The 72,089-nt window shown below is 35.1% G+C and overlaps 2 protein-coding genes and 2 long non-coding RNA genes across 4 annotated transcripts; 3 read left to right on the forward strand and 1 right to left on the reverse strand.

Annotated features, from left to right (window-relative positions):
* Positions 1-7,151: 7,151 nt before the first annotated feature.
* Positions 7,152-41,063, forward strand: LOC145305229 (galactokinase-like). Its single transcript, XM_080146818.1, has 16 exons — positions 7,152-7,222; positions 7,669-7,739; positions 8,687-8,781; positions 9,840-9,946; positions 14,852-14,924; positions 16,350-16,384; positions 17,106-17,205; positions 17,881-17,971; positions 20,013-20,102; positions 32,297-32,380; positions 35,438-35,493; positions 37,040-37,077; positions 37,286-37,335; positions 37,987-38,044; positions 38,284-38,355; positions 39,528-41,063. Exons 1-16 carry the CDS (start codon positions 7,181-7,183, stop codon positions 39,627-39,629), a joined length of 1,164 nt encoding a protein of 387 aa, XP_080002944.1. The 5' UTR covers positions 7,152-7,180; the 3' UTR covers positions 39,630-41,063.
* Positions 41,064-43,344: 2,281 nt separating this feature from the next.
* On the forward strand, positions 43,345-44,725 carry LOC145306084 (uncharacterized). Its single transcript, XR_013874885.1, has 3 exons — positions 43,345-43,464; positions 43,982-44,082; positions 44,548-44,725. It is a non-coding gene; the product is annotated as an uncharacterized LOC145306084 (long non-coding RNA).
* A 1,149-nt stretch (positions 44,726-45,874) lies between these two features.
* Positions 45,875-46,607, reverse strand: LOC145305928 (uncharacterized). The gene is made up of 2 exons (XR_013874834.1): positions 46,345-46,607; positions 45,875-46,051 (listed from the first exon to the last, which is right to left on the reverse strand). It is a non-coding gene; the product is annotated as an uncharacterized LOC145305928 (long non-coding RNA).
* Positions 46,608-50,514: 3,907 nt separating this feature from the next.
* LOC145305919 (uncharacterized) lies at positions 50,515-54,944 on the forward strand. Its single transcript, XM_080147795.1, has 4 exons — positions 50,515-50,699; positions 51,532-51,841; positions 52,642-52,678; positions 54,696-54,944. The coding sequence occupies exons 1-4, from the start codon at positions 50,655-50,657 to the stop codon at positions 54,796-54,798; spliced, it is 495 nt and encodes a 164-aa protein (XP_080003921.1). The 5' UTR covers positions 50,515-50,654; the 3' UTR covers positions 54,799-54,944.
* The last annotated feature ends 17,145 nt before the right edge of the window (positions 54,945-72,089 follow it).

The raw sequence follows: 72,089 nt of genomic DNA on the forward strand, positions 1-72,089 counted from the left end.
GACTGATATAAAACAGGCTAAAGCTAGATCATTTCTAACAATCTATATTATTGTAAATCTAGTACCAAGAAAATAAGGAAAGCTTTCACACTCTTGGCTGTTTCCTTACGTGGAAATATTATAGTATAACAATATACTTTCAGCATAAAAGGCAAAATTTTTGTACTGATAAACAAACTATAGTCTATGTTTAGAACCGGCATTCTCTTGGAAATTTTTTCGTCTGCAGTTTCTTTAGATTTACGTATTTGTTTGTGTCCTTAAAAAGTGATTTCGAGTGATTTCTTGTGTTTTTAAAGTGTTTATTAAAAAGCAAATATTTCTACAATAAGGTTAAGTCCATACGTCTGTCGTTATAGGCCAGGTTTTATCATCTATTTAGGCATATTAGAATTTTGATCTTTAAATGAATCGTCTGTATCATCATTTAGAAAGCGTAGTAACTCAATAAATACATTTAGGTTCGGTCCATACTTACGTCTTTAACGATAATAATTTTAAGTATGTTAGAATCGTCATCTTGATTTCAAACTTTTTCCGAAGGATTCATGTGACAGTATATTTCTATTTAGAAACCTTATCTACTCGATGAAAGAACGTAAAGTCATTTTAAATGTTTAAATTTTAGGTATGAAGAAAAATAATTAAATTGTAAAGTTAGTAATCAAAATTTTAAATTGGGTTGAAGTTTAACTCGTCGCTTATTTGTCCTATCGTTGTATAAACTCAAAAATTGCATCAACAGAATTACTTTCTTAAACTGTTATAAAAGGAAGGAGTCTAGGAACGATTAATTGATTTACATCCCCATTCATAAAAAAAAAAAAAAAATTACCATTATTTTAGGCTAAAATTACCAATAAGTTTGAAAATTTGCACACTGTTAGTTTAAACTAAATTATTTAAAGAAATCAACTCCCATTTTTTGTACTTTTTTAAAACCTTAAATTGAAAATTGGTCGAGTCACCTTCCCCCTTCTCCTACCTGAAGTGCTAATTTAAGATCTCATGAATGGCTTTACAGATCGATCTTAATTTTTAGAATTGTCTATTGGTCTATGATTTTTAAAGCTTTTTAGTAGAGGAAAAGATGATACGTTAAAAATTTTAGGTTTAGTTCTTTCATAAAATTAACTTTTTTGAACGCACACCTGTAGTAGTGAGAGTAGAGTCGTGCCGGGTCGACCCGGCAGACAAGAACTTTCGCGGACTATCTGACGGACGGCCGGAAAATTCGCAGCCTCGCAAAATTTGCGGAAATCTCGCCGGTTGCAGGGAGTCATAGATTGGACAATTAAAAAAAGAATAACTATTCTCTATTTAAGCAATATTTAGGGTTTTGTATTAATGGGGGAAGGTCTATTTTTTTCCCATTGCACTATGCCTCCCTTTAGTTATTAATATTCTTCAGTAACATAACTAGAACAGTACTGTAGTAAAGTATCTATAGCTGTAATTCTGCTGTAATACTATCGTGATAAACAGCCACAGAAATGGCATTAAACCAACCGTAACTTGTTGTCAATTTTAATCAGATTTATAATAAGTTTGTTTTTCTTTTATTTTGCAGATTTTTTGGATTTTTAAACTAGTTGTTTGGAGTTTTTAAAAAAATCATATGTGTTCTCTATATAGGATATGTCTCTGTAATAAATTTAAAAAAAATAAATTGTGTTTGTTACTATTATGACTGTTCCCAAGAACCAAAACAGGTTTAATCCGTAGCTTAAGAACGTCTTGAGCTTAAACTGTCTAACAAAACTGGTTTCAATTTTAGAATTTTCTTTAAATTCGTGGATAAATTGTCTGAAATACGATGCTATACATGATTTTTTAGTATGGCTGAGAACCGGTTCTAGTTCAACGGATATTATTTGGATGCAAAGTTATACTAAAAATTTATACTGTTGTATAATTATTATCCTTGTTTGTGACGTCATAGATAAGACTTTCAGTAGACATGGCAAAATTTTAAAATCATATGTTTTTAAAAAGTAGTGGGTTAAAGATAGCAACATTTTGCAAATAATAATTTGTATTGTTAAACTTATTTCTCATTAAAATATGCAAAATGAAATGAATCAAAAACTATCCTATAATATAAAGTGGTAAGGTTATTTTGATGTCTGAAGCCGAATGGGTTGTACTTTTCAGTAAAGATTTGTAATGTATGTTGAGTTGTTTTAGTAATAGTTTTTAATAGTTTTATTTTGCTGGCTAGGTTTATAAAGATTTCCTTCATAATGCACCAATTTTTTTTTTAAATAAATAACTTTATGAATGAACATGAATAAATCATTTACTACTTTAATTCATACTAGCAGCTGCTGAACCCCTAGCATCTAGGGGCTCTATATTCGAAGGGACATGGAAGGGCAAAAAATAGACCTTTAAGAAGCTTCGCCTTAAAGGAGAACCATATCGGTTCAGCGATAGAGAGATTCTTTGCTACAAACAATAAAAAGCTTACTACTTTATATAATAGTGCCATGATATCTGCATCTTTGTTTTTTTGTTATTCCAATGAGCTTTAAAACGTTATAAAGAGCAGCTACATATTTGTTATCAACTCTTGTTTTTAAGTCAAAAATAAATTATGTATTGAGTTTTTTTTTTAATTAACACTTCTTGTATCTTATTATTAAATTTTTCAACCTCTATCTTGTTTCGTAGATTCTACAATATTATGAAAAAACAAGATTGACAACATTCATAAAAGCGAAGCTCTGAAACGGAAGGTCTAATGAACATAAACACTTGTATAGTATCAGAACTGAATAATCAGAATATAAATATAAAATATAATTATAAAAGTTAAACGAAACAAAATTGTAAGTAAATCTGTTTAAAAACAGTATATTGTTTACGGACATACTTACATTTGTAGGACTTGATTATAGAGTTGCTTCGTTTATAATAATGTACTTTGTTGTCCTAGGAATCAGTATACCAAGAATCAGAACAATCACATAATTTTATCACATTAAAATTTGATGTTAAAAAAGGTAAAAAGAAACATGTTTAAAATGAACAGACTGACTTTCTGCAGTTTCTGGTAACGGCTTCGCCTTCTAACCCGTACCTAACTCCTATAGTAATCATCATGCAAGGTTTGAAATCGATAGCACACTTCTAACAGGCCTAAATTAACGAAAAGAGCTATACTTTACGTACGAACCTACTCTAATTCTAGAAAAACTTCGCTTTTAAAAATTAATTTATATATTTTAGCTATTTAATACCATATCCATAACGTCTTATCAATGAAGTATTATATACCTAGCCCTTTACAGTCGGGCCCCTTGCCGCACCTTAATCGGTCGGGGGGGGGGGGGGGGGGGCGTTCAACGCCCCCCCTTATTATCTCAGTTCCTATTAGAGCTAGAGGGCTAAATTTTTTTGTGCAAGTCCCCTGTTTGATAATGAATTTCCGACCTTTTATAAGTCTAAGTCAATTTTCGCTTCCTTCACCCTTTTATTTAACAACCTTTGTTTTTAGGTCTTTTTTTAATTAAAAATTTCAAACGGCTGTAATTTTATTATTTTTGAAGCTAGAAGAAAAATTTTTTTCCAGAAAATGTTTATCTTTATGTAAATTTTACATTAGAAATATCAAAATATAAATTTCAGCGGCCGCAGCTGTACTTAGCAGCTGCCAGCCGCCGCAGTCGGCGGTCGGCGGGAAAATGGCGGCGGATCTTCATGAAATTTTAATATGTTATGTAGACATGTAAGAAAAGCTTAAGTTTAAAATTTGAAGTCTCTAAGTCAAAAATTGCGGCCACAGGAGCCTTTTAAAGATTTCTGGAGACCTGGAGGATCAGGACCTGCAGGATCATACCTGGAACCTGAAAGTGACATGAACACCTGTATTTCATATAAGGATGTACTACTAGAGGATTTCTTAGTATTTTGGTATGATAAAATGCTTTGTTTTAGTCAAAAAAATATTTTTCCTCTTTACCTGGATGACCCTGCCAGGTTTGCTGGCATCCTGTGCCCGCCAGGATGGAGATTTTCAAAAAATTCCAACTCTCAGTTATGTGTCATACCCATACTTAAAAAGTCAAGCAGTTTGGGCTCTTTATCTTTCACACACAGAAAATAAGATAGAAAAAACCGGATGGGGGGGCGTTCAACGCCCCCCCCCCCCCCGACCGTTAAGGGCTAGTACACATATTTGTAATATGTACAAAGCTACTGGAAAGCATTTTTCAATGTTCTTATATAAAAGTACTGAAAATAGCTTTTTTCCTGAGCTTGATCTTTAAATCATTTTAGTGGTAAGCCAGATCGGGGTGAGCTAGATCGGGGTGGCTCACCTCGATCTGGCTCACCACTAAATGATTTAAAGATCCAGCTCTGCTATTGGTTAGTTTAATTTGTACAAAATACAGAAGGTTCGTAATAATCAAATTCTAAGCCAACCAAAGCTTCCTCAGGGATCTAGATCTGCAGGATCATACCTGGAATCTTAAGATGACATACACAAACAATGTAGATGCATATTAAATCGTCCCGCTCTGGAAAAATTTTGTTAAAATTTTGACCCCTAGCCAAAATATGGTTGGTTTATGCAAAAAAACATTACCCATGCAAAAAAAATTTTTCTGTAATGCAAAAATTGCGACCACACAAGCACTAAAAAGTTTTTAAAATCTGCAGAAAGACCTGTTTTTAAAGCCTTTGTGTGATCTCTATTTACATTACAGAAAATATATTTTGCACGGGTCATTTTTTTTTGCATAAATCAACCATATTTTGGCTGGGGGCCAAAAATTTGACAAAATTTTTCCAGAGCGAGACGATTAAATGGGTATTGTAGTATTTTAGTATATTTTGTCTCTTTTTGGTGACCTTATATGTTTTGCTGTTGATCTGTGGACGCCAGACGAAAGTTGAGCAATCACAGGACAAATATAATCACTAAAAAAATTTTAATTTCAGTTGTTTTTAAGATCTTAATTGACATGCTTTTCTGACATCATGAATCTTCAGGGATAAGACAATGGGCGGTTAATTGGCATCTACAATGACGATAAACAAAATTATCAATGATAGTTTTAAGCTAACTAAGAAGATAAAGTAGTTATAAAACTTTGAGTACCAGTGTATGATATAGTATGTGGTATTATTGCGTGGTTGTAATAATCTGCAACTTTCTTACAATGTCCTTTGTCTTCAGACAGACTCGAGGACAACAGAAATTATTAGAAAGCAAAACAACCGTATTTTGTGCCTACTGTTTGTTTATGGTGTAGCTACTATATAAATGAGGTATGTTCGAAACAATAGTGTGCACATGGTTTAGTCATGGGGGAGGGGGCACTTGTGCAGTTCATCCAAAAATTTTAAAATCCCTCTGAAGTTAAATCAAGGGGGCGTAGGAGACCGGTCTTTGAAAGAGGTTTTATACAAAAAACAAATAGGGGGTATTTTTTTATTTTCAGGGAGGTAATATTTTTTCTTATCACATATTCCTTTTGTAATAATGCTTACTTGAACAAATTTACCAGAAAAATACTTTCATATAATGAGCATTATAGGAAAAAGTCATATACAATGATTGATTGACAAAACATGTTCATGATTCCTAAGTTATTTTTCTTTATTCTAACTGCAATTCCCTTTTCTTTATTTCAATTTTTCACTTCATAAAGAATGAATATTGCTAAGTTATTTTTGTATTTTGATAAGATGTTAGTTAGAGTTTTTACCAAATAAGGATTTTTAAAAATCAAGAAAATTAAACTAATTCTAAGATTGAGGAACTTACATTATACTTTCACTGGATTTAATTATTTTTAATTTTGTCGATTTCCCTGGGGAGGGTGGTGGTACTCTCCCCAAAATAGTTCTAAACCTTCCCGGGACCTATGATAACCTTCCCTGTTAAAAGGAACCCGATCAATTCAGTGGTTAGCAAGATCCTTTGGTAAAAACATCCTGTTACTTTATTATAAGGATTCATAATCTGTCATTATCACTGTATTTTAATATGTTGACTGAAATAAATATTATATGTTTATGTTGGACTGATATAAAACAGGCTAAAGCTAGATCATTTCTAACAATCTATATTATTGTAAATCTAGTACCAAGAAAATAAGGAAAGCTTTCACACTCTTGGCTGTTTCCTTACGTGGAAATATTATAGTATAACAATATACTTTCAGCATAAAAGGCAAAATTTTTGTACTGATAAACAAACTATAGTCTATGTTTAGAACCGGCATTCTCTTGGAAATTTTTTCGTCTGCAGTTTCTTTAGATTTACGTATTTGTTTGTGTCCTTAAAAAGTGATTTCGAGTGATTTCTTGTGTTTTTAAAGTGTTTATTAAAAAGCAAATATTTCTACAATAAGGTTAAGTCCATACGTCTGTCGTTATAGGCCAGGTTTTATCATCTATTTAGGCATATTAGAATTTTGATCTTTAAATGAATCGTCTGTATCATCATTTAGAAAGCGTAGTAACTCAATAAATACATTTAGGTTCGGTCCATACTTACGTCTTTAACGATAATAATTTTAAGTATGTTAGAATCGTCATCTTGATTTCAAACTTTTTCCGAAGGATTCATGTGACAGTATATTGTTATTTAGAAACCTTAACTACTCGATGAAAGAACGTAACGTCATTTTAAATGTTTTATTTTTAGGTGTAATGAAAAATATTTAAATTGTGAAGTTAGTATTCAAAATTTTAAATTGAGTTGAAGTTTAATTCGTCGCTTATTGTCCTATCGTTGTATAAACTCAAAAATTGCATCAACAGAATTACTTTCTTAAACTGTTATAAAAGGAAGGAGTCTAGGAACGGTTAATTGATATACATCCCCATTGATAAAAAACAAAATTACCATTATTTTAGGCCAAAATTACCAATAAGTTTGAAAATTTGCACACTGTTAGTTTGAACCAAATGATTTAAAAGTCAGGAAGGGGACATTTTACTGGTATCCAAAGTTTATTATTAGTCCATTGTCCTATCCCTTAAGATCCCTCAAATTTAGAAATTTAGGTACCCAAAGTTTTGAAGTCTACTAATGAGAGAAAGGTTGAATAAAACTTTGGGTTCAAGAACATTTGTAGTCAGATGTCCTCTCTCTCATTGCTACATGTAACTAAGCTAGTCACTGTTTTTTTTTCAGAAAGTACAAATTTTTTACTAGTACAAAATGACCGCTGAAAATATACCTTCAACAGACGCACTTCTGACTAAGGAAAATAAATATATTTAACGTTTTAATAATGCGAAGCTTTTCTTTCGTTACAGTCTGCCGTTCGTCAATAAAGGATTGCTTTAATAGCATATATGACAAGTTAAAATTGGTCTAACTGGTTAAAATTTTGTACAAAGATTCTAATTTAACTATAAGTCACAATCATAGAAGCATACTAACTTTTTTTCATTATTTTTTTTAATTTTTTTTAGATGTTGAATTTCAATTATAGAATTTTAACACAGTTACTGACGAACAAAAGAAACGAAGACCAAACTTCATTACACGTTTGATTCCTGTGACGTCATAAAATGAGGAAGATGAGAGGAGAAGTGGGAAAGAAAATCCCTAAAAAAGAGATGGACAATATGACGTCAAAAGTGGTGCAAAAGTAATGCAATTTGGTCTTCGTCACTAAAAAATTACATATATATTAATTCTAAAAGGCGAAAGAACTATACGCGGCCACATTCAATGGAGAACCCGTAACCCATGCTGCGATGGCGCCTGGCAGGTTTGAATAATTAATGAAAACCTGACCCAACCCAACCTATGAGTATGGCTTTAAGCCATACATAACAAATGTATTTTTCATTAGAGTTAATTCATTTCACAGTAACTTGCTGCCGCACCCCCATTCGATGGGGGAAGGAGCCTAAAACCACCTTAAGTTAGAAAACAATTTCCTAAAATCATCTGGAACCTATGTGAAGCTTTCCTACAATGGAGAACCTAATCGGTTAGTGGTTAGTAGGATCTTAACTGACAGATAAACACATTAATAATTAAATGCTACATATTTTAACTAAAGTTTAAGATAATAATAAAAGTGGTTGTAACGAATTTCATATCAACATCCTATTTTTTAAAAACTTGGCGTCGACTAAATTAAAAGCTATAATAGGCAGGGGGGCTGCTATTCTATTTGAAATCACCAAAAATTAAATGTTTAGTTGGAGTAAAAATTGAGTAAAACTGTTTTTTGTGTGTGTAACTGAAAGGGAAGTGAGTAAGAAAAGGAGAAAAGGGAATGGGGTTTAGGGGGAAATTTTCACTCATAATTGTTTTTCAGAATCACATTCCATTTTCTATCTAGTCTAATGACATTAAAACTGCAAACTTTTATTGACATAATTATTTTAAAGAATACATTCAATTTAATATGTGATTATTATGACAGAATCTCCTATTTAATATTGATTATTTATCGCATCGTATTATAGACATCTTTTAACGGATGTTATAAAGAAGAGTAAAAGATTAAAACCGGTTTTGTTAGCCCCGAGGAGTTAAAGGTTAGTTTAACGGAACTGGTAGGTATTAATTTTATTATTCTTACTTTAATATTCGTGAAAAATTGTCTGTAATACGATTCTATACATGATTTTTTCAGTATGGCTGAGAACAGGTTCTAATATCCATCGGTTTGGAAGCCGTACTTATTTTTTTTATTTCATTTAGAGTAAATCTTATTGGCGAGCATACGGACTATAACGCTGGTTTTGTGTTTCCTATGGCGTTGCCCCTAGCTACGGTTATTGTTGGCTCTAAAACAGGTATACATAGATAGATTGATAGATAGATAGTTTGATACATAAATAGGTAGATATAAATATAAACGAATAGATTGATAAATGACTAGATGAATGATGTATTATATTGGATAGATAGATTGATGGGTGAATAGATGTAAAGATATGTAGATAGATTAGACAGATATAGAGAAAGATAAATTGGAAGATTCGTATATGCATGTACTGAAAGATCATGATAGACAGAAAGACAGACATAAAGACAGACACGCATACAGAAAAACCGATACAGAACAGACAAACAGACAGACAAACAGACAAACAAACAGACAGACAAACAGACAGACAAACAGACAGACAAACAAACAGACAAACAGACGGACAAACAGACAGACAAACAGACAGACAAACAGACAGACAAACAGACAGACAAACATACAAACAGACAGACAAACAGACAGACAAACAGACAGACAAACAGACAGACAAACAGACAGACAAACAGACAGACAAACAGACAAACAGACAGACAAACAGACAAACAGACAGACAAACAGACAGACAAACAGACAGACAAACAGACAGACAGACAAACAGACAGACAAACAGGCAGACAGACAGACAAACAGACAGACAAACAGACAGACAAACAGACAGACAATAGACAGACAAATAGACAGACAAACAGATAGACAAACAGACAGACAAACAGACAGACAGACAAACAGACAGACAAACAGACAGACAAACAGGCAGACAAACAGACAGACAAACAGACAGACAAACAGACAGACAAACAGACAGACAAACAGACAAACAGACAGACAAACAGACAGACAAACAGACAGACAAGCAGACAAACAAACAGACAGACAAACAGACAGACAAACAGACAGACAAACAGATAGACAGACAGACAAAAAGACAGACAAACAGACAGACAGACAGACAAACAGACAGACAAACAGACAGACAAATAGACAGACAAATAGACAGACAAACAGATAGACAAACAGACAGACAAACAGACGGACAAACAGACAGAAAATAACATACAAATTGATTAATGTAGGTTTTTTTAGATGGAAATGTCAGCCGGGTAAAAAGCTTTTCTGAAGACGGAATTGTTGAATTTGACGTAAAGGCCATTCAGCCAGGACAGGAACCGTTCTGGGCTAATTATATCAAGGTATCTTTCTTTTGACCGACAAGATCAACAGACAAAGTAAATCACATATTAGAATCTTAATTTATAAAATAATCTTCGCAAAAAAATCTTCAGCAGTCTATCTAACGGACAGACAGACAGGACAGACGTACAGATATTTAAAATTATATATTAGCTTCTGAAGATGATTAAAGCCTTTTCCACAGATTATGACGTCATACGATAGAATTGCCAATGAGAGGCCAGCATAGATTTTACCATTGGTCAATTACAGTGTATGCTGGCCTCTCTTTGGCTATTTTATCATATGACGTCATAATCTGTTTAGGGGCTTTAATCATTTTCAGAAGCTAATATATAATTTTAAATATCTGTACGTCTGTCTGTCTGTCCGTTAGATAGGCTGCTGAAGATTTTTTTCGAAGATTCCCTTATAAATTAAGATTATAATATGTGATTTACTTTGTCTGTTGATCTTGTCGGTGAGGCTACTTATGATATAGAAAAGTTTTGTCATTTTTATTTTTTTGTGTTTTGACCAAGGCTACTGCTCTTTAACTAATTTTGTCAGATTGCCCATGCAATATGTTTTTTTTGCGAATTTTAACTTAGGGATGCAGTCCTTCTTTTTATAAATTAAATATCTATCTATCAATTTGATTATAATGCATTTTGTATCTAGCTGAATTAAATAAATCAGAATCATAGCTATGCTGGAAAGTTAATCATTGAATCGTATTATAGACAGCTTTTCGCGGATAGAAAATTTTAAAATTCAAAAGTGAAACCAGTTTTGTTAGCCCCGAATTTTTAATTCTGATGATTAATTCAATGATTTTTATTTTATTATTCGTTGAAAATTGTCTGTAATACCCTGCTATACATGATTTTTTAGTATAGCATAGAACCGGTATTAATCCAGTGGATATTAATCGGTTTTAAGCTTTAATGGAAAAACATTTCAAAGTATATTAGAGTTTATTTAAAAACCTTATTAAAATAATAATATTATATTTAGTTATTTGCAAAATTTCACCTAATTAACACGTAATTACAAACGGATTAAGATTCAAAGAAATTAACAATCTACGAGATTTATAATTCTAGTAGCGAAGCTATTGTGTAATTGACGGTGTCGACTGTTTGTCATTTGCATGTAATCATACTTCAAAAATTCAAATCAGTAAAAGAAGGATGTAAAAACCCTCCTCATCCCCCCTAGGTTTTTTTTGTGTATTTCATCAAATCCCCAGTGATGTCTTGTTTTATGTCTTTTGAAGCAGACAGATGGACAAAACAATGTATAGACAAGATGTGCAATTGTCATAGGAATCATCACTGAAAATTCTGGCAGCCGAGAACCTTTCCTTTTCCCCATAGCGTTACGGACTGACAGACAGACAAAGTGAATTATAGAGAGGCTTTGTTACTCCTAATCCCAAATTAAATACACTTACTTACAGCCGGGATTAAGATTTAAAGAAACAAATAATTTTAAAGTTACAAATATAAATTCTTTAAACCTGCTTAATATACAAGTTATTCTGCATTAATTAGCAGCGCAGCCACTATACAATTAGGTTTTTCTCTGGATATGAAACCACTGTCATTTCAGAAATTTATGTGCATTTTGTAATTTTAGTAACGGCATTAGCGTTATTGGTAAAGTATTGAGTTCGAGTTTAGACTAGGGTTGGGCCGGATACTTATTTGGCCGGATATCCGGCAAATAACAGGATATCCTGCCGGATAACCGGATATTGAAGAAGCAAAAAAAGTTTATTCATAAGAATCGGCTGCCGTTTAACTACTGATTGGCAGATGCGGCAGCTGGCAGCTGCCTAGAACAGCTGCCGCCGGCAAAAATCATATTTCGGGATTTCTATTATAAAATTTTCATTTAAATAAACATTTTGTAAAAAAGAAATTTTCATCTATCTTCAAAAAAAAGAAAATTACAGCCATTTAAAATATAATAAGTATAAATTTTTTAATTATAATATCAACGATTATTTTGCCGGATATCCGGCCGGATAGTTTCAAATTCCGGTATCCCGTCGGATATTTGAAATGGCCGAATATCCGGCCAAGCTCTAGTCTGAGAGCTAAAAATGGGAATTACTGCTACCCTATCAGGCACGTGACATCAACCGTAAGAAAAAGGGGGATTCCTTACTAGCTTATTGGCACACACGCAACTCATTACCATGCAGATTTAGGACTTCAACACAAAAGTCATGCCAACTAGTTTTGTCTCCTACTCTTTCTTAGTTTTGTGCTTCGCTTTTTATGAATGCTGTCACTCTAGTTTAAAAATTAATTATATACTGCTGTGTTGGCGAAATTTTAGAATCTAATTGAAATTCTAATGAGTAGGTAAATTTATAATTTATTATTTTATCATTCTATCTATCTTCATATCTATCTTTGTATATATTTTTCAATCCAACTATTTTGAAGGCTTCATGTTAACACCTTTTATTTGAAATTTTTTTCTGTTCTTTATAGCACCGTCATTTTTCAGCAATAATTTTGTGGCAACGCCTCCTTTTGATAGGTTATTTTAGGTTAAGTTAGGTGATTGCCGACCCCGCAAGGTTAGACAATTAGCCCCACAGGGGCTAGAAATAGGAGAAAAGCTACTGTTAAAATACGACGAAATGCCGCTTAAGAGTCACGAAAGGGACTATACCCTAAATATCTATTTAAACTGTAGGCATGCTTAAATTAACCCTAAAAAAATTTACTTTGTCTTTTTTTAATTGGAAAGTGGAGGTTCCAGTTTTCCGACCCTACTCCCTCAAGTGTCTTAAGAGTCTTCTAGGGACGCATTTGCTAGTACTTTGATATAGTAGCAGCCAGATAGATAGATAGTTTGCATAGTACTTGAAATAAATCAATTAAAATTAATGAATCTAAACTATTTAAAGTTTATTTTGATTCAGGGATTCATGTTGCACAGGGATAGGACAATTAAATGTATTTTAGCGAATAGGGAGGTGTATTTTAACCCTTACAGATCAGGGTTTTTTCAATCTCATTTTTTTTGTAGGTAAGATGAAGAGCTGTGACTTTATGACTTTTTAAGTTTAGTAATTATACGTCGGCAAGAGTTGATTTTATTAGGATATCTGGTCTGTGTCGGTTGTGAGGTCCGGTCAAAGTCGGTTGGGTAGCACCAAAATTGAAAAAAATTCTAATTAAATCTTAATTTCTATATTATAACTTTTGTGTATAATTTAGAAACCTAAAATTTTTTTTGGTGAATACTTAAATATCAATGACCTTCTGAGAAAAGTGGTGTTATGACCGTTTGACCGCTCCCTGGCCGACATTATGACCGGTTTTTTGTCCGGCTTTTACTATAGACATATATCATGAATATCGTGGCTTCTATTACAGCTAGAGACCTATAAATCCTTGAGCAACAATAAACAGATAAAAATATTGATTGGCGCCGCCAACCGCCGTTTTACCGCCGAAACCGCCGAAAATGGCGGTTTCCGTCATTTGTCGTTTTTCGGCGATGATAAGAAAAAGTATTTTTTTGTTATAACAATCTGTAACAGGAGCCGAGATAAAGAGCCCCCCCCCCCCCCCCGATCTTTTAAGGTGGGAATTGGGGCCCAATCTGTAAGGGTTAAGTATCCTCTCATCCACTGAAAAAAAAATAAAATGTTTCCGAATTGGCAAATTGATGGGCGATGCCAGCCTATACTAACAATGAATTAATTCAGAAAAAATCACGAAACTATCGTGTTTTTCAGCTGCCGTTGGGGAGAAACTCATAGTAAAATTGACGACCCCTCCATTTACCCCCCAATTATTATTTTAGATTTATTTCGCTTGTTGGTTTTACCTTTTTCCTGGCGCGAAGCGTGTACATTTTTCAAATCTCCCCTTTAAACTTAAGGGAGGTGTGACTTTTTGCCCTAACACCCCTCATGTCTGTATGAGGGGGTGTAGACCATTGTCAATAAGGCTAGGAGGGTATATTCACTCCCTTAATTTTGCGAGGATGTTAATTACACCCCCCTTTAACCCCCTTCTACGCACCTCTGAATTTAATGTTTTAATTTTTTTGTTATTTTTTCCCTATATCTTTATCCATGATTTTTATATATTAACAAGAATAACTTTACATGAGGGGAGGAACTTAATTATTTTTGGGGGAATAGATTTTCTCGTATTCATTCGAATCCGGTGGATAGGAACCGGTTCTCATGAATACGAAAAAACTATGTCTAGCATCGTATTATATCCAGTTTTCTACCAATATAGAAATGTACAATCATAAGATTAAAACCAGTTTTTTTAGCCGGTGCCTTCGGCACCACGGGGCTAAAAAAACTAGTTTTAATCTTATAATTGTACATTCTATATCCGCGGAAAGCCGTTTATAATACGATACGAGAAATAACTATTATAATCTTTAAGAAGTACCATGATGTCTGCCTGTCTGTCACTTAATATCCAAGTAATGGCCTGACCAAAAAAGAGATAACTTTTAAGGAAAGCTCCGTATTTTACTTGTCAGAATTTTAGCCATTTCTTATGCCTATATAAATTAAAATACTATATAAATCAATTTAACTACATAAAGATTTATCATTTATCTATTTTTGATACAAGACAAAAAACATCTTAATGCTTTATTTTTTAAAGTAGGGAGTAGAATTTGGTTTGTAAAATGCACTAGTACCCAAATGTTTTATAACCCCTTACTTATTGGCTCAAATACTTAAGATACTTTTATTGAATGTTGATTAGCTAGCTCCGAATCAGTTGTGTCCAAACTTTTCAACCAATAATTATAATACAAAAGGTGTAATCAAGTGTGTCAACTTTGGGTATATATGTGAATTTCTCTCGATTGTCTTATCCCTTTAGATCCCTGTATAGATGTATTGTATATTATTTTTTTAGGGTGCCATAGCAAACTTTCACGATCAGGAGGCTTTGGTCAACTTCAATGCTGTCATCATTAGTTCTGTACCTCAGGAACGGGTGTCAACATTTTATCAGAAATTCCGTAATGTTAAAAATGAAATTAATGTCCATTAAAAGTGCAGCTAATAAAATCATTACCCGTTGCTTTTGTTTGTCTTTAATGCATTCATTGTTAGCTCTGTGCCTCTGGAATAGGTGTCAAAATTTTACACAAATTTCCGTTATTTAACAAGGACAATTATGTTAACTAGAAGTGCAACCAAATAAAAAGCTTTTCAGCATTAAGAAAATAATTTCTAATACTATTAATTTCTTATCTATGTATCTCAGGAAAGGGTGTCAACATTTTTTTAAAAATTCCGTAAATTGTCAACAATATTTCTATTTCACGGTGGTTTTAGTTATCTTTAATACTTTGATTGTTAGCTCTGTTCCTCAGGGAAGGGTGTCAAATTTTATATGAAAATCTGTAAATTATCTTAAATTAAATTAAAGAAAAATAGCACAGCAAAAAAGTAATGACATTTTGGTTTTGATTATCTTTAATACTTTCATTGTTAGCCAGTGTTTCGGAGCCGGAGCCGGGAGCCGTGGAGCCGCAATATTTTGCTGGAGCCGGAGCCATAATTTTCGTTAAAAAAAGGCTCCGGCTCCGGACTTTATAAATAAAAAGATTTTTTATAAATTATAATTTGGTAACTCTGTTTTGTCATGTGCAAATGCCCCTATAAATTAGTTTTTCAAGTCCATTTTTATCAAAAAATGAACTTTTAAAACCTTCAAAAGTCAAAAATAGACGTGGGGAAAAAATATGTCGAGTTTTTTCTTGAATTTAGTTCGGAGCCGGAGCTGGAGCCTGAGCCGCACCAAAATCAAACGGTTCCGAAACGCTGTTGTTAGCCCTATATATACTTCAAGAATTGGTGTAAATATTTTAAAAGAAATTCTGTAAATTAACAAGGACAATTTTTGGGAATAGTCCCTTTCGTAACATCGCGCCATAAGGGGCGATTCGTCGTATTTTTAAAATGGCTTTTTATAGGTTATTTTAGGTTAGGTTAGGTTAGATTGGGTTAGGTGATTGTCCCACAGGGTTAGGTAATTTGCCCCGCAGGGTTAGAGCCCCCCGCAAGGGCTAGAAATAGGAGAAAAGCTACTGTGAAAAATACGAAGAACCGCCCCGTAAGGTGCGATGTTACAAAAGGGACTATACCCCAATTTTTTTATTAGAAGAATAGCTAAATAAAGTAACACTTTTCCATAACTAAAAAACCTTTGTTTTATGTTATTGCATTAGTTATGTGCCTCTTGAAATGGTGTCAAAATATAACTGAGAAAATCCGTATTTTACTTAGGAAATTTATGTAAATAATTAGTGCAGCTTAAATGACATATATAGCATTGACTTTGTATAATAATGAAACAGTAAATATCATTTCGATTTTAAAAATATGATTTGAGAACCTGAAAAAATAGGGAGGTGGTGTTTCTAGCAGTGCAGCTTTAGAGGTAAGTTCGGATCTACTGCAGTTCATGGTAAAATATTGCTGGTAAGGAATATTTCTAAAAACCTATGAATTTTAAAGGCTGCTAGCTGCCAAACGGCTGAACGTACAGATCATGCCCGCACACTGTTTTAAGCGGCATAAGAAGGCCTACAAATAATCTGGAATAGCCATAAATCAATAATGCATAATTATCTCGCAGTGCAGAGAAATGCGCGAAAAAGACCTATTTTACGCGTTCTTTCTTCAGTGAAGCTTTCCCTGTGCATCATTGGATCTTGGCTATTCCAGATTATTTGTAGGCCTTCTTATGCCGCTTAAAATGGTGTGCAGGTATGATCTGTACATTCAGCCGTTTGGCAGCTAGCAGCCTTTAAAATTCATAGATTTTTGGAAATATTCCTTACCAGCAATATTTTACCGTGAACTGCAGTAGATCCGTAAGTTCTATTTAGATGACATTACCAGTAAAAATAGTTTTCTATGTATTCATCAAATTTAAAAGCATGCCATCAGAATCTTTTACTGGGTGTAATAACTCTGTAATTGTTACTTAACATAAATATTATCTCAATTTACTTTTAATTTTTGAATGTATAATTTGTCGCTGGCATAAACAGATCACGTGCCTCCATTGCAAACTATCCAAAAATAATTTAAATTTTAAGTTTTATCAAAATGTTGAACGACGGCTTCTAATTTCTAACTTGTATCTTTCTCCCTAGGTATCAATGTATACCTTTCTTGAATCTCTAACTGGTAGCAAAGCTGCCAGCGATGATAAGAAAGCTTTGGCATGTCAGAAAGCTGAACACGATTACGCAGGTGAAAGATAGATAGATAGAATAATACATATTATACATATGATAACATTTTTATTAGCGAAGCATTTATAATTATGAATTTGATAGATAAGTCTTCTTAATTTTAAATATAGGGGGGGGGGGGTGAGGACATTTGGATATAACTTTCCTAATGTGACTAAAATTGATTGTTTTTTTTATGAGTGAAGTATTTTGGATGATCTTGAAAAACTATAAAAGATGTTTACGTCTAAGCATATTTGTACCGCGTTCTACCAATTTAAGTTTTCCTAAAGAACCTAACTTTTGTGATTTTAAAAAAAATAGCTAGTCGGTACTTTTAGTAAATAGTAGATGTAAAATGATCCATAGAATTTAGATATGCAATAGGATTTTTTGTACAACTACTATTTTTGAAGTTTCAAAAAAAATAGGTTGGTTTTAAGGTACTAAAACGCAACAAAAAAAAGAAAATTGCCATTTAAAAAAAAATAATAAGATCTTTAATTTGACACCTTTCTTTTTGAATTCCGTTGAGAAATTATTAAAAAAAAATTTTTTGTTGAAATCTGTTGAATCAAAATTTTGAATTTTGGAAGCTCGTCACGAATGGGTTAAACAAAAATCACAAAAGTTTGGACACGTTCTTTTCTAATTTGTTAATTGTGCTTTTTTGAAAGTTATTATTTTTGTTTAGGAATGCCTTGTGGAATTATGGATCAATTTATCAGTGTTATGGGCAAAAAAAATTATGCTGTTTTGATTGATTGCAAAGATTTAAGTGTCAGGTATCTATCTATCTATATCTCACAGTGCGTATGAAGGTGCTTTGACTTTTGTGTCAGAACCTAAATTAGGACATAGTGCATTTCATTACCCTAGGTTAGGTAACCTAATTTCACTTTTCAATAAAAACTAAAATGCAGCCGTTTTTGAGAAAATTAGATTTGAAAATTTCAAGTTCAATTTTCACCCACTAGGAGTTACCGCATAATCATGACAAGAAAAGCAAATATTATTTATTTAAAATTTTGAACAACTTTGCATTTATAAAGTCTGTCATAAAACCTCTCTATATATGATTTATTTAAGGCTGAATTTTCATGACCTTAGCAAAGCAACTGATAAAAATGGCCATGAATCAACTCTCTTCAGGAGTGCTTTTATAAAGAACTTTATAAAAGCAAAGTTGTTCAAAATTTTAAATAAATAATCTTTGCTTTTCTTGCCATGATTATGCGGTAACTCCTAGTGGGTGAAAATTGAACTTGAAATTTTCAAATCTAATTTTCTCAAAAACGGCTGCAGTTTAGATTTTATTGAAAGGTGAAATGAAGTTACCTAACCTAGGTTCTGACACAAAAGTCAAAGCAACTTCGAACGCACTGTGATCTAAATTTATTTGTTTAACTATCTATCTATCTATCTATATCTAAATCCATTTCTTTACCAATCTATCTGTCTATCAATTAATTTATAAGCGTCATAAGCAAACAAAATTATGGTGTATTGATTAATACAAAAATTTAGTGTCATGTATCTGTCTATCGACTATAAAATACCTGTTTATCGAAGATGATTAGAGCCCCTCCACAGATTATGACGTCATACGATAGAATAGCCAATGAGAGGCCAGTATACACTGTAATTGACCAATGGTAAAATTTATGCTGGCCTCTCATTGGTTATTCTATCGTATGACGTCATAATCTGCGGAGGGACTTTAATCATCATCCTGTTTATCTTTATGTCCATCTGTTAAAATCTATTTCTGTCTATTTTTATAGCAATTTAAAAATGCTTTTTTGATTGATTCGAAATTTAAGTGGTTTTATGTTTATACCTCTGTTTATCATACCTTTGTTTATCAAATCTATCCATCAAGCTAACCATCTATCAGTGTATCTATCTATCCCTTTGATTGTGTATATATTTGTCTGTCTATTTACATTCTATGGTTATATGTCTGTCATGTATCTATCTATCTAGAAAGGTAAAATCTCGGACCCAAAACTCGCCATTCTGAGTACCAACAACAATTTCAAACTCTATATGGCTATCTCTCTACCTTCTTATATTTCTAAATACGCAGAAAGGTAAAAATCTCAGATCCAAGCCTAGGTATCCAAAGTGACACTCTAGCTTGCAATATAACTACCTTTTATGTTATCTATCTATCTAGAAAGGTTGAAATCTCAAACCCCAGCCTAGCTATACTGATAACCAACAGCAATGTAAAACTCTAACTATCTATCTATATATCTTCTCATCTTTTCTATCTACCTAGAAAGGTATAAATCTCCTACCCCAGTCTCAAGATAGCTGACTATATATCTATCTATCTAGAAGGGTATAATTCTCCTACCCTAGCCTAGCTATCCTGAGTACCAACAGCAATTTCAAACTCTATCAGGCTATCTATCTACCTTCTGATATTTCTATATACTAAGAAATGTAAAAATCTCAGATCCAAGCCTAGCTATCCAAAGTGACACTCTAGCTCGCAATATAACTAGCTTTTGTGTTATCTATCTATCTAGAAAGGTTGAAATCTCAGACCCAAGCCTAGCTATCCTGATAACCAACAGCAATCTTTCTATCTTTCTATCTATCTATCTTATTTATCTATCTAGAAAGGTAGAAATCTCAGACCCCAGCCTAGCTATCCTGATAAACAAAATCAATGTAAAGCTATAACTAATTGACTATATATCTATCAATCTAGAAAGGTAGAAATCTCAGACCCCAGCCTAGCTATACTGATAACCAACAGCAATGTAAAACTCTAACTATCTATTTATATATCTTCTCATTTATCTATCTATCTAGAAAGGTAGAAATCTCAGACCCCAGCCTAGCTATTCTGATAACTAACAGCAATGTGAAGCACAAGTTAACTGGTAGTGAATACCCTTCAAGGTTAGTAGCGCAGCAATAGATATAATGAGGGAGGGAGGGGACATTGCACTGTGAACTCTACTAGTACCAAAAGTTTTATTATCACAATCTTTCATTCGTAATCTTGATTGGTTGGTTGAAACTAAACTTTTGAACCAATAATTATCGTCTACAAAAGTGGTATTTTTGTTAATCATAATTAAGATGTACTCTCCCACTGCATTATTCTTAAAGATATCTGATGATTAAATAGAACAACTTATATAAGTTTTAACATAAGCTTGAAACATATTATACATTTAGTTCATTTGTAAAATGCGGTTTAGATAATGATTACTGGTAAAATTATGTCCATAGGTAGCAAAGCAATAAATCTAATTCTTAAATTACGTAGTATTGTTTAATAACGTTTTAAGTAATTTGTGTTTCAAAGTTGTTAAGCAGATTGTTATTTAGAATTTACTTTAAATATATTTGTAAAATAAACCTTTTTAACTTAAAGACAGCAATTTTTAATTTTTTATTCAAAGTTGACTGGCCGTCAGACAAAACATTGGACGAACGTATAGACCTAATGAGTAGCTACGCTACATTTTTTTACGTCTGTATGTCTGTGTTCGTAAAAGTGTTAATAATTGCGAAGGCGTAAAAATTACTTTAACATATTCAACTAGTATTTTAATAAGCGAAGCTTTTCTATAATTAGAGTCGGTCCGTTCGTACGTCCGTCCGTAACGGATAGCTTTTTTTCGTTAATTTAGGCATTTTATAATTGTCCTATCGATTTCAAACATTGCATGGTGATTCCTGTAGTATTTAGGTACCATTTAAAGAGCGTAGCAACTCTATAATTATTACCAGAATGTCCGTACGTCCATTTTAAATATGTTGATTTTTTTACTTTTTTAACAACAATTTTTTATGTGATCTAATTATCCGATTATCTGATTCCTAGGACAAAAAATTACAAAATTATAAGCGAAGCAACTCAATAATCAAGTCCTACATTGTAAGTATGTCCTTAAACATTATTCTGTATCAAGATGTTTTTCAACAAATTTACTTACAATTTTGCTTCGACTATATATTATACATTTTTATTCTGATTATTCAGTTCTGACAAGTGTTAATGTCCGTTTGTCCTACCGTTTCTGTGCTTCTCTTTTATGGATGTTGTCATCCATGTTAAATATGAAGTATTTAAAAACAAGGACATTTGTTTCCAAATAGAAGGAGGGTGGGGACATTGGAATGCAGATTATGTTAGTACCCAAAAGTCTTATTTGTTTTTAAAACTTTGAGTACCATCAAAAAATTTCGATTGGTTGTATCAAAGTGGCCACAATTTTCAACTAATAAAGAAGAGGGTATTATATTTCTTATAGGGGTTTATTGAAATTGTGGGTGTCTATCGAGTTTTTGGTTCATTGTCTTGTCCATTAAAATCCATGTTTTAGTCTATCCCTTAATCAAAATGTTTGTTTATAGCTAGACGCATTAAGATTAATTAAGTTTTTATGTAAATTATTTTAATGGACATAATATATACCAATTTAATAATAAACTTAGGAGGATGAAAATACCCTTAGGTTAAACAGTTAAAAACTGTCCCTAGACCTGTAAGACGCTTCACCTTAAAGAAGAACCATATCGGTTAAGCGGTTAGCGAGATCCTTCGCTACAGACAACTTTATACATATAATAGGATACCTAAAAAAACAATTATTTTACTATATAACCATTTTTTTGGGGTGGGGGGGGGGGGGGAGGAGGTTATTTTTCTAGGGAAGATTTATTTTGGGACAAGCTTCACTGCAAAGGAGAACCATATCGATATAGCGTTTAAAAAGATCCTTTGGTAAAGACAGAAAAACTCACAGACTTTCTGTTACTATTATATAAGGATTACTAGCAGCTTCGCCCTTAGCCTCTAGGGGCTTTTTTCCCCTAGAGGTAATGAGCAGGGTTTGAGGTGGTACCCTCAGCCAAAATAGTTATCTACCTTCCCAGGACCTATTAGAAGCTCCCCTGTAAAGGTGAACCACTTAAGTTCAACGGTTAGCGAAATCCTTCACTACAGACAAAAAAAGCTTACTACTTAAAATAATAGGATATATAAATATTATAAAAATATGTTAATAAAGTTTATAAATTTATGTTGATAATCATCTATCCTAAAATTCTACTGTATAAGTTATTACTGTATAGATTACCCCCACTTTGCATTGTATCTGCATTAACGTAAGGGTGATAAAGTTTTCAGAATGCTATAAATGTCCTATCGTTTTCGAACTATACCATAGGATTTCTGTAAAAGTTAGGTACAATATAAAAAGTGTGACAATATCCATAAAAGCGCAGCTCTGAAATTGAAGGACAAACAATCATTAACACTTGTAGAGTGTCAGAACTGAATAAGCAGATTATTTTTGCATAAGTATAAACGAAATTGTAAGTAAATTTGTTGCTAAACTGCATAAATACATAATACTATCTAAGGACATACTTACATTTTTAGGACTTAATTATAGAGATGCTACGCTCATAATAGTGTACCTTGTTGTAATTGGAATCATTATTTCAAAAATCAGATGAATCAGAATGCTAACATACAAAAATTTCATGTCAAAAAAAGTAAAAAATCAATTTGTTTAAAATGGACTTACGGACATTTTGTTAATGATTATAGAGTTCTGAGTTGCTACGCTTTTTAAATAGTACTACTACAGGAATCACCATGCAAAGTTTGAAATCGATAGGATAATTATAACATGAACAAATTAACGAAAAGAGCTAACCGTGGCGGACTGACGGACGGACGGACGGAACGACCCTAATTATAGAAAAGCTTCGCTTTTAAAAAGTGTGACAACTCAATAATCATTACTAAAATGTCAGCCTTTCCATTTTAAAAATGTTGATTTTTAAGTGAAGCATCTCTATAATCAAGCCTTAAAATTTAAGTATGTTCATATAGAAAAATTTATTGAAGAAATTTTGAAACAAATTAGATAGAACTTTTGTATCTTCTTTTAGATAAAAGTCACATAGACCCCAAGGTGGTTTTATGCTATTTCTTTTAAATTTAGGTCTAAATGTGGTTTTAAACTATCTTAAAGAGAATCAGAATCCTTAATTGCAAGGGGTGATAGTTTTTAAAAAAAAAATTGAAAATAAACCATGGGTTTTATTTTTATTTTACACAAGGCTAGGTTATTTTGGGTATAGGGTATAGAGTAATGCAGCCCCGTGGGGTTAAGGTCTTTTGCAGGGGTTCGGCATGGTAAAAATCCCCCCCCCCTCACTTACTTCTTTTTTTATTTCGTAGATAAGGCCGGGGATGATATCGCTAGGCACTTTGAGCGAAAACACCAAAAAGAAGGAAAATATTATCAAGTTAAAACCAGGTTAAAACATTTGAACAAGAGGCTACAAAAATAAAGTATGATAATGTGGTATCCGCCTAGGTTAAATGGCAGACACCCGAGTTCAAATGACTATGGCAGTGCGAACAGACGTGGACACATATATTATAGAGAAGCTACGCTTCTCTAGCAATCACTAAGTAACAAACAGAGTCTATTCAGATGTTCCTTTATTCAGGGTCTAAGGTTTACTAAAGTTATATACAACAAACAATAAATACACAGATTGGAATAAGTAATCATAAACAGAATCAATATAAATACATATACAATAGTCAGTTTGGGCAATAATGATCCCCCATCCCTGGAAAGGGTGGGGGGAATTAACAATACAGCTTAACCATAATAAGGCTGTCAAAATCTATCATTAATTTTAGGCATAGGGAGGGGGTCGGCTGACCCCTTCCCCAGTACTCGGGGGAGGGCCCTCGGCCCTTCTCCGAACCAAGGTCAGGGTTGCCATAGACATGGCTCACGGCTGCCGAATACCACAACTCTCCCCTCGGAAGGCTGGGAGGGGGTTTCCCTGCCAGACTTCCGACAGTGGTTGAGGCCTTCGGCCCGCTCATTAGGGGCTATTATATACAAGAGATAATGATTCAATGGAATCCTAGTGGTGATTTTCAGGGCTGATGGGCCCCCAACGTGGGATAGAAGGTAGAGGCTGGCTTTTGTTGGACACGTAGCTCGGCGCCAGCGGGTGTCAGGTTGGCATGGGGCGCAGCCGCTGCGGGACTGGTCAGCAACGGGGCATTCTGGTTGTTGTTGGCAGCGGCTGGGGCACTGGCTACCAGTTTGACCGTCTGGGCGACAGCCTGGCCTCCCGAGGGGCCGCGGGGCTTTCCAGAGTGTGGCCCAGGCCTGCCTGGGCGGTCATTTCCACTATCGGCTGATTGCATGGATACCATCTCCTCGGCTGCTTCCCGGCCAATAGGAATGGCATCCCAGTCCACTGAAAAGTCCCGGGACTTGGCATGGGTGAGCCTGGCTCTGGCCAAGGCCTTGCGATACAAGGTTGGGTGGTACAGGAATACTTGTGACATCGCGTTCAGGGCGGCTCGTACACCTCTTTGTGCGGCTGCCAGGGAGATGATGGTTAAGTCTCCCAGCAGCTTGAGGATCAACAACAGCAGACACAGTATGGCTGCGCCATCTCCCCACTCGTGAATAGCCTGTCTGAACCCAGCCCAGACATCCAGGGTTGCTTCTCCTTCCTCCGCCAGTCGGTCAATATCGTAGGACACGATCCCATGGTCTCCGGTGGCTGAACAGCTGCCTTGCTGGACGCATGAGCCTTACGACAGGCCGGTCAGCATGGCGGCCTTATACGCTGGAAACGCTAGTAGCTGCTGCCAGCTCGGCCTGCGAATACAATCCTCCCAAGCTGAAGTCATCCAAGGGCTCGGTCAGCAGCTGCTTGGGTGTATCCAGCGGGGGCGGCCTCTTCTTAGGTGCAGGAGTTAGCTCTATCCATCCTTCCTCAGCGTGTACAGTTAGGGGGTAGGTGGAGGAGCAGGGAATTTTGGTGGCGTGACCGCTATACACCTTTGTCACAGCATCTACAAATCCTGTTGGCTCCACCGGCACCTTGTCCCAACATTCATTGCACTCCCTGACCTCGTACTTATTACGTTGGCAGGTAAGCTGGAGCAATACATCTCCCCTCAAAACAGAGAACGTGCTCCCCTGGACGCGCACCGGATGGGCCGGGTCTAGCTGCTGGAGCTTCCAGCAATTGGCCGCTACTTCTTCTGCTGCTGCGCTTCTCATTCGAGTTTCCAGGGTAAATCCGATGTAACCTGCATGTATCTGGGCCTGGAGGGGGACATCCACGTCCCTGGCCGATACTCTGGGCAACGCTGCCGCGGCCGGGTCGGCTGCCACGAACAATGCTGGGTGGTTGGTGGCATGGGCCTCAAAGTCGCAGTTCACTATTGAGGTGGGGGTAGTCATGTTGATGAAGAATTGTGCTTGATGGTCCACCAGGAACGCATCCATCACCAGGCTGGGCTGGAGGCTGCGGATCAGCCTCAAGGGGCAATCTCTCCCCAGGTGGTCCCACACGTATGTGGCCTCTCCAGTGATACAGGACAGCTCGGAATGGGGACACTCTAGGGTCAGGTGGTCAGACTGGGACTCCACCCGTCCATTCTCGACTACGTAGGTCTCTTCCTTGACCAGCAGCCGTCGCTCCTGGAGCACTAATTCATTTCGGTACAGCTGGCCTTCGAAATGGACGTCCTCCCCTTCACAACCCACCCCCTCGGGGCTGTTGACCAATGCGCCCACCATATCGAGGGTAAAGAACAGGGGGTGGTTCAGCTGAAACGTCAATGGCTGGGTCTTGCCTGGCAGAGTGTAGACTCGGTTCCGGGCCAGGTCTCGGCACGTTTCTGGGTCAATCTTGGTTGGCCGCATGAGGGTGGGGACCGAGGTCACCTTCAGGTGGCCCCAGACTCCACACCTAAATGTCCACTGGGACACTGCGAGTTGACAGCTATATCCCGTGGTCTCCCGAATCTTGACTTGCTGCAGGACATGTATCTCATGGCCCAAGGGCACCTCCTGGTGTAGCGGCTCCTTGCTACACATCTGCTCCTTGTTGTAGGCGGTGACATGGGTGGGGTTGGCACAGTCCCACCCTACCAAGACATAGCTAGTTGTAGGCCACACAGCTGCTAGCAGTAGGCCCCACAGAACCATCCACCAATGTGAGAATCTACCAGACAGCCATCGACCTCGCGCACGCATCTGGGGATCCTCGGCTCGGGCCACAACTGCTTCTTGGGGCTGGACACTGCTGGGCTGCTCCTGGCTAGATATAAATTTCCATTGAGTGTTATCTTTGGACGCCCGGGGCGTCCCGATACCCTCCCCAATGACAGACTGACAGGCGACGGGCGCCTGTCTGGGTGTCGGCTCCCCTAGCCCCAAGGTGTCCCTTCCCTCGTCCATGGCATGCCCAGTGGCATGGGGCTGGAGTGCGTGTGGCACAGGCTCGCCCTGTATTACATCCCTCCCCTGCCCTAGGAACTCAGGTGCATGTGGCACAGGCAAGTCCTGATAACCCCAAATCTCAATCTCCCCAGCCTCTGGTGCGGGAGGCACAGGCAAGGCTGGAGGGTTACAATACTTTGGATACAATACATTTGTCAATTTTAACTTATCCTGGCTCAGTTGAGGATGGTGGACAGCTGGACTCTCTCTGCTGGCAGGGGGCGCTGGATGGTGTATAGCTGGACTCTCCCTGCTGGCTGGTGGCGCTGGATGATGGATAGCTGGACTCTCCCTGCTGGCTGGTGGCGCGGGCTGACTGGGGGTGACGGATGTCACCCCTCCCTCTGGGGCTGCAGGCTCGTTCCAGGGTCCAGGTATCTCGGTGGCGGCGAAGGTTGTCGCCCCAGGCACCAGTGTGGGGGCGCTGGATAGCACCCCCCAGTCCTCGCAGGTGGCGGCGGCGGTTGCCGCCCCAGACATCAGCTTGGGGGTGCGGGGGCGCACCTCTCGTCCTTCCCACGTGGCGACGCTGGATGGCGCCCCATACATCGACTCCGATGCGCTGGCTAGCGCCTCTCGCCTCTCTCGCTCAGCGGCCGCCAGGGCCTCCCCGTACACTGTCTCGGTGGCGCTGGGTAGCGCCCCTCCGCTCTTGCTGGGTAGACTCGGTCTGGCAGGCCCCATCATGTTGAGGCTGAAGGGTTGAGGCCTCAGGACTTCTGGCTCCGCAATGTTGGTTGGCTGCACGAACTCCGGTCCCAAGTGGTTGAGGCTGAAGCCCAGGCCAACCCGGTTGGGTTCAGCCGCTCCTCCCAGCACGTTGATCCTAGCTGGGATGGTCCCAAACTGCGGCATTCCTTCGGATTGGCCCGCTGCGCTGGGGGCGGCTGCTTGCTGGAGTGTTGCTGGGGGCGCGCTTCCTTCCATGTTGGCTACTCTGCTGGGCTTTCCTGAGTGAGCGCCCTTGTCAGCTATGCGTCTCCGGCCGGCTACCTGGTCCCAGTCAGCCTTGCACTCGGCTGCCGTATGGCCTGCGTAATGGCAACATTCACATTTGGCAGGACAGTCACGGCGTGGCTGGGTGCGTCTCTCTTCTAGGCTGACCTCCATAGGCGTAGGACAATCTCTGACTCGGTGGCCCTTCCCATGGCAGCGATAGCAGTGGCCTGGAATCTTGTCGTCTGGTGCAACCTTCCCCATCTGGTGGAGACCCGGAGCCAAGGCGCCAATCTCCATTGGCTCCGACTCATTGTATTGGGGCAACTGGACGCTGGCCGATCCCGTGAGCCTGTCGGTGGCGTCCACTAGGCACACACCCTCCTTCAGCTGCTTGGTGATCATGGTCACAGTAAACATGGCTCGCCTCGTGTACTCAGGTACCGAGGCGATCTCATGACCCATCATAACGCGTTTCACATTAGCGTTACGAATGCCGCGATTTAGTTCATCTATCAATAACTCCAGGTCTTCGTGGCTGTAGGCCTCCCGGTACAGCACACACTTTGTGGATATGTAGGCTTGTATAGGCTCTGTCGAGTGCTGCCTGTAGTCTCTGAAGGCTTGCTTCAGGGTCTGAGACTCATAGGCTGGACGAAATAACATTTCACACTCGGCCTTGACTTGTTCGTATGTCAAGGCTTGGCCTGCCTCTCCAAACAGATGAGAGGCCATCTCCGCCGCTTGCCCCGCCAGGGATAGTAAAAGGGCGTTGCGGCGGTTCAGTGTGTCATGGGGGGGCACACGGTAAGCCGCCCATGACATTTCTAGTCTCCGGATGTGGGAATTCCAGGATTGCTTGGGCGGTCCTCGGTACTCCGGCAGGTTACTCAGCATCAGCTTGCGGTACTCGGCTGGAGCTGGCTGGGGATCGTCCTGGAGCCATCCTTGGAGCTGGTCGCCTCCTTGCGCTTGTGGCTGCTCCATCGAGTCAAAGGTTCAGCGGCGGGACACTAAGTTTTAAGTCAATACTATAGGTGGTTTACACTTATGGCTTTCTAGCCTAGCAGCCAACACTGTTTATCACTTGGTTGGTAGTTTAAACTACAAAGATCTAAAATAGGTGTACACTAGAATACTTGTCACTAGCTTCTGAGCTTTAAGGTAGGCTGGTAGGTGTGGATAGTTGTTGAGGGTCTGAACTGCTGTCAGGAACTGATTTGGTTTTCCTTATCACACTACAGATAGGAGGGAGGAGCTTGCAAGTCCTTTTTTTTCTAAAAATATCTCTGTTGTATGCTATGGAGTAGCTCCGCTCCTGTGTGTGTGTGTGTGTGTGTGTGTGTGCGTGGAATCTCCTTTTCTTGCAACGCGCCTACGCGCCGTCAGATTGCGCACACAGGTAAAACGCGCATCTATCCCTCAATCTGCTCTCTCATTGGTCCGCTTTATCTCCTTCGTCCGTTGAATTTTTGTTGCGTCCCAAGCTCCGCTGCGCAACCCGTGAATTGCGCTCTGTTCTCCCGGTCGCTATCTCCGCACCGTGGACGGACTTATTCAAGTGTGGGGAGAAGGGGGAGTGCGTGAGGGGAAGGGGTAAAGCCATCCGTTCCCCCCTATGGGGAGGGGGGTTCTGCATGTTTGAAGTGACTGGGTGGTGAAGTAATTGTGCCTCTTCCTTAATCCTGGGCTTATTGTTATGTCACCTCAATTGTATTTGCTTCAATTTATGGTGGGCCCCTCCCCTTCCGTTGGGATAAGGGGGTGTATTTGTCGTGCTGAAGGCTTGGGGTCAGATTGTTTACCAATGCATTGTTATATTACATCTAGGTTCTATTTTTGGCTTTATCACAATACACAACAAATTTGTTTACCAAGCCTTGCCCATAAATCTATTGTTCAGCTTTCACACCAGGGTGGTAATCCATAAAATCTGATATAATATCTGTTTTTCTAGATGGGTGGCTGCGCTGTAGCCTCTCAGGATACTTGGAGTTAACGTAGTTTTTCTTCTGCTTGGTACACTACACTCGTATTTTCGCTCACAGCTCGCAGCTATTTGGCTTGTTTCAGCCAGTCGGCGGCAGGGAATGTCCCGTCCTGCAGCGCCGTGTATCCGAATCCGGCTGGTGGCGGCAGGGAATGTCCCTTTCTGCAGCGCCGCTGGTTCGGATCCTGCTATCTCTTGCAGTAAATGTTGGCCTATTTTCAGCCGTTTGCACTTATTTGGCCTGTTTCAGCCCGTCCGCAGGCCTGTTTCAGCCCTTGAGCGCACAATCCTCCGTTAGATGTCGGCGCTTCTCGCGGTTCTCCGTCAAGTTTCGCTGCTCTCCGCAGTCTCTCGTCCGATTTCGCTACTCTCCGCATCTCGGGTTCCGCCACACTTAGTGGTCTTTCTCTAGGTTTCGCTTCCACAACTGCCGGATACAGAGTTAGACCTTGCTATCCAGGGTGGGTAATTCAGGTTGCTTGTGTCAGTTTTGCCAGTTTCACTGCTGGGAGTACCTTAGCCTCAGCTGCGCGTCTGCTCTACACTTGTGGTTTGCCGTAATCTCACACAGCTGTCACCAAAAGTTGTGGTATCCGCCTAGGTTAAATGGCAGACACCCGAGTTCAAATGACTACGGCAGTGCGAACAGACGTGGACACATATATTATAGAGAAGCTACGCTTCTCTAGCAATCACTAAGTAACAAACAGAGTCTATTCAGATGTTCCTTTATTCAGGGTCTAAGGTTTACTAAAGTTATATACAACAAACAATAAATACACAGATTGGAATAAGTAATCATAAACAGAATCAATATAAATACATATACAATAGTCAGTTTGGGCAATAATGATCCCCCATCCCTGGAAAGGGTGGGGGGAATTAACAATACAGCTTAACCATAATAAGGCTGTCAAAATCTATCATTAATTTTAGGCATAGGGAGGGGGTCGGCTGACCCCTTCCCCAGTACTCGGGGGAGGGCCCTCGGCCCTTCTCCGAACCAAGGTCAGGGTTGCCATAGACATGGCTCACGGCTGCCGAATACCACAATAACACCATAGTAAAAACATGTAATTTAAAAATATACAATTTACATTTATTGCTCCTTAAATATGTATTTATTCAGTTTTTTCTTGTGATTATTAATAAGTACAAATAATCACCAAACTGCAAAATGGAGTTAAAAAATCTGCATTTTTAAATTTCCTTGACTTCGACGACAGATTTTTTTAAAAACGTTGTAAAAAAGAGGAAATTATTTGGACTAAAATCCGTCTGCAGTCATTTTTTCTGGTCCTTGCAATAATTAAAGTTGGTTTGAATGTCACGAGGTTGCTTGGTTGCTAAACATTGCCTTGTCAGCCTGGTATATTCCAAATTAGGCAGCTATTAAAGAGCGTGTCCTAACTTTTATGATTTTTTTAAAATTTAACCTATTTGTGACGAGCTCCCAAAGTTCAACGTTATGATTCACCGGACTTCAACAAAATATATTTTTTTCAATAATTACTTAACAGAATTAAAAAAGTAAGGTGCCAAATTAAAGATCTTACTTATTTTGTTCATAATGGCGATTATGTTTTTGTTGCGTTTTAGTACCTTAAACCAACTTAATTTTAAAAAGTTAGAACACGTTCTTTTACAAAAAGTCTAAAAAATCTACAGTGTACAAGTAGCAGGGGTAGTAAAAAGTTGAAAAGGAAAGATATGTCTTCTTATGCAATCCATAAATATGATTTCCCTAGAGATCAAGATGACGGGCATCCAGGGGGCCTAGAATGTGCAAAAATTAAGAAAGTTCAAATAACCATTAACATACTATTTCTTAATTAATATTTAGTTGAAGGATTTTTTATATTTTGTAAATAGTAATGAATATTATACCTTTAAAAATAGTTGCAAAACTCTATGAAAAGACATATGTACAAAATAAGTACTGTACAAAATCGGACCTTAATCGCCCCCCACTTTGAGATCAGGGGTTTGTTTTCTAAGTGTTTCATATAATACCACTAGTGGCTTCACCCCTATCTTCTAGGGGGTTTGCTCCAAGAGGTTTGATCAACCTAATTTTTCGTATTTTTTTATATTAGAAGAAAAAGTAAAAAAATATTTTTTTATTTTTTTTTTTTTGGGGGGGGGGGGGGGAAGTATGTCGACCCCTTTTTTTAATTTAAAAAAAAATTGGGGGGGGGGAGGGTAATTTTCATTTTTTTTTTTGGGGGGGGGGAGGGGTGGGTTGTTGGTGTCACACAGGCAAGAAAATAATTTAAAACCATCACAGGACCCTGAAGAGTAGAGCCCAATCAGTTTAGTGGTTACTGAGATCTTAAGCTTCAGACAGACAGGCAGACAGACAGATAGAGGGACAAATAGAAAGACATAAGCGTTTGAAAAACCGAATAATAAGACTAAAGAAGATAACAGTCAAAGGTCATAGAGTCACTAAGATTGTACAAAATAAAAAGATTTAATAACAGTGACGAAAGTTGTCAAGCCAGTGTTTTTATAAAACTTTGGGGACCAGTATGATTACTAGTCCAATGTTCCATGCCTTTCTTAAAAATTACAGTCCTTATATATAAGTTATTGGAATCTTTCTGCCTGTCCTAAAAAATCTCGCTTTTAACAGGTTCTAATAGGTCCTAGTAGGGTCCAGGCCTATTTTGGTGGAGGATTTCACCATCCTCCCAAGTAAATTTCCCCTAGAAAAAAATTAAAATGAATTTGAGAATATGGGGAGGTCGACTGCCCCCCCCCCCCCCCCCCCCCACCTCTTCTCACAACTTCTAGTAGCCGCTAGTCTACAATATAGTCTACTAGTCTACTAGTCTACTATAGTTTATTACCTTTATATTCTTTAGGAGGAATGCATGTTTTGAAGCTGCCAAAATTTTGGGTATTCCATCCCTCAGAGAATTGGACTCAAATAAACTACAAGAAAATAGGTAAGACACATTTTATAGATAAGCTTTTATATAATTAGGATTGGTCCTTCCGATTAAGACATGTTATAATTGTCCTATCGATTCCAAACTTAGCATGAGGATTCCTGTAACATTTATTTTATATTTGTAAAGCTTAGCAACATAATCATAACCAACAGAAAGTTTTTATTTACCTGATTTTTAAAATGGTGATTCTTGGGACGTTAGGGAATATTGTTATGGAGGATTTTTGACAATGTGTACTGTATACGGTTGCTACGCTTTCTTAATTGTACATAACTGTGATATGAATTATCATGTTAAGTTTGGAATTAATAGGACAATTCTTACATGCCTAACATTTCACTTATGAAATGTAGGATATACCCTTTTTTTCTTAACTAAATACCATTTATTAATTTGAAACAGCAAACATTAAAAGAAGGCAGGGTTCAGCAGCCGCGTACAATACACACAAAAATTCGTAAAGAACTTTAAAAACTTTTTGCATTCCTCTTGGGATATGGTAAATAATAATATTAAAAACGAAGCTTTTCTATAATTAGGGTCGGTCAATCCGTCCGAAACGGATAGAATTTTTCGTGAATTTTTTTCGACTCTTGTACGTTTATATTCTGATAATTCAGTTCTGACACTCTTCAAGTGTTGATGTTAGTTTTTTCCTACTGTTTAAGAGCTTCGCTTTTATGGATGTTGGCAATAGCATCCCACTTTAATTGTAAATCCTTTGTCTTAAAGTCCCAGAAATTGGTTGCGTCTGTCCCTCCCTATTACAGTTAGTTCAGTTGCGCATCTGACATAGCAGCAGTAGGTACAATTTTCAACATATTCTTTTATGGTGCTGTTTTGGCCGCTATTTGAAACCATTCCCTCTACGTTGAAAAATGTCGATACATTTTACGATTTCAATTAGGTCCAGTGCAGTGGTTAGTAGATTTTAAAGCATCCAAACGGATTTTAATTTGCGGCCAGTGACCCTTTTAGAAAGGTCTCACCAGGGCCGGGGCTGCTATTCAGCCAATTAATTTCATTTAAAATTGCCGAAAATAAAAAAAAAATTTTGAAGAAAAGTTGGAGTAAAACTGGTCTTTTGGTGTAACTGAAAGGGAAGTGGGTAAGAAGGAGAGAACAAAGGGAAGGGGGTTTAGGGGAAATTTTCACTTAGAATTGTTTGTCAAAATCACATTCCCTTTTCCCTGGGCCTCACAAAATTTCAGATATGCAAGGGATGGATTAATAAAAGATAAATTTGTCCTACTCCAGTAATATTTAATGTACAGAATCGCGTAAAAACAACATGTCAATGATTTTTAACGACAGCAATTTCCATGGATTATGTCGACTATAGTGCATTTAGTAGAAGTTGTCATGTATGACATATAATTGACATGTCATTATGTAGATGACAAATGACTAATATATATATCTACAGGTACAGGTTGACATAAAATGAAAGTTATCAAAGCTGACATAATATCGACAATAGTAAAATAAAATTGTGACCTCATCTTATATTGATAAAATATAGCTAGACACAAATTTTATTTGTGAGAATACTAATTTATTTTCCATTCATCTATCCCCGTATCTCTGCAAATGTTTGGTTAGCCTAGATTTTTGCCTTTTTTACATCCAGTCTTTTGGTGGAATTCATTTTCTTACAATTGGAACAAACATATCTACCCCCCTCCTTCCCCTCAAAGACATCTTTTTTATTTAACTAATAAAATCCTTATAATAAAGTAACAGGATGTTTGTGTGTTTGTGTGTGTGTTTGTATGTTTGTACCGAAGGATCTCGCTAACCGCTGAACCGATCGGGTTCTCCTTAATTTAACTAATAAAATACAAGTGTTTTAGGTACTTTAGACCGGCCCAATTAAAAATATAGGGGTGGGTCATTTTAATTGGTTTTGTAATTAAATTATTTTTTTTTGTGAATTGAATTATAAGCATATTTAAAGACGAAAAGAAGTCCCTCAATGACGTAATAAAAATAATGGATGAGGCGAGGAGGAGTGGAAAGAAACCCCCTAAAAAGATAATCCCTTGTTTTTATGACGTATCATACTGATTTTTTGAGAAACTTTCTTCGTCTTTGCATATTCACATCTTTGTAAATCCACTTCATAATTTTAAAACATTTGTTGTAATAGTTATTTATCGCATCGTATTGTAGACCACGTTCTGGGGAAAGTAAAAAGGAAAAAATATAAGATAAATTCCAGTTTTAGTAGGCTCAGAGGGGGTTTAACACATAGGGTGGCGAATACATCTCAATGAATTTTTCTAGGGAGGTGGATAAACTCCTTTTCTGCACGCCTCTGCTTGTAATATATTTGATTGGTTGGTTCAAACTGTTCAAAAAATAACTTATATCGATTGAGCTAGGCGATAATTTTGGTGTGTATACAATTTGTTGTCCGTTTTCTTATCCATTATGATCTCTGATGTGATCACACACCGCAAACGAAATGTTTATTTAAATATCAACCCTTTTAATTTTTCTCTTTGATAAAGCTTGTGAAGAGCAAGGGATAAAAGAATAGCCAGAAAAAGATCATTCGAATTAATAGTTATTTCTCGCATCGTATTATAAACAGCTATCCGCGGATATATAATGTACAATTATAAGATTAAAACAAGTTTTTTTAAGCCCCGAGGTTCCACGGGCTAAAAAAAATTTTTTTTATCTTATGATTGAACATTTTTATATTCGTAGAAAGCTGGATATAATACGATGCTAGACATAGTTTTTTCGTATGGATGAGAACCGGTTCCTATCCACCGGATTCGAATGAATACGAGAAAATAATTCATAAGAATTAACGTATTTTGGAATGATTTAAACGTCTCTATTAGGGAAAGCGAAATTTGTCCGCATGTGAGTTTTCTGTCATGGAGATTTGCAAAAAGATTTAGCAGATTTTTTTGGCTGCTACTACAGATAGTTTTCCGAAATGTTTGTTTCTAATTCCATATCTCAGTGAGTTTCTATTTAAGACCATGCATTGCTAATTATAGCTGTTGTCAATTTTTTTATAGATTTTTTTTTTAGAGATAAATTTAATGAAGTAACGTACAAAAGAATCAGCCATGTTGTATCAGAAATAGGTAAGATTTTGACAAGGACGATTTTATCCAATGCATTAGAAGCAAAGGTTTTTTTATAATTTTATAAAAGTACACAATAAGTGTTATAAATTGTAAAAGAAAGTGAGAGGGAGAAAAAGGGGAGATAGAAAAGAAGCGATGTATCAAAAGGAGAAATAGAGAGATATGTACAGGGTGCGCCACATATCTAGGGACTTTTTCTAAATTGTAAACAAATGAACATAAAATCGTAAATTATAAAGATTTTATCAAATTTTAAAAACTGGGGAGCAAATTAGGTATATGACTATTAGATCATTGAATAAAATCGTCGCCAGCATCAATCACCGCCTCTACCCGCCTCCTCAACCGCCGGCAGGCCAAGGTCAGAATGTAACTGTCCAAGCTGGCAAAGTTCTCCTTGATAGTGGCAATGAGGGAGGTCTTTATGGTATGGGTACGTCTATTGGTGCATGCTTGGGAGGCCCCATTTCCTTAGGAATGTGAGTAACCGCAGGATCCAAATTCACCCAAATTTCAAGCTACTCTTTGACACGGAGGCTCTTATTTGGACCACAGTTGAGCTAAAACGACGTTCTATACCTTTTTGGAAATGGCAGGAAGATTCATTTAGGGTTGTCAGCGCAATTCATAGTCTAAAATGAGTTTTAAGTTCTATATGGGTCTCTGACGTCGAGAAACGAGAAATCTTCACGATTTTACACGATTTTTGACGTTTTTTGATATCTCTAAATCTGCCACGTTTCACTTTGCCGGAATACTAAAGCCAAGCCATTTTAGATAAAGAGCTGTAGTCTTTTCTAGTGTCTTACTTATGTATCTAACAGTATTCCCAGCAAGTTGCATAACTCTAGCTCATCTACAGATGGGCTGAGGTCCGATTTAGTGGGCCCTAGTTGAGAATCCAGATTATACCACCAGCGCACTTCGAATCTGCCTTGTTGAACATAAGCGCGGCCAGCTCGGAGTACGAGCCCATCTTCGCCCACAGATTTTTTTTGTGCTAAAAGGTCATTACCTAGGCTTTTTATAGTGGGGTCGAACGTCCTGATTGGTCAAGTAGTTTTGACGCTATGGCCGTTTTAAAAAAGTCCCTAGATATGTGGCGCACCCTGTATATATCTATAATACAAAGTATAATGATGTCCGTCTGTCCCTTAAGATCTCGGTAACCACTGAACTGATCGGATTCTACTCTTCAGGGTATATACCTATTGGTCCTGTGGAGTTTTAAGCTATTTTCTAAAGTGGGTGGGACACCCACAACCCCCCAAAAAAACAAAAAAATCCACCCCCCCCCCCATTTTTTAAAAAAGAATTTGCTTAAGATTTCCTTGGTCTTTTTACGAATTTCGCCTTAATTTTTTTCTTCTATAAATCACCTCTAGGGGCAAAGCCCCTAGAGGCTAGGGGCGAAGCCGCTAGTATATATATATATTGTATAGAGAGTGATAGAGAAAGAAAGAGAAAGAGAGAAGAAAGATATTGAGGAACCTTTATTGTCCATGATGATTATAAAAAAAATGAAAATATTTATATTTTTTAGAAAGAACTTCCAAGGCAGCTGACGCATTAGAATCTAAGGTTCGTACTTTGAATCATTTCTTAGTAGCTGAGCTATTCCATAACTTACTTTGTCTGTTGTTTACTCGGTTGATATATAATATAGGCTGCTGTACTTTTGCATAAAGATTGCTAGTTTTGTTTTAAATGTTTATATAATAATCAAGAATCCATCTAGTTACTTATATCATTATTTGTCACTGGTAATTATGTATATTTTATATTTTAGAACTACAAACTTTTTGGCGAACTTATGAATGCAAGCCACGACTCCCTCAGGTAAAAATCCTAACAAAAATAATTGCGACTGTCTATATTAAATAGCAGCCGATAAATTTATATTTATCATAAATGATGATGAACAAAGTTACCCTATTTGTAATTGACCAATGGTAAAATGTATACTGGCCTCTCATTGGTTATTTTATCGTATGACGTCTTTTTTTTGGTGCCACCTTACGGTGTCTCATCGATCTTCTATAATACAAAGTAGAACGATGTCTGTCTGTCTGTTTGTTTGTAACGAAGGATCTCGCTAACCGCTGAACCGATCCTTAACAGGGTAGCTTCTCATAGGTCCCGGGAAGTTTTATAACTATTTTCTTTTGGGCTGGGACACCCCCCCCCCAAAAAAAGAAAAAAAAATTAACCCCCCCCCCAAAAAAAAAAAAAAATATTTCTTCTTAAAACTAAAATTAAAATATAAGGATCGACTAACCCCCCCTCCATAAAAAAATCCCCTCCCAAAATTTTTTTTAACTTTTCTTTTACGAAAAATTTGGTTTATCAAACCTCTTGGGGCAAAGCCTCTAGATGCTAGGGGCGAAGCCGCTAGTAATCTTATATTACAGCATGCTGTTTCAATCTGTAATAAATTTTATTGTTAGTTGCTATCCCCGCAAGCTATGAATATACTTGTCCTTATTTTAGGGACGATTATGAAGTATCATGCGCAGAATTGGATCAGTTAGTAGACATTGCCAGAAAGGTAAGTGTATAAAATAGCCTTATACCTGCCTCGCGACCAATATTGAGCAAGCATCCATAATAATCATGAACTTATAGGTTCAGTTTTTCTCAATATCTTTTTCTCTATGTTTTCCCTTTTTTGGGGGGGGAGGGGGGATATGAAATATTCCGAGACATATAGAAGCTTCACTTTGAAGTATAAACAGATATTCTGTTAATTTTATATTAGGATAACATTCCTCTTAATCCTTTGTTTAGGTTGAAGGTGTTTATGGAAGTAGAATGACTGGCGGCGGTTTCGGCGGATGTACCGTTACTCTTCTAACTAAGGTATATACTGTTATTTGCTAATGGAAGTAGGATGACTGGCGGCAGTTTCGGCGGATGTACCGTTACTCTTCTTATAAAGGTATTTCTAGTTATGTGTTTATGGAAGTAGGATGACTGGTGGCGGTTTCGGCGGATGTACCGTTAACTATTCTGACAAAGGTATATACAGTTATTTGTTTATTGAAGAAGGATTACTGGAGGCGGTTTCGGCGATTGTACCGTTACTCTTCTAACTAAGGTATTCTGAATAATATGTTAATGGAAATAGCATGACCGGCGCCGGTTTCGGCGGATGTACCGTTAATTTTCTATCTTTTCTATCTTCAATTTATCTTTTAACTAACAATCAGTTTATCGACCATCTATATAGTATATCTGTCAATTTTTCGAGTTGGTAAAGAAATCTATTTCAATCTATAATACAAAGTAGAACGATGTCTGTGTGTCTGTTTGTCTGTTTGTCTGTCTGTTTGTTTGTTTGTCTGTTTGTTTGTTTGTAGCGAAGGATCTCGCTAACCGCTGAACCGATCGGGTTCTCCTTTACAGGGTAGCTTCTCATAGGTCCCGGGATGGTTTATAACTATTTTCTTGGGGGGGTCGGACACCCAACCCCCCAAAAAAATTCAAAATACCCCCCCCCCCCAAATTTTTTTTTCTTCATAAAACTTAAATTAAAATTGTGGGGTCGACTACAAACCCCCCCAACCCCAAAAAAAAAAAATTAAATCTAAAATACGAAAAATTGGTTTGATTAAACCTCTTGGGGCAAAGCCCCTAGAGCTAGGGGCGAAGTCGCTAGTAGAATATAAAGGAAAATCAATTTTCTACCTCTGCCAGCCTTCCAACTATCCATCTATCTATCTACTTATTTATCTATCTATCAACATATTTATCTATGACCTATCTATTTAGGACTGGAAAAGGTTATGAAATCAATATCTGAAGAATATAAAGGGAAACCAACTTTCTACCTCTATGATCCCTTCCATTATCTATCTGTCTATCCATCTACCTATTAATCCATCTATCTATCTATTTAGGACTCTGCAGAAAAGGTTATGAAATCAATATCTGAAGAATATAAAGGGAAACCAACTTTCTACCTCTATGATCCCTTCCACTATCTATCTGTCTATCCATCTACCTATTAATCTATCCATCTATCTATTTAGGACTCTGCAGAAAAGGTTATGAAATCAATATCAGAAGAATATAAAGGAAACCCAACTTTCTACCTCTGCCAACCATCCAATGGTGCTTCCATCCTCATTTAAATTTTATGTTGACTAAAATGTTCTAATTATTCTGTTACTCCGGTCAAAACTATTTTAATAACAATGTTTTTTTTAATTCAATGCATTGAAAACAAGTGGTCATGGTTGACAAATTATCGACGATATTCTAATGTTAACTGATATTATTTTATAATATTCTTGATAAATTGTCTCTAATACGATGCTGTACATGATTTTTCACTATTTCTGAGAATTGGTTCTATTCCAGCGGATATTAATCGGTTACGAAGCCATACTGTAAAAGATTTTACTAAAGCAATGAAACTGACGTTGCTTTTTATATTTTCTCAATTATTTTGTGAATTCAAATTGTAAATTTTACTGCTTATATGGACATAATTGTTTTAATTAGTTTTTTTTGTTTAATTGTTGTATTTTCTTACATACATCGATTTAAAGGCTTTCTTAACTTTTCTTGAAAACCCAGATGAAAATTTTTATATAAATAGCAGGGATAAAGGGATAGGACCATGGGTAATTATTTACATTTTAAATTTTTGTCTTAATATTCCTAAAAACTATTTTTAGATTTTGTTAATTTTAAATTTTTTGTCTGCTTGTGTTGATGATTTTCAGTAAGCATGGTCTGCTAAGAGAATAAGTATTTAGCGGCATTCTGCGCAAATACACAAAATCTTAAAAATCAGCAAAAATAAGAGAGGTTGCGTTGCATAGTTCAAGAAACCAAAAGTTTCGATACATTGTCCTATCCCTATATATCTCTGATAGTGATTTTCTGACAATATCTGCCTCTAGTAACCTCAATTTTCATATAGGTAATTGTACTTTATAGCAGCGAAGCTACTCTATGATTCACCTTAATTGTCCGGCAGTAAGTCAGTCAGTTCGTAACGCTCTGAAGGAAATATGATTTTATCGTCTGCTATTCATGATAGACAGCTAAAGTTTTCAGGTAAGATTTATTTGGCATAATCACATCTCTTTATTTTCTTTCTTTTGGCATTTGATCATCTGAGGTGGATTCTTAAAAAAAAAAATTGCCCCACTAATAGCCTAGTGGGGCAAATTGTTTTCTTCAAAAATCCTCCAAAATCTCATAAAAATCTACAAAAATTAAATAAAATCTTATGTTTATAACCCTTCTATGATTTTGTTTATTTTTTTTTTAGATTTTTAATGTGATTTTGGTAGATTTTTCACGAAAACAATTTTGCCCCACTAAGCGATTAAGGCAATTTTTTTTAAGAATCCACCTCTGCTCTATAACTCACTTTTTCTGTTTCTTGTTTATTTTTTCTGCTTCGCTACTTATGAATGTTGTCATCCTTGTTGAAAAATAAATTACCATAAATGTTATTTATTATCATTACTCTAAATTGTTAACTAGTCATAACTTATAGATATATTGTATACCATTATATTTTATAAATCAAATAAAATTTTATTATTTTATCCTGTAAAATTTTATTTTAACTTTTTCTTTTTAAAACTACAAATGATAGTGGAGAGATTGAGATTCGAATCCTCTCCCCCCCCCCCCCCCCCCATCAACCCCTCAAGTGCCCCTATAGGCCTCTAGGGGAGTAGTCGCAAGTAGGATAAAAAGTATTAGAATGATTGACTCACATATAGGGTGTCTCTCAATTTGATACACAACGGGTTAAAGTTTTTATTTTAATTTTATGAATTTAATGAAAGAATAAATAAATGTCTAAAGAAAAAAAGAGGGTAGGTAGTTTTCTTCAATCAAAACAGCAAATAATTTACACAAATTCCCAAAATACTTGTCACCACGCCATCTTATGCGTTGGCTCTAATACATCAGTTGATTATTCATTGTCTTATCCCTTTAGTATTTTTGAGTATACTCCCTTCCGTGACAATACCTCTTAAGGGGCGTTTCGCCGTAATTTTACATCAGCTTTTCTCCTATTTCTAGCTCCTGCGGGTGCTCAAACACTGCGGGGCAATCAACTAACCTAAAATAACATATCAAAAGAGTTTTACCTTGATTAAAATTTGCTGTTTTATATGAAATGTTGGAAAAAATTTAATTATAATTCTAGAGCAACTGTTTACAGCCTTTTTATTGCCTTACTCAAATTAAACAAAAGGTGTTCCTACATAACAATAAAACGTTTTTATTTTTAAAAGGAAAGCTTTTCTATAATTTGGGTCATTCCGTATGTTCATAACATATAGCTCTTTTCGCTAATTTAGACATGTTAGAATTGTCCTATCGATTTCAAACTTTGTATGATGATTCCTGTCTGTAGCAACTTTATAATCGTTACTAGAATGTCCGTACGTCCATTGTAAACACTTTGATTTTTAAACTTTTTTTTAACAACAATTTTTTATGTAATACAATCATCCGATTGATCTGATTTTTGGAGGTCTGAATCCTATTACAAAAAGGTACAATATTATCAGTGTGGCATCTTTATAATCAAGTCCTAAAAATGTCGGTATGTCCTTAAGCAGAATTCTGTATTTAAGAAGTTTTGCAACAAATTTACATATAATTTTGTCAAAACTTTATATTTATTTTTTGTACATTCAGTTTTGACACTGTTCATAAGTCAATATTTGTCTGTCATACCGTTTCAAGGCTTTGCTTTTATGGAAGTTGTCATCCTTATAAATCAATTTTTCCATTCTGAACGAATAGCAAATTGTATTGTAAACTCATCCTATCTGTATTAAACTCTACTATGCAAATCTTTTAATGTATGAACAGGAAGCGTGGCAACTCTATAATCATTTCCAGAAATTGTGTACGTCAATTTTTATCGTACTTTTTTACCTGCTTTTTGGAATGTTGATTCCTAAGCCGATGAGACACAATGTTAAAAGGAAATCATCTGAAAAATGTAAGTACGTCTTTATTAATCAACCTGTAATATTAGTATTTTTGCAACTGATTTACAAGTTTGTTAACATATCTCAAATTTGTTAAGCATTGATGTTAAAGGTGTTGCCATCCTTGTTATGTACTAAAGTAACTGAATACAAGCTTATATGTATTCAGAAAATTTTGCTGTTTGAAAAAAATTGGTGTTTTTTGTTGTCCACTTTTAAACAAAAGTCATGATATAATAAAAATCATAAAATATAATATAAAACTAAAAACGGCAAATACACGAAAATTAATTTTGCCTTTGTTAATAGCTAAGCAACTGTTGAATTCAAAATGTCCGCCTGTCTGTCATGTCCGAAAATTGGTAGGGTCGGTCCGTACGTCCGCAACGGTTTGCTCTTTTCTTTAATTAGACAGGTTAGAATTGTCCTATCGATATGAAACATGTCCCCACCCTCCCTGGTCAGGGGCGTCCAAGCTTTTTATTTTTTTGGGGGGGGGGGTAAACATTTTTTAGGGGGGGGTAATTCGTTTTCGTAATTCGGGGGGGTATTTACCCCCCCAAAATTATTTGGGGGGGGTAAATACCCCCTCCTAAATTATTTGGGGGGGTAAATACCCCCTTCTAAATTTAGGTAACCCCCAAAATCGTTTGGGGGGGGTAATCGTTTGGGGGGGGTAATCGCTCCATTACCCCCCCCCCCTTGGACGTCTATGTCCCTGGTATAACAATCACTTTATGTAAAAGCACCTGTTTTTCCTAATACATGTCCTTATTATTTAAAAATTGTAAGCGCAACAACCCTGCATTTATAATTTATAAATAGAACATCTAAAAATAGATTTTATTTTTTTAACATTTAAAAATAGATTTTAAAAATAGATTTTAAAAAATAGTATAAAAAGATGTTTAGTTGAACAATATGATCAGTATTGAAACTGAAGATGTCCAGCAAACTACTGGTTCTTGTCCTAGCCTTCGTGCTCTTGGAGGTAATTATCCTTATTATTATCCTATTATATAAAGTAGTAAGCGCTTTTTGTCTGTACCAAAGAAACTCGCTAACCGCTGATCCGTTATGGTTTTGCTGTACAGGGTAGCTTCACATTGTACTCAGGAAGGTTTGTAACATTTTGGGGGGAGGGTACCACCACCCTCCCAAGAGAAATTGCCCCTGAATAGTCATGTACTGTATTGTATTATATATAATTTTCTATGCATAGTAAAATCAAAAGTCATAAGATAAATACCAGTTTTGATAGCCGGAGCCTACAGCCCTCCGAGGCTAATAAACTGGTTTGATCTATAATATGATGCGATAAATAACTATTTTTTGTATCATTTCTTGGCTGTTGTTTGAGTTAGAGCTCTAATTTTATTGTTAAACATTTTCTAAAACTGGCTGTATTAAAAAGGGTTAGTCAAATCTGCTATAAACTTTTTTTTAAAACCGTTTTTGGTAATTTAAAAACTTCAATTCTTATTTAAATAGCATTCAATTTTGTTTAGGTGATGATCTGTAATGGGTCTCGACTAGACCCTCGACTAAGCCCTCGACTAGACCCTCAAGTTGGAAAAAATTTAAAAAAGGCTGCAGCACCTAATGGCAGGTAGATAATTTTTATTATTAATTCATTGTAGCAAGATTCTCCTTAGATTTCAAGTGATCATTTAGAGAACCCAAGGGCATCATCCGCATGTAATGGGATGCAATACTCACTATAAGTCCACTATAGGATATTAGGTTAAGTAGCATCCAACAGACAACCATCATTTGATTGCACCACCTTTGTCTGAGAAGTCCTAACTGTGCATGGTAATGAGTTGCGCCTGTTTATGGGCCAAGGCATTTCCCCCAACTTTTAACTATTTATGTTGTGCACCTGATATATAGCAACAGTAGGAATCTTTATTAAGGTCTTTATTTATGATGTTTTATATTGTGTCATATTGTATTAAAGGATTATTTTCTAATTATTTGATCCAGGAACTTAATAATCACAGAAACCAGTATGCATTCGTTACCAGCAATATTGAACCATGAGCTGCACTTGACCCAATATTTGTATTTTTAGGAAAGATGGTAAAGCCGTATATTATTATCCCGGTTACTGGGACTACTGGGATTACGGATACGGATACGGATACCCATACGGATACGGCGACTATTATTGGTATGGTTAAGAATGTTGGCCATTAGACTTATTATTAATTATGTTCATTGTTTTGAAAATAAATATAAAAACAGCAAAACATTTTGTGTTTATGAAAGCAAAGTTTTTCTACATCTTTAAAAGCGAATCTTTTCTATTGTTAGGGTAGCTTCGTCCGTAATGGTTAGCACTTTTTGTTAATTTAGGCATGTTAGAATTGTCATATCAATTTCAAACTTTGCATGATGATTCCTATCACAGTTAGGTACAATCTAGAAAGCGTAGCAACTCTATAATCGTTGGCTGAAAGTCTGTACCATTGAAAACATACTGATTTTTTTTTTGACAACAAATTTTTGTATGCTAAGATTATCCTATTCATCTGATTTTTTGATTATCTCAGCTGTTATCGAAGATTTATGCGTGAATGTCTTGTGACGCTTCCCATAAGATTGATCATGTTTCCCTGGAATCTAAAGGGATAAGACAATAGACTGTAAATTGATGTACATCCTAATTTTTATTAAAAATTTAGCCTTCTGTATATGACTTTTTGTTGTTCAAAAGTTTGGACACTGTAATTTAAAACTTTGGGTACTACCAGTATTATTTAAAGACAAATGTTCTTCCCTTCTTAATCTACTCTTTAACTGAGTTTTTTAATATGTTTGAATGCTCTTATAGTTTAGTGATGTTCTATAAGCTAAGCTATTTATGAATGTCGTCTTTCCCTGTTTTATTACAACTAGAAATGTAAATTGTTTTGAAGTCTAATTTGTATCGAAGCTGCTATAACTGTTGGTTTATAGGTTAGGCTGTAGATTTACACATAAAACAAGTTCGGCTTTTTCCTCAAATTGCAAGTCAAGTTATCTTCATCAGTGGCGTGCACAGCATTAGAGGATGAAAAAAGAGGAAGGCAGGCCTTCCTAATTTATTATTTAAGGTGGGTATTGCACTGTTTACACCCCCTTAAATATGTAGGGTATTTTTGTCATTAAAACTGTGAATTTGACAGCCTCATTGAATTTCATGGGTGTGAGAATGACAGTAAAACTGTGTTTATGACAGTATAAAGGTGTAATTTTGACAGTGGATAAAAAATATTGCCAAAAATACAGCTAAAAACGAAATTGACAAAAACACATCCACTTTTTGTCAAAAAAGTGGTTGTATTTTTGCTAAAGGTAAAAGTGGCAGCACCCCACCTTGATAAATGTGTTGAATATAAAAATAAAAAACATTATACTAAAAATTTAAGTTTTATTTAATTTACATATATTAAAAGAAAGAATAATTATGATTGCTATGGTTTTTCAGTAATTCTTGATGCATGTCTTCCTAGCAGGCATAGCCACCGACTGGTTCGTTGTATTTATCACAGCATTCACACCACCCTTGTCCCTTTTGGGGAATGCAATAATCCCTAAAAATAATAGTTGTTTATCGCATCGTATTATAGACAGTTTTCTACAAATATGAAAAATGTACAATGATAAGATCAAAACCAGTTTTTTTTTGAAGCCATACTGGAAAATTGAATAATATCATTGTATTTTGCTATTCCATGAAAGGTAAAACAAAAATCGAAGTGTGATTGATTCTTTGGCGGATTTTTCTTGGATTGATAGATAAATCAATAATTGGTCATTCAGTTGACAAGATCTTTCTGTACAAACACATAGACACACACAAAAAATAATGTTGAAAGTTACTTACGCTCCCTGGCGAATCAGAGCCCTCAAATTTGCTTTGGACTGCTTGGCTCTAACTCCTCCGGCATAACTAGCGGGTTGGGCGGATGCGGCACCCCGCAGAAAGGGTTGAGCGGATGCGGCACCCCGCAGGACGGGTTGAGCGGGTGCTATGCCCCGCAGGTCAGATCTGGCACCAGTAAAGCTGCGGGTAGGAGCCCTCAGGGCGGGATGTGTGTACGTCAGGCTGTATGCCTATTGAAATAAATATATAATTTGATTATCAGACAAATAGAGAAACTATCGGCTTAACATTTAGCTAGGGGCTCTAAATTCGAAGGGGACAGAATATTAGCCTAAAACCTTCCAGGGGCATATTAAAAGCTTCACTAAAATGAAGAACTTGATCAGTTCAGTAGAAAAAATAAAGAATAATTTAAAAAGTTATAAGAAGGAAAAAAATTCATAAAGTAGCGAAACAACAATCTAACAAAACTTTACCAAAATTTTATTAGGTCCGGTTGTCCGCAGATACGTAAATATAAAATCTAACCTGAACAACAGGAAAAACAGTAGCTTTCTGGTCATTTTAAAATTTTAAACTGAAACAACTAAAATCAACCCAATCAAAGCCTCTATATACGTAGTTGAAATAGAAATTAAAAATAGATTTTTAAGATGCTTTAATGTTCATAAAATGTTACTAAAATTTAAAAAGCCTCATCATTTTCTTTGTTAAATGGTACTTTTTGATTTAAATGAAATTTTTAGGTACTATAAGCTAACCATATTTTTTTTGTTTTATAAATTGAACAGTCCTTTTAACTTAAAGGCACTTCCAAGCTAGACCCATCTACCTAAGCATTCTGACAGGGACTGCTATTCAGCCATTTGATTCCATTTGGAATTGCCGAAAATTAAATATTTTGCTGGAGTATAATTTGTGTAACTGAAAGGGAAGTGGGTAAGAAAGGGAGAAAAAAATGGAAAGGGGATATGTTCACTTAGAATTGTTTGTCAGAATCGCATTCCCTTTTCCCTGGACGGGTCTAGCTTGGAAGCGCCTTTAGATTGTCAGGACTGATATTGAATATCGGGTATAGTCCTTTCCACGACATCCCTCCATAAGGGGCGATTCTTCGTATTTTTTACAGTAAGTTTTCTCCTATTTCTAGCCCCTGCGGGGGGCTCTAACCCTGCGGGGCAAATTACCTGACCCTGTGGGGCAATCAACTAACCCAATATAACCTAACCTAACCTAAAATAATCTATAAAAAGCCATTTTTAAAATACGACAAATCGCCCCTTATGGAGGGATGTCGTGGAAAGGACTATACCCGAATATCCCATCTACTCCGAAGTTGTAAATAGAAAAACTGCATATCAGTGTTTTCCCTAGGTAAAGTTAGGTTGTATAGAGTACAAGGTAGCTACGTAGGGTTAAGGCAACGAAGTCTAAAATTGTAAGTATGTCCAAAGACATGATCCGGTATCAAGCAGTATTTCAACAATTTTAACTACAATTTTGCTTCGACTCTTATACATTTACATTCTGCTTATTCAGCTCTGGCACTATACAAGTGTTAATGTCCGTTTGTCCTACCGTTTTAGAGCCTCCCCTTTATGGATGTTGTCATCCTTGTTTTTACTGTTTTGTGTGAACGATATTTGCCCTAAATATTGAGATAATCTGGTGCCCTGTCAAAAATTTTTATTTTTAAATAGATTACACAATAAAATTATATTTTTAGGCAGGGATCAAAAGTGATAAACCATGGCCGATAAATTGATGTACTCCCCAATGATGATAAACAAAATTACCTTTTTTGTAGATTATTAATTGAAACGTTAAAACACTCAATTTAATAATTCAACCAATCAAGATCAATAAAATCCCCAAAGTTATTAAATAAAACTTTTGGGACTAGTGTAATAAACAGCCCATTGTCGCCTCCCTCACTTCGAATCTTGTCATTACCTGTGAAAAAATTAAAGATATTAAATGTTTAACTACTAGACTATAAAAGTTGGAAAGATTTTTATTCAATATAATAGATTTGAAATCGGCATAAAATTTTAAGGATTTTTTATAAAATTAGTTTTTTATATAATTCTTTATTTAAAGGCGCAAATACAAATTAAGTTAAATAATTTTGAGATCTGTGATTGGTGGATTTAAAATTATCTGCGCTCTGATTAGAGAAGCTTAAGTGACGTACATCATTCAACCAATTAGAGCGTAGGTAGTTTCCAATCCAGCTATCCTATTGGTCAAAATTTATTAACTTAAATCGTATTTGCGCCTTTAAATAAAGAATTATATAAAAAACGAATTTTATAAAAAATCCTTAAAATTTTATGCAGATTTCAAATCTATTATTTTGATTAAAAATCTTTAAAACTTTTATAGTCTATTAACTACTGCGTGTTATGGGAAAATACCTTGGCCCAAAAAATCAAAGGATTGTTTTTTTGTTTTTCTGTTAATTATACGGATACCCAAAAGTATTACAATACGTTTTTATTAAATCTGTAATTAACCCTTAAAGATTGGGGGGGGGGGGGGGGGCGGGGGGGCTAAGGAGCGGCCTGACTGCTATGACTAGAAAAAAATAATTTTTTTCTAAAAATAAACATGAACTACCAGAAAAAAAATGTTACGTCTTTATCTGTAACAGGAGGCGAGATAGAGGGGGGATAATCTGATAAGGTGGGAATTGGGGCCCGATCTGTAAGGGTTAAGGGTTCAATCAACCCTATTTTAAGAAAAATCCCCCCTCCCCAACTTCAATTTTAAGCCCCCTAAACATGTTACTATTGATAATATACCTTTAAAACATTTTATTTTGGCCTCTTTTTGCCCCTCAATAAAGGTACTACTAATTCATATAATTCATAATTATATTTGCCCCGCCCTCTATTATTTTCTCGCTTCATGTCCTTTTGCGGATTATTCCATCCTTCAAAACAGGGATTTTTTTTTCTCAATATTCTTATCATCCTAGGAATCATCAAGAATCAAATTAATAGAACAATGCATACAAAAGTCTTATGAAAATCAAATTAAAATGTAATATGCGAACTTTAAAAATTCATAAATCAATTCTAACATATCTTTATTCCTATTAAAGTTGTTCGTTAAGAACAGCGAGTAGAAATATCATAATCAATGAACTTCTTACACTGGTTTTTTCGCTAAAGGATAAAATTCAACGCATTTTGAAAACACCAATTTTTGACCTGTTAAGTCCACCCATTGTTAAATATCACTTAAAATAGATTTTAATCTATTTAATTGTGGTAGCGAATCTACTCTTTATTTAACTTTGTCAGTCTTGGCTGTGTGTCCATCTACAATTGTTTTTTAATTCGTCACTTATGGATATATTCAGGCTTGTTTTGATTTATAATAAGAAAATAAATCGGTGAATGCAATACTATCAATTTTGAGATTTTTCTATTGGTGTTTTTTTCAATTCATATAAATAAAAATACACATTCAACTTTTCAGTTAATAATATCTTCTTATGGAAAAATTCGTTGGCATAGTATTTTTTAGTAGCGAAGCTACTCTATAATTCACTTTGTATGTCAGTCAGTCCGTAACGCTATGGGGGAAATGGGATTTACTCAGCTCCTTTAAAAGATAGAAAGCTGAAATTTTTGACAACATTGCCATTATTAAAGATCACAATTAATTATAAAACATTCAATGTTTTAGCAGGTTTTTGGCTATTTTTATATATTCCACATTTTCCCCATATCTTTCGTGTTTATGGTCCGATTTTCAATTTTTTTTCAGTTATAGATATTAAAATTAAATTTTCTGGCGCTTTAAGAAAAGAATCAATGTCGGTCAGACTGCCTTTTAGCAGGTTTTTGGCCATTTTATATATATTTTATATTTCCCTATATCTTTGGTATTTTTGGTCCGATTTTCAAACTTTTTGCGATGACAGTATTAAATTATTTTTTCCATTGTTATGCGCATCTAGTATGTAATTTACTTTAACCGTCGTCATCATACAAAATAAAACATGGTTTCGTGTTTATTTTTTCCATAATAAATATATTCTTGATTTTAATAAATACACTTTAAATCTACTTATACACGATTTTTCGTGCTTCGCTACTTATGGATGTTGTCATCCTTGTTTCGTTACAATATAATAACAAGGGTATCTATTTTTAGCATAAAGTTGCGCAACCCAATCATAATTACAAAATCTTTAGGTAAAATAAAATCTATTTAAAGCCAAAATATCTAATCTAGAATAAGTATATAAATAAAGGGTTGAATTCTATAGATATATCAGTTTCAATACAAACTTTAAAATGAACGGAAAACTTCTACTTGCTTTTGTTGTTATAATTGCACAGGTGAACCTTTTTTCAGCGTGGATTCGAAACCGATTAATATCAACTGAATTAGAACCATGTTTCGTTTTTTCACTAATAAAATATAAACTTTAAGATTAATACCAGTTTTGTTGGCCGTGGCCTTTGGTCCATCGGGGCAAACTAAGCTAGATTTATAACGTGAAAATCTAGGAATTGATCTAGCACCTCAACTAATAAGTAAATCTTAATGGAACTTTGTGGGGATATGTATACTGTTGACTTATTTAATCCCTCAAAATATCAGCCTTTTATATCGAATAGGAGTAAAGAAAATCATGAAAATAACGTAAAAACCGAACTACCCCAACCAAAGAGCAAATCTCGATAAAACTTAATAAAAGTATGCAGAATATAAAAGTATTCAATCCCTTGAAAAATTTAGCCGTATATCTTGAATAGTAATTGAGAAAATCATGAAATCTTTAAAATGTAGGAATCGATCTAGCACCCCAAACAATTAACAAATCTTAATGAAACTTGGTGAACATAGGAAGAATGTTAACATAATTAATCCCAATAAAAATCAGCTCTCTATCTTTTATAGTAGCCGTTTCAACACCTTTCTGTCTCTGACGGATTGACGGACGGACGGACGGACGGGCAGACGGACGGACTATTCGCTACTAAAAATAAACCTAACAATTTTTACAATTTGACACTTTTTTTTGATTAATTGATTTTACAAGTTTCAATGGTTTAAATTTATTAAGTGAAATCCTTACACTTATTTGGGAGAAATAGGAATGTAGATTAATGGCCTTTCAAAGCGGATTACACCTTATTGAATACTGAATTAAATGTATGTGTTTAGGTAAGCTGTGAGCCCCAGAGGTATGGAATCAATAGGATTCTTGCAGCCAGACGAGGACCTGCACAACCCACAGCATTCACAGCTGCCAGACGAGGACCTGCACAACCCACAGCATTCGCAGCTGCCAGACGAGGACCTGCACAACCCACAGCATTCGCAGCTGCCAGACGAGGACCTGCACAACCCTCAGCATTCGCAGCTGCCAGACGAGGACAACAACAACAACCAACAGCATTCGCAGCTGCCAGACAAGGACCTGCACAATCCACAGCATTCGCAGCTGCCAGGCAGAGACAACCATTTCAATTCAGTAAGTTTAAATGTTTGGACACTCAACCTAATGATCCAATTAATACATATTTTCACCCAAAGTTGTTATTTTAACGAATAAGAAAACGTTATCATAAAACTTTGGGAACTACTGCAATACGCATCCCAATGTCCCTTTCCTCCCTCTATAATAGTTTTATATTAAATTGAATTTTCTTTTAACTTTGCTTCTCTGTTTTTGAGGTCTTGAGAGAGGGGGTAGGGTGGGGGGAGTCATCTCCCCATCAATTTTAGTTTTAAAAAGAAAAGGTAAAAAGTGAATTAAGGGGTTGGATTTATTTCTCAGGTCCGAATTAACAGACATAGATCCTGTTTACATAAGGACTAGCGGCTTCGCCTCTAGAGGCCTCTAGGGGCACTCGAGGGGGGGAGGGGTGGAGTTAAATCCCAAAACCTATTTTTAAAATTAAGATTTAAAAAAAATTAGGGGGGATAGGGGGTGACCCACCCAACCCCATTTTTTATCTAAGTTTTAAAAAAAAGTTTTTAAAAATCGGTTCAGCGGTTAACGAGATCCTTTGCTACAAATAAACAAACAAACAAACAGACAGACATCGTTCTTCTATATCAAGAAAAATTAAGCTCGACGACAAATCAAACGCAGCTAGACAAACGACTATTTAGACTGTAGAGTGACTGCGATTTATAGAATAAAAAAATCTTTCTATGTAGAGTTTCTTTAACTGCCGAGTGGACGTAGATGATTCGCTTATTTCATTCAGCCTAATTGTTCTATTAATCAATAATATAAAAAAATATCCTGATCATTGTTTATTTAAGGAGGAGGATCAATTGACCTTATTTCTAATGCTCCTGGGTAAGTCCTTTTCCTGTATCGCTTCGAAACCGATTAATATCCGGTGGATTAGAAGCGGTTCTCAGCCATACCTATAAATCATGTCTAGCATCGTATCATATCGAGTTTTTTACCAACATACAAATGATTGTACAATCATAAGATTAAAACCAGTTTTTAGCATCTTGGGGCTAAAAAAACGGGTTTTAATCTTATAATTGTACATCTACAGCATGACCCTCAAAAAAGTATTTTTAAGCATCTGCAGCCCTTATTTCTCAATGAATTATAAAAAAATGCATATGTCCTTGTTCTCCATAGTATTCCACATAAGTAGATATAAAAATATTTTTTTTACCTCCATTAACACCGGAGATTTTTAGAGCTAAAGTTTTGAAAAAGTGACTGAGAAAAAAAATTTTTTTTTGTTTCTCTTATTTTTTGGATGGTTATATTATGTTTTTCTGGCAACTGAATAATGAGACACAAAGAAAAACAAAATAACTAATTATTTCTTTTTTATTCCACCAAAAAATATAAATTTTCAATGGCAAAAAATACTAATGAATGAATTGATTATTTGCAAATTTTAGGTTATTTATTAACCCTTATTTGATAAAAGGATTAATTATGACAGTTGCTCCGCCTACTTTTCTGACATCTCAATAATTTAATTGGGGGTTAATTAAGCTTTTTAGACAAAAAAAATCATTATGTTTTAATTTTATTTTCTTTATAACTTTTTTGTTATTAAAGTTAGGATTGTGAAACAAAAACAATTTTCCTGCTATATTCATAAAGATTTATTTGGTTTTTTAATCTTAAACAATTTTGCCTAATAAGTAAGTTTTTCAAAATATCATTAAACTAAAAAGACTCAAAAAATATGTGTAAAAAAATGCTTTTTACTCAAAAACTAAATTTTTTATTTCATTTTTGTATAAAGTTTCTGCTAGTAACAAAAATAAAAGGATTTTTACCTTAATTTTGCTAAAAAAGTCGTTTCATGTTAAAAGTTACTTTTTCCTCAGTCACTTTTTCAAAACTTTGGCTCTAAAAATCTCCGGTGTTAATGGAGGTACAAAAAATTTTTTTATATCAACTTATGTGCAATACTATGGAGAACAAGGACATATACATTTTTTTATAATTCATTGAGAAATAAGGGCTGCAGATGCTTAAAAATACTTTTTTGAGGGTCATGCTGTATATATCAGCGGAAAGATGTATTGTAATGTTTGTCTGTCCGTACGTCTGTTTTTATCTTTTAATATATTTGTTGTTTAAAGACGCATTTTTAAACATTTATTCATTTCTTTTATGTATTAAAAAAACATTTTATGATTTTAAAATCTGTGGCTCTATCTATCTATCTATCTATCTATCTATCTATCTATCTATCTATCTATCTATCTATCTATCTATCTATCTATCTATCTATCTATCTATCTATCTATCTATCTATCTATCTATCTATCTATCTATCTATCTATCTATCTATCTATCTATCTATCTATCTCTCCCTCTCTCTCTCACCCTCTCTCCCTCTCTCCATCTCCCTCCCTCTCTCTCTCTCTCTCTCTCTCTCTCTCTCTCTCTCTCTCTCTCTCTCTCTCTCTTTCTCTCTCTCTCTCTCTCTCTCTCTCTCTCTCTCTCTCTCTCTCTCTCTCTCTCTTTCTCTCTTTCTCTAAATATTAATTATCTTTGATGCCTTTGAAAATAATTATCCTTGATTCATTAATTCATTATTGTAGTAGCGTTATAAGCATTGATCATAAGAGATAATACAATGGACGATATATTGATGTACAGTGTACAACCAACCCACCCCCCAAACATAACAAACAAAATTAACCCTCCTATAAATGGAAGGACATTTTGATATATATTTAATAATAGTGACCGGCATATTTTAAATCTAATGTCCTATCCCTTCCTGGTTATTTTATCGTCAATGATCTTCCCCCGTCCGACTGTATGTCTGTCCGTCCGTCCGTCCGACCTCGCGTCAAATTATTCTACTACATACGAATTTTAGAGTGTGGTGTATGCCCGAAATTGGTTACCCCGGTTGGTGTGAATGTTATAACGAGTTCGGAATCTCCGTTGGATCACACCTACAGACAACCGAAGCTTGCTAACTAGTTGAAGAGAAGCTGCGCTGATAAAATTACGCAAATATTTATGTTCTAAAGTAAATGATATTATCTCCTCTTGCCTATTGGGTAGAGGAGCTAAACATTAATGTATATATTTATTATATTAATAAATTTTGATTAAAACAGAATCTTATTAAACTTGGTTTTATGCTATATCGATCAATATATTATAGGGTTGGGTTGGATACTTTTTATCACCGGTTATCCGGTATCCGGCTGGATATTAGAAATGGCACGATATCCGACAAATTACCGGATATCTGTTTGGATAACCGGATATCCGGCAATAGAAATCAGCCGTTATCCGGATAGTTTCAACATTGAAAATGGCCGGATATCCGGCCCAACCCACAATATAATACATTTTTTTTATATGAAGTAGTAAGGTTTTTTTGATATGAAGCAATTAAGAATAAAATAACAATTAAACGGTATTTTTTTTAATTTAGAGAAGGTACCGGGATCGTTTTATGGTGGATTTATGTATTGGAATAATGGTTTTGGCGTTGTCGGCGTTTTTGTACTTAAAGAATATCTGTAACCATTAAGGCCAAACATAGACATTTTTCACGGTATTTTAGGAAGGTTTTAATCTATTTTCGAATTAGTTGGTAGAACTCACTAACTTCCCTATGAAAGGTGGCTCTAGAGTCATCTAAGGCGAAGTCACTTGTGTGTTTTGTGTTAAAATAATTTAAGTTGAACATTATAAGGGGATGGGGTCTAAGTCCAGTCTTTTAGGAAAATCCTATATTTAAGAGTTGCTACGTAACAAAAAATCATATACATGAGGATTTTAATAAGCGAAGATTTTCTATAATTAGGATCGGTCCATCCGTACAGCCTTGTGTCTGAAACGTTTAGCTCTTTTCGTAGATTTAAGCATGTTAGAAGTGTCCTATCGATTTCAAACTTTGCATGTAGATTCATGTAGTAGTTAGGTATGATTTAGAAAGTAACTCTACAATCGTTTCTAGAATGTCCGCTTTCAAAAATCTCATTCTTTTAGGATAATAAAATGTATGGGTTGTTTGCAAATATGATGCACATGAAACCAGATGTTGAACCAGACATATGTCTACTTGAAATCAATCCAATATATCTTTGACGATGGAAATTTGAAACCCACGGGTCAATATTTCTCAGATATTCCCCCTATTTACGAACTGTCCAAAGTCGTTGATAATAATTAGGGAAAGGGTTGAATTTGGACATGAAACAGAAATATTAAAATCTTTTCTAAATTTTTACGATCCTGAAAGTTAATATTTACTGATATTTTCCAATAAATTTTTTCGTTCCGTCAAAATTTGGAAAAATAGCCAATATAGCTGTCTAGAAAGAACACGAAACCTCTACACCTAATATTTTCTCAGTGTTTTTTTTTACTTTTTATACAATTTTTTTTTAAAAATTAAATATTGATGAGTTTTTTATTTTTATAGAATGAATTATAAAAAAAAATAATATTGGTTGATTGGTTTTTGTGATATCAGAACCATATTTTGTATCATTGTTGGGGATGTACATCAATTTATTGGCTATTGTCTTATCTCTTAAGATCCCTGATTTTTCTTACTTTTAATTTTTATTGCAAGATATTTTGACTTTTAGACTGACATAACCTAAAACATAAAAAGGGAGGCGGAAAAATTAATATCCAGGGAGGGAGGGGACAATGAGCTGTTGATCACACTATTCCTATGTTCAACCCCTTCCTTTCTTTCCCCCCACCCCCCATTAATTATTTATGATGATGATAATCCCATTTTATGGGGGGGGGGGGGGAATGTATGACATGTATATACTCAGTCATGGAAAATTTTAGAAAGGATTACAAGATCCATAAAAGCGAAGCACTGATACAGTAGGACAAACGGATATTAACACTTGTATAGTGTCAGAAGAGTCGAAGCAAAATTGTAAGTCAATTTGTTAAAAAACTGCTTGATATCTCAAACATGCCTAAATTAACAAAAAAAGCTATCCATTTGTGACGGATGGAAGGACCAACCCTAATTATAGAAAAGCCTCGCCTTTAAAATGTCTAAGCTATGATGAACATAAGCCTCCCCCCTCCCCCCCCCCAAAAAAAAAAACAAACAAACCTAATAATAGACTTCAGATGGACAACTCATATCATATTACCTTAGATGGGGGGGGAAGGGGTTGGAGGGGCTGTAGTCCTGTATTCTTTATATGAGATCTAAAGGGATAAGACAATGGCAGATAAATTGATTCACATCCCCAATGATCATACACAACCCCTTCTGTAAATTACAATTTTTAAAGTTTAATAATTATAAGTTTAACACATAATACATCTTAAGACAAAGATAATAAAAAAAACATGTATAGAGTCATGAAAAATTAAAAGTATATTTCTGTTTTCAATATCTATTAAAATGTTTAAGTTTTTAACCATGCATAATATTAGTAATGTTATAAGCGAAGCATCTCCCTAATCAAGTCCTAAAAATCTTATATGTCCTTATATCTATTTATATTCTGCCCTCAGTTCTAACACTCTACAACTTACAAGTAATTATAAAGTTTATTTGTCCTACCATTACAGAGGTTCGCTTTGATATATGTTGTCATTCTTGTATTAGTTCTAATTTTTCTAAATGTTAGCGCCTCTTCTTATTGTAGAAACTAGAAATCTTTCTCATTTGTATTTTGAAGCTAGGGAAATCAGAAAATTGCTTCAAAACATCCCAAGACCTAAACAATAAATTGAATTTTGATTGGTTGATTCATTTAATTTAGTGTCAAAATGTTTTAAACACCAATTGTAATCTACATTTGCCTATTGTAGAAAAGGATATATACGTGGATATTATGACAAGGGAGAAATAGTGGTCTATTTAGATTGCTAACAGTGAACTCCCTTGGTGGTTAGTTCGATAATTCATTAGGAGGGGAGGGGATGGGGTAGGGAAGGGAAGGGGAAGGGAGAAATCATTACTTAGACTGCTGCGTAATTGCAACCTAAATTCAAATTAAAAAGCTGAAATGTTATATGAGTCATTATAAAAGGCTTGAAACAAGAAGGACGTGTCTATCACCCTAAAAATTAATCTGTTATGGGCTTTATGGACAAACAAAATTATATATAGAAACAAGGATGACAACATCCACAAAAGCGAAGCACTGAAAGTGTAGGACAAACGGACATTAACACTGATATAGTGTCAGAACTGAATAATCAGAGTATAAATGTATAAGAGTAAAAGCAAAATTGTAATTAAATTTGTTGAAAAACTGTTTGATACAGGATAATGTTTATAGACATACTCAGATTTTTAGGAGGACCTCATTATAGTGTTGTTTCTCTTATAATATTGTACTTTGTTGTCCCAGGAATCATTATACCAAAAATCAGATCAATCGTATAATTAAATCACATTTGTTGTTAAAAAGTAGAAGAATTAACATGTTTGAAATGGACGTACTTACATTCTGGTAATGATTATAGAGTTTCTCAATCTTAACTAACTACTACAGAAATCACCATGCAAGAAATATATAGGACAATTCTAACATGCCTAAATTAACGGAAAAAGCTATCTGTCTCGGACAAATGGACCGATTCTAATTATAGAAAAGCTTCGCTTTTAAAAATCAACTGATGTTTAACATTATATTAAATTATATGAAAATAATTTTGTCTTTAAAGAAAATGAACAATAATAGTTATTTCTCGTATCGTATTATAAACGGCTTTCCGCGGTTATAGAATGTACAATTATAAGATTAAAACTCGGGGCTAGTTTTAATCTTATGATTGTACATTTCTATATTCGTAGAAAACTGGATATAATACGATGCTAGACATAGTTTTTTCGTATGGATGAGAACCGGTTCCTATCCACCGGATTCGAATGAATACAAGAAATTATATTAAACTAACTAAGAAACATGGAAAAATAATCATGGTGATAACTTTAGTAGTTAGGTACGATTTAGAAAGCGTAGCAACTCTATAATCATTACCAAAATGTCCGTACGTCCATTTTAACCATGTTGATTTTTTTACTTTTTTAACAACAAATTTTTATGTGATCTAATCATCTGATTGATCTGATTTTTGGTATTTTGATTTCTGATTTTGATTAATGAAAAAAGCTATCCATCTCAGACGTACGGACGGACGGACGTACGGTTCAACCCTAATTATAGAAAAGCTTCGCTTTTAAAAATTTAAACTTATAAAATCATTAGATTAATTTAATATCCCTCCCATATTTCTTTACTAATACAACAACAGGAAGTTGAGGTTTTGATATGAGCAAGGGGTCCAACCTTACTTTTTATAAAGCAGGGCTTTTCTATACTTAGGGTCGGTAGGTCTGTCCTTTTAACATTATTCTGTATTTAACAGTTTTACAAAAAAAATAACGTATAATTTTGTCAAAAATAATCCAAAAATATTATGCTTAATTTGTTCTGACACTCTACAAAAGTTAATATCAGTCATTCCATTTTAGAGCTTCGCTTTTATGGATGTTGTTATCCTTGTAATTTTCTCAAAGTAGATAGTGTAAAAAGTAATGATAAATAATTGGAGGGGGGGGGAGCAGTATTTTTAATTATCCTATTATATAAAGTAGTAAGCGTTTTTGTCTGTCCCGAAGGATCTCGCTAACCGCTGAACCGGTATTGTTCTCTTTTACAGTAAAGCTTCTTACAGGTCCTGGGAAGGTTTTAAACTTCCCCCCCAAAATATTATTTTTTTACTCTTTCAAAACTTAATATTAAAATGGGATGAGGTCGACTTTTTCCCCTTCTACCTTAAGTACCCCTAGAGGCTTCTAGGGGCGTAACCGCTAGTATATGTATATTGTAAAACTACAAAAACATGTGTTAGGTGTGATTGGGAGAAGGTTGGAACTTGCCCTGATTAGTTCTGCTAACAAAATATCACATAGGTTTTGGGGGTTGTTGATGGTGTCCCCCCCCCCACACAATACAAATAGCCTATAACCACCACAGGACCAGTAGGTATATTCCCTGAAGAGTAGAATCCAGCAGTTACAAATATCTTAAGGGACAGACAGACAGACATCATTCTACTTTGTATTGTAGATTGTGGGGGAGGAAAACTTTTACTTTTATTTATTATCCCTTCATTCTTCTGGGTTAGACTTAGGAGTTGACTTTCCAAACTTTCGAAGCTACTCTATATTTTGAAATGTCCTTCTGTCTTTCTATTTTTGGTGTTTATGGTCGGAATATCAAAATAAGCATAATTTAAATGTACAAGTGTACATCTAAATCACATTAAATGACCCGTGTATACATGTCATTCCCCCCCCCCCCCCCCAAATAGACGTCATATTGTAATTTGATAATTATAACATGACCTCCCCTCCCCTCCCCCATCCTTTCATGCAATAATAAAAACAAGGTTGACTAGATCCAAAATCATTGATAGAAATACATACAACAAGATTATTTGTGTATTGTAGTTTAAGTTATTTAATCTAGAGAGTGACATATTCATAGAAGGTAATTTTGTGTATCATTGTTGAGGATGTACATCAATTTATTGGCCATTGTCTTATCTCTTAAGAACCCTGATTTTTCTTAATATTGATTGCAAGATATTTTGACTTTTAGACTGACCTAACCTAGTTATAGAGCAGCTGTGCCACTAAAAAAGGGGAAAACAATTAGTGAGCAAAACTTAAAAGGATTTTGTTTCTTGTAACTAAAATTTGTTAGGGGAAGGAGGGGAAACTTTCTAACTTACTAGTAGCTTCGTCCCATGTTCCTAGGGATATCTTATATTTTATAGAGAAACTAGCTTAAAACCTGACCATTGATATTATTTATCTTCTCAATATTTCAACTACATACTACTTAACTTTTTAATAGCAAAGCTATTCTACAATTCTATAATGTATAACTCCTAACATTCGTCTATAAAAAGGTTACTATTAAAGATTTATGTCGGATTTTTTTACGAAGATTTTCATCAAATATACTTTTCAAAGTTCAAAGAGATAGGGGACAATGGGATGTTTATTACACTAATCCCAAAAGTTTTATAATATTTTCTTATTTGATGGCTTAACAACATGTTACTTGTAAGTGCAGCGCTGCATCTACAAGTTACATGATCCGAAGTTTTCAATAGGAAGACAATATCATTAATGATCAGTCTACAATTTTCTGGTCTGAATTATTGCTCTATCCCTGTATCTTAGGAATGCAATCTTAGCATTTCTTGGGGGGGGGGGGAGGAGTTAAATAAACACTCACTCTCTCTCACTTCATACATCCCCCCCCCCTAATAATTCTTCCTATAGGACAATTTTGTCAATTCAAAGTTTTATGATAACGTTTACTTATTCATTGGCTTAACAACTTTGGGGACTTTAATGGTTTGTTCATTAAGTTGAGCATCAATCTTTGGGGATGTAAATAAATTTATCGCTCATTGTCTTATCCCTTATGGTTTCCCTTAAACTATACGGGGACCTATATGAAGCTTACCTAAGATGGATAACTTAATTTTAAGGAAGCTGTTTAATGATTAACTGGCTAAACCTAATTATAGAGGAGCTTCGCTTCTATGAACTATATAAATGTAATATTTTAGATTTTATTGGCCTTGTTAGAAACTCTATAATCGTTACCAGAATGTCCGTATGTCCATTTAAAACATGATGATTTTACTTTTTGCCAAATTTTTTATTTGTGAAATGATAACTAAAATAGACATGTTACAATTATACTATCGATTTTAAACTTTACATGATGATTCCAATAATAGTTAGGTATAATTTATGAAGTGTAGCAACTCTATAATCATTACCAGAATCACATCCATTTAAAAACATGCTGGTTCCTTTTCAAAAATTCAAACAATGTTCAATATTATAAGCGAAGCATCTGTATAATCAAGTGTTTTCTTTCTTTATCTTTTATATTCATTTTATCTCTTTTTCTCTTTCTTTCTCTCTCTTTCTCTTTTGTTGGTTCTTTTCGTTAATTTAGGCATGTTAGAATTGTCCTAATGATTTCAAACTGTGCATGATGATTCCTATGACAGTTAGGTACAATTTAGAAAGCATAGCAACACTATAATCGTTACCAGAAAGTCCGTATATCCATTTAAAACATGCTGATTTTCTTGACACTTTGACAAAACAATTTTGTATGACATAATTATCTTATTCATCTGATTTTTTAAATAATGATTCTTAGTACAACAAGGTAAAGTATTATAATCAAATCCTAAAATTGAAAGTAAATATTAGAGAAAGGGAACAATGGGCTATTTATATCACATGTCCCCAAAGTTTTATAAAAAGCATTTTCTTATTTGTTGGCTTAACAACTTTGGGGACTTTTCCTGAATTTTAATTGGTTGGGATGTACATGAATTTAACAGCCATTGTCTTATCCTTTTAGATCCCTTCCTAACCTAAAAGTATAAAAGTCTGGGACTATAAATTAATAACTGAAATATCTTTAAAATGATGTTTCTTAGTTAGGGAAATTGATGGGTGCTTTCACACAAAGTACCTGTTAAGCACAAATACACCCCCCCCATCCTCCTTTACTTATCATTTCTATAAATATGAATAAGGACCTAAAGAAATTAACAAACAGACATGGGGGTTTATCATTAATACACTTTCAGTGATAAATCTATTTATATAAATCAGGGATCAGAAGGAATATGACGATGGCCTTTAAATTAACACACATCCCTAATGTAGATCACAGTTAGTGGTTGAAACGTTTTGACACAACTAAATGAACCAATCAAAATTCCCAAAGTTGTTAAGCCAACGAATAAGAAATTTAAAACCCTAGAGACTAGTGTAATAAACAGCCCAATGTCCACTTCCTCCCTGCCAAATATTTATTTGAAATTGCCGTGGTTAAAACGGTCATGAGTGTATCTTAACGGTCATTGGAATGTGTGTTAATCCCCGCCCCATATTAAAACGGACATTAATCTCCGCCCATTTATTTCCTAAAAAACGAAACGGTCAGGTATTAATCTCTATTAGAATACGGTCATAGACTATTGTCTCCGCCCATTTATTTTTATTTAATGGTTATGAGTTAATCTGTACTTGATTTTTAAAAATTGGGGTTAAACTACCCTCCCCCCCCCCTCTCTACAATCAAACCAGGAGAGGTTAAAAGCCTGCCCAGGATTTATATAATACATAATTATTTTAATAGAGATTTTGAACATTGTTGTCATAGGAATCAATATTCCAAAATTCAGATGAATATCACACAAGAAAATGTTGCAAAAAAAACGTTAAAAATCACCCTATTTTAAATGGACATTCGGATTTTCATAGAGTTGCTATGCTTTCTAAATCGTACCTAACTGTTATTGGAATCATCATGCAAAGTTTGAAAACAATAGAACAATTCTAACCCATCCAAATTACAAACTGATGACCGTGCAGACAGAATTAGAAAAAAATCTTGTCTAAAAAAAGGTTTTCAAGAAAGAAATTTAAACAGTATAATGTAATAATGGAGCATGTATGAGATCTAAAGGGATATGACAATGGCAGATATATTGATGTACAACCCCAAAGATGATACACAAAATTACCCCTTCTGTAGATTACAATTGGTGGTTGAAACGTTAAGACACTTATTGAACTGACCAACCATTATTCTTCAAAAGTCCCCAAAGTTGTTCGACAAAAAAACTTTGTGGACAAGTGTAATAAACAGCCCAATGTCGTCTCCCTCCCTGGTATAATATAATAAGGGAAGATGTATGTAGCCTTGATGTGCATAGGTCTTACAAGTTTTCACCAAAAATTTTAGCTTTCCATTTTAAATAGTAGTCAGGAAATTTATGTTTCCCCTTAGCCATACAGATGGACAGACGCACTAAGTTATTTCTAGAGTAGCTTTGCTAAAAAAAATATAACATTAAATGATATTTAAAGATTTTTTCATAACAAATTGTTATAATTTAACGAGGGCTCTAAAGGGATAAGATAATGGCAGATATATTGATGTACAACCCCAAAGATGATACACAAAATTACCCCTTCTATAGATTACAATTAGTAGTTGAAACGTTAGGACACTTATTGAACTAACCAATCATTATTCTTTGAAAGTCCCCAAAGTTGTTAGACAAAAAAACTTTGTGGACAAGTGTAATAAACAGCCCAATGTCGTCTCCCTCCCTGGTATAATATAATAAGGAAAGACAAATGTAGCCTTGATGTGCATAGGTCTTACAAGTTTTCACCAAAAATTTTAGCTTTCTACATTAAATAGTAGTCAAGAAATTCATGTTTCCCCTTAGCCATACAGATGGACAGACGCACCAAGTTATCTCTAGAGTAGTTTTGCTGCTATAAATATAACATAAGATGCTATTTAAAGGTTTTTGTATAACAAATTGTTATAATATAACGAGGGATCTAAAGAGATGAGACAATGGCCGATAAATTGATGAATATCCCAATTTATGATACAAAATGTAGATAACAAATGGTGGTTGAAACAGATGGACACTCAATTTAATCACCCAACCAATCACCCAATTCATTAAAAGTCCCCAAAGTTGCTAAGCTAACGAAAAGAAAATGTTATTATAAACTTTAGAGACTTTGGTTTACCTCGTAATTACCTCGTACGGGCGGAATTACAGTCAAGGACCTTATCAACTTGATGTACTGTCCAGGTCCTGGTCCAGCAATCCAGGAGAACTAAGGATGACTTTAACGCACCCTTCTCTGTCCAAACAATATTAGGTTAAGTAACATCCATCAGACAACCAACTCTCTGTGGTGCATGACCTTTTTCTGAGAAGTCCCAACTGTGCATGGTAACAAGTTGCGCCTGTTTTATATAAAAAATAAAAAACCTTCATTTTATCATAAAACGAGCAAAAATCGAGCTATCTGGCTAATTTTTTAATATGTTAGAGATTTTTTTATGCTTAACAACTTTGCTTTTATATTTTGTTTTGAAAAAATCATTTTAAAACCGGTTTATTTGGGCTTGAAAATTGATGTACCTAAAATCGCATATTTTTTTGTCCAAAAATTTAAATCTAGCCTAAAACCTGCCCAAATTGATTTCCTCTGATGGTATATGATAACCAAACATAAAAATATAGTTTTTAAAAAAATCGAAGGCTATGAAAATTTTAAGAAGAAAAAAAGCACAGTACCCTACCTTAACATTTAAAAAAATCAATTTTTGACCAACTTACGTAAGAGATAAAACAATAACCAATGATCCTAGAAGGCTAATTTTTTTATATTTTTTTCCTTCGTAAGTTCGTATGGTTTATAAATTTCTTTAAAATGCAAAAATCTAATATTTTTTTATTTAGCGCCTATATGAATGCTCATCTGTCATTGGTTAATTTGTTTACCGCTGAAATTTTCTATTGGTTAATATAGTTTAGTGTGAGTGAGTTTCTCCGTCAAAAGTTATGCTAACTCTCTCTCTCTATCTCTCTCTCTCTCTTTCCTTCTAACTCTCTCTCCCTCTTTCTCTCTTTATGTTATTCTCTCTCTCTCTCTCTCTGACTCTCTCTTTCTCTTATTATCTCTCTCTCTCTCTGTCTGTCTCTTTCTCTCTGACTCTCTCTCTATCTCTCTCTGTCTGTCTCTTTCTCTCTCTCTCTCTTACTCTCTCTCTTACTCTCTCTCTCTCTGAATCTATCTTTCTCTTATTCTCTCTCTCTCTCTCTCTCTCTCTCTCTCTCTCTTTCTCTCTTTATGTTATTCTCTCTCTCTCTCTCTCTCTCTCTCTCTCTCTCTCTCTCTCTCTTTCTCTCTCTCTCTCTCTTTCTTTCTCTCTCTTTCTCTCATTCTCTCTCTTTCTCTCTTTCTCTGACTCTCTCTTTCTCTCTCTCTCTCTCGTTCTCTCTCATATTCTCTCTTTCTCTCTCTCTCTCTTAATTGCTTAACTACTCAATATTAAATTGTTAGGGAAGCTAAGTATTGTTGTATGGACAGGTTTCAGGCTATTTCTTTTTATTCGATTCTATCTATCTATGGGTTTATCTATCTATCTAAAAAGAACCTAAAAGTCTAATATATTTAGTAAATTTTATTTCGGAATTGTTTAACGAACATACTTCATTTAAGATTGCGTGATTTATTTCGAAATAGAAATATAAAACGTAAAAATTTATTATTTTTCAAAATCTTCTATTTATTTACGAAGTACTTCGTAAATAAATATTAAGAAATTTGAATATTTAGAAAAATAGAAATAGGGAGGTATTTGTGAACGAACGGAGAGGGGAATAAATATCATATTTTTGAAATAGAATTCTTGCCCACGTTAATTAATATTCCCCAATTTCAATATTTTCATGTCTCTAAATTCCCTTTTGATTTTTCTCGAAATACGATACGTTTAGGGTTTGGAATACTTAATATTTTAAATATGTAGTAGACACATCATTGTGTTGAACCATGAAATGTCTAGGAAGGTTGGCGGCAGAGCGGTGAGTTTTAAGTAGCGAACCTACTCAAAAATTTCCTTTTGTCCGTCCGTTTGAAACTTTTAGGGGGAAATTTTCTCTGCTCTCTTTCAAGATAAATGCAATTTTTTAGGACTAAATAAGTTCACTTTCTTTATATTCTCATTTAGTAGTATCATTAAGATTTGGGTTGCTAGATTCTTAGATTTTCAAGTTTTCATGATTTTCTCACCTATTTGAACAGATGTTGAACCATGAGATGTCCAGGAAGGTGGGCAGCAGAGCGGTCAGTCTCTTTTGGTGGTTTACCCTAAAGTCGAGCATAGACCCCCCCCCCCCTCCCTACTTGTTTTGAAATTAATTGAAAAAAATGGAAAAGGTGGGGGTGGAGTTTTTTTCCAACAAAACCGATATTAACATTATGTTTCAGTTCAGCATTTTTGGAAAATCGTCTGAAATCTGCAATGAGGTTATGGGCGAAGGCACTAATGGTTTACATAGCGTTTGGACATATGTATAGTTTAACTTACCTAGAAATGTCAAGATTAATTGAGCAAAATTGTAAAATAATGAAAAAATTTCGGTCTATTGTTCTGGACATACAGACAAAGTAAGTTATAGAGTAGTTGAGAGTAATTCTTATTAATAAATACCAGATTTTGGAATGAAGTTGCATACTAGATTATTCATTTATCGCATCGTATTATATACAGCTTTTCGTGGATATGAAAATGTACAATTATAAGATTAAAATCAGCTTTGAGATGTCGAAGGCACGGGCTGAGTCCTGACAATGGTTTTGTTTTTATCATTGATGGTACATTTTCATATTTGTAGAAAACTGAGATGGATTCTTTTTAAAAAGTTAGGGTCGCTGTTTGCTGGAGAGGCAAAATTGTTTATGTAAAAAATCCTCCAAAATCACATAGAAAACTACCAAAATTAAACAAAATCTTATGTTAATAACAATAACCCTTTTATGATTTTTTAAAATTGTTGTAGATTTTTATGCGATTTTGGAGGATTTTTCACAAAAATTTTTTAACTCTCCAGCAAGTAGCGACCATTTAAAAAAAAAAGAATCCAACTCTAGATGTAATACGATATGATACATGATTTTTCAGTATGGCTTAGAACCGGTTCTAATCCAGCGGTTAATCGGTTTTGAAGTCATAATGGACAAATCTTCTGTTCTAGGCAGAGGTATGAGGTTAGTGTTTTAATTGCAGGGATCTAGAGGGATAAGACAATGCCCAAAGAATTGACATGCATTCCCAATCATGATACCCTTTCTGTAGATTAAAATTAGTGTTTGAAACGTTTGAACACTTAATAAACCAACCAATTAAAATTTCCCAAAGGTGTTAAGCAAACGAATAAGAATACGTTATTATAAAACTTTAGGGACTTGTGTAATATAAATCCTATTGTTTCCTCTCTCTCTCTCTCTCTCTCTCTCTCTCTCTCTCTCTCTCTCTCTCTCTCTCTCTCTCTCTCTCTCTCTCTCTCTCTCTCTCTCTTTCTTTCTCTCTTTCTCTCTCTCTCTCTCTCTCTCTCTCTCTCTCTTTCTCTCTGTAATAGAGAAGTATATCTGAATGTATGTCTTATTCGGAGGGGGGGGGGGGGGAGGTAATATATTCTTTTCATGCTTTCTTAAAACAGGCATACAGATGATGTAACTTCTCCATAAACTTAATTCTTTAAAAAGTTTTCTCGGCATGGCTTTTAGGACCTACAAAAAAGTTGTCTATAAATAGTTTGTGTGTCTCTATGTCATACATTGAGGTTTTACAGTTCACTTCTTCCAAAAATTAAAAATGTTTATGTTTTGTCATTTCTAAGTGTGGCCCTTTGGACTTCCAAGACAGTGATCTCAATTCGATTATTTGTCATTTTTATGGCCTTTGGGACTTCCAAAACAGTGGTGTCTTGAACCAGTGATAATTTAAGTTTTGTAGTTTATTTAGTTTTCACTTCTTATACAACTTAAGGTTTTAAGGAGTGGTACCCCCCCCCCCCCCTTTATCAAGGGAAGGAGGGTGTAGAGATAGAAGAAAGGTTCTTAAAGTTTGTTATCGTCTAAGTTTCTTAAATTTATCTTAAGATTTATAAATTCTGAGAAAAGGGTTATTTTTTTACGTTGACAGTTGTGTTTCGTTTAGTCAAAAGCGTTTATTAAGTCGAACTATTTTTAATTATGACCACTTAATATTTGTACATGTACATATACCCCCATACAGATTCTTTTTTTAAGATCAACTGGCTGCAATCAAGAAAATCAGATTTTCCAGTCTGGTTTGTGAATAACTGATGAAATTTACCAAGTTCAGCCTTGGGCACTGGCTCTCCCTGGTCCAGGTGATTTAATAATGGATATAGAATACGTGGATATTGTTACAGTCAAATTTTTGTTGGGTTGCTAATTTAGTCCTCAGATATTGGTCAAAACGTTCTTCCATGGCCATCGGAGGGGATGGGGTAATGTGATAAGGGGGGAATGGAGAGTATTGTTATATTCGCTAGCTGGGGAAAACATTTTGTCAGGGTATGCGAGAATCTCTCACAATATCCACATATTCTATATCCATTGCATTGGTTTAATCCATCTGCTGCAATATTTTTAAATGTCGTCTTGATAGTTTATACAAACAAAATGAATCAATAGGATTAAGAATGGTAACCTTAGCAAAGCAATTTATAGAAATAATTATAAATCAAAAGTGGTTTTATTTTAAAAGTGTAAATTTTACAACATATGTACATGAATTTTATATTCTGCTGGTTTATCTGTCATTTGCTATACTCTCTGATTTGTTGAGCTTAGCCTTTATGGTTGTTATCACCTTTGTTTTCATTTAAAAAGAGTTGTTATTGCTGTGCTTTTAATATTCATCAAAATAAAATTTATAGTACAGATGTATAGCAAGACAACTACCTGGATCCCCCTGTTAAGGACCTTTTTCGTCTGCTAGAAAATTGTTTTCTGCTACTTGGCCGTGTTAATATTCCCGACACTGTTGGTTGATTTTTATATCCCCAATTGTACCCCATTGATCTATCTGCATGGGCCAATGAACCTACTCCTGAAGTACCTGAAAGGAAAAACTATACTCTTAATGGCTAAGCTTAACTTATATGTAATTAGGGACTGTAATACTTAAATTATGGATGTTAAAATTGTCCTATTAAACTTGAAATAATGATTCCTGTAACAGTTAGGTACTTTTTAGAAAGAGTTGCAAATCTATAATAATTAAGCACCACAAAGTCCGTTTAAATATCTTTATTTTTAACTTTTTTTTATTCTATTCATCTGATTTTGAATATCTATTCCTTAAACAACAAGGATCAAAATCAAGTCATACAAAATGTAAATATTTCCTCAAACAGTGTTCTGTATTTCAATAATTTTTCTTCACATTTACATGTTTACAATTTTGTTTATTATTATGCTTACTAAATTTATTTTTCATACCGTTTAATTTTAGAGCTTTTCTTTCATAGATGTTGTCATCCTTATTAAATTTAATTTTAGTAAAATAACTGCTATTAAATCTCTTAAACTAAAAAATAACTAAGTTTGCTTTCTCGGGTGCATATTATTATACCAAACTTAATTTTGTTTTTAAGCTTATTTATTTAGAAGATTTTTAAAAATAAATAAAGAATACTTTTTTCTGGAAAGTTTAAAAAAAACTATTTGTGATATGAATCGGTAAACTTAAATTATCATAAGTATTTTCACAAAAAAATTTAAATGGATTTTAGAAAACTAATGTACGGGGAGAAAGTCGTGATGTCATAAAAATGAGGAAGATGAGAGGAGACGTAGGAAGGAAAACTCCCATAGAGAAAAAAATAAAAGAGAGGAATCGAAGCAACTAGAAGACGAAAATAGGCAGTGGGCCTAGAGGCCTACTCAGCGCTGTTGCCGCGCTAAAATTTATTGCTATTCCACTACTTTTCAAATGGGAGGATTAATAGTTATTTCTCGTATCGTATTATAAACGGCTTTCCGCGGATATATGTACCATTATAAGATTAAAACTAGTTTTTTTAGCCCCGAGGTGCCGGAGGCACCGACTAAAAAAACTGGTTTTAATCTTATGATTGTACATTTCTATATTCGTAGAAAACTGGATATAATACGATGCTAGACATAGTTTTTTCGTATTCATGAGAATCGGTTCCTGTCCACCGGATTCGAATCAATACGAGGAAAAATATTTAAAAAAATATTTTTTTTACTTTTTACTATTTCCATATTTAGGGCAAGAATATTAGATTAGATATTTTCGTTTTAATGTTTTAATTAAAAATTACATAGAATTTTATTTTTATTTAAAAAAAATTTGTTCATGAAAGATGAATCCTTCTATTTCTAAAAAGGAGGAAATTTTTTTCATGATACATTCAGCTGATTCTGACCGCCCACGGCTGTTTGCTAAATATCGCTTTTCTTTTTATTCACATTATTATTTATGATTGACTTACAAAAAGCCCTGGGCGGCTTTTGATTTTCGTCTGCTTCTAAATTTAGGGATGGGGAAGTAGTATTTTACCATGAAAAAGGGGTGAGTATTCATCCTCTTATCCCTTTTCCTTATGAAAACTCCTAAAAAAGAGATGGATAATTCCTCATTTGTATGACGTGAGCCTCTAGGGGATAAAAAGGGGAAGGCAATCTGTATTTATTTTGTTTTTAATTGGAGCTGTAACAACTTACTTTAACTCTGCATACAATTTGGGAGATTTAAATTGGCCTGTCCATTGCACAGTATCTAGATATAATGGATATAGAATACGTGGATATTGTGAGATTCTAGCATACCCTGATAAAATTATTACTCTGTTTATTACCTAAAGTTTTATAATAACGTTTTCTTATTTGTTGGCTTACTAACTTTGGGGACTTTGATTGAAAATTTGATTGGTTGGTTCATTAAGTTTAATCATAAGTGTAATCAATAGAATATCATATGTGATTTCGAGTATCATCATAGGTAATGTACATTAATTTATCGGAGATTCTCCTAATCCTTTGTAATCCTGAGTATAACAGTGCTCGACCCACTTCTTATGACTAGTCATTCTCCTACCCTGACCAATGTCTGTGGACTATATTAGCAACCTAAATTTATGACAAAAATTACGCTGTCACAATTACGCATATCAATTTTGGGTTTGCTTTCTACACCTTATATTTGTTTAGGTACTGTTCAACCAACTGTTATGTTGAGTCTAGAGGGATGTCAAGTGATCTAATGTGGGACTTGCCTTAAATAAATGCTACCAAATTGTGATATATATATTAAAAGATAGATTCGCGTAATTTCATAAAGTTGAGTGTTGGTTTGTATTCAAATACTTTTATTAAGTCAAAGTGTTCTTAATTATAACCAAATGTATATATGTATGAAATGGTGTATAATTATCAACAATTTGACTTAATAAGAGCATTAGACTACAACCAGAAGGGTAAACATTCAAATACCCCGACTCAGAAAGCCAGTAATAAACTTTTTTTCTAAAATTTCAGAAATCCCATAAATCTCAAGGCAAATTATCCGGGTTGAAATTTACACTTTACAAAGGATTTTAAGGGGTGGGGAAGGGGTATATGAGGTAAAGGAAATTGATTTAGAAAGAACTAATAGATGGAGCAGGGTTGGGGGGGGGGGAGGGGTGGAGGAAAAAGGTAATAAATGTGTCATATACCCAACTAAGTTTACCAGGTGTTACTTTAGATCTATATGATAAATAAACTGCAGGGATCTAAAGGGATAAGACAATGGCCTATAAATTAATGTACATTCCCAAT

Source organism: Acartia tonsa, chromosome 14, assembly GCF_053477335.1.
Source record: "Acartia tonsa isolate MP-2025a chromosome 14, ASM5347733v1, whole genome shotgun sequence".
Taxonomy (NCBI): Eukaryota; Metazoa; Arthropoda; class Copepoda; order Calanoida; family Acartiidae; genus Acartia; species Acartia tonsa.

Bases quoted from the DNA above. Each gene is read 5' to 3' on its own strand.
- LOC145305229 (XM_080146818.1), top strand. From the start codon at position 7,181: ATGACCGCTGAAAATATACCTTCAACAGACGCACTTCTGACT. The intron at 7,223-7,668 runs AAGGAAAATAAA...TATTAATTCTAA, and splicing joins CAACAGACGCACTTCTGACT to AAGGCGAAAGAACTATACGC. The intron at 37,078-37,285 runs GTTCGTACTTTG...TTTATATTTTAG, and splicing joins CTGACGCATTAGAATCTAAG to AACTACAAACTTTTTGGCGA.
- LOC145305919 (XM_080147795.1), top strand. From the start codon at position 50,655: ATGAACGGAAAACTTCTACTTGCTTTTGTTGTTATAATTGCACAG. The intron at 50,700-51,531 runs GTGAACCTTTTT...GTATGTGTTTAG, and splicing joins TTGTTGTTATAATTGCACAG to GTAAGCTGTGAGCCCCAGAG. The intron at 52,679-54,695 runs GTAAGTCCTTTT...TACGAATTTTAG, and splicing joins CTTATTTCTAATGCTCCTGG to AGTGTGGTGTATGCCCGAAA.